Source organism: Triticum aestivum, chromosome 2D, assembly GCF_018294505.1.
Source record: "Triticum aestivum cultivar Chinese Spring chromosome 2D, IWGSC CS RefSeq v2.1, whole genome shotgun sequence".
Taxonomy (NCBI): Eukaryota; Viridiplantae; Streptophyta; class Magnoliopsida; order Poales; family Poaceae; genus Triticum; species Triticum aestivum.
This window is the reverse complement of record NC_057799.1, coordinates 621,801,297-621,873,385: the sequence shown is the minus strand read 5'-3', so window position 1 is coordinate 621,873,385 and position 72,089 is coordinate 621,801,297. Positions and strand designations below refer to the sequence as shown.

Here is a 72,089-nt window from a genome sequence, read left to right as displayed (position 1 = left end):
TACCGAAAGGGCAGGTAAAAGTGGTCTTTGCTTGATCATCAGCTGACACAGGTATTTGAGAGAAACCAGAGTAACCATCTAGAAAGCAAAAATGTGTATGTTTGGATAATATTTCTAGCATTTGATCAATAAAAGGTTAAGGGGTAATGATCCTTTTTAGTAGCCTTATTTAATTTGCGGAAATCAATTACCATCCTATAACCTGTAATAATTCTTTGTGGAATCAATTCATCTTTATCATTAGGAACGACAGTAATACCTCCCTTCTTAGGGACACAATGGACAGGACTTACCCACTGACTATCAGCAACGGGATAAATTATACCTGCCTCAAGGAGCTTTAGTATTTCCTTTCTTACCACTTCTTTCATCTTAGGATTCAACCGTCGTTGATGATCAATAACTGGTTTGGCGTCTTTCTCCAAATTTATTTTTTGTTGACATAGAGTGGGACTAATGCCCTTAAGATCATCAAGAGTATATCCAATAGCAGCACGGTGCTTCTTTAGAGTTTTCAATAATTTTTCTTCCTCCTTCTCTGAAAGGTTAGCACTAATAATAACAGGATATATCTTCTTTTCATCAAGATAAGCATATTTAAGAGTATCAGGTAATGGTTCAAGCTCAAGCACGGGATCACCCTTGGGTGGAGGAGGATCCCCTAGGATTTCAACAGGCAAGTTGTGTTTCAGAATAGGTCCCTGTTTAAAGAATACTTCATCTATTTCCCTTCTTTCATTCATAAACATATCATTTTCATGGTCTAGCAAATATTGTTCTAAAGGATCATTAGGAGGCACAGCAATGGAAGCGAGACCAATAATTTCATCCTTACTAGGCAATTCCTCTTCACGGTGTTGTCTACGAAATTTAGAGAAATTAAACTCATGAGACATATCACCCAAACCAATAGTAACAACATCCTTTCCGCAGTCTATCTTAGCATTAACCGTGTTCAAGAAGGGTCTACCAAATATAATGGGACAAAAGCTATCTTGTGGGGAACCAAGAACAAGAAAATCAGCAGGATATTTAGTTTTCCCACACAAGACTTCAACATCTCTAACAATTCCAATTGGTGAAATAGTATCTCTATTAGCAAGCTTAATGGTAACATCAATATCTTCTATCTCAGCTGGTGCAATGTCATGCATAATTTTTTTGTATAAGGAAATAGGTATTGCACTAGCACTAGCACCCATATCACATAAGCCATGATAACAATGATCTCCTATTTTAACAGAAATAATAGGCATGCCTACCACAGGTCTATGTTTATCTTTAGCACCAGGTTTAGCAATTCTAGCAGTCTCATTACAGAAGTAAATAACATGCCCATCAATATTATCAGCCAAGAGGTCTTTAACCATAGCAATATTAGGTTCAACTTTAACTTGCTCAGGAGGTGTGTAAGTTCTAATATTACTTTTACGAACCACAGTTGAAGCTTTAGCATGATCCTTTATTCTAACAGGGAAAGGTGGTTTCTCAACATAAACAGTAGGAACAATAGGATCATTATAAGTGATAGTCTTTCCTTCAACTTTAATAGGTGCAACTACTTTTACTTCAATGCGAGGATTATATTTAGACCACTTCTCCTTAGGGAGATCAACGTGAGCAGCAAAAGATTCACAGAAAGAAGCTACTATCTCAGAGTCAAGTCCATATTTAGTGCTAAATTTACGGAAAACATCGGTATCCATAAAAGATTTAACACAATCAAACTTAGGAGTTATACCTGACTCCTTACCTTCGTCAAGATCCCAATCTTCAGATTTTTGTTTAATTATTTCCAATAAAGCTCATTTGAATTCAATAGTCTTCATCATAAAGGAACCAGTACAAGAAGTATCGAGCATGGAGCGGTTGTTGTCAGAAAGCCGAGCATAAATTTTTTGAATAATCATTTCTCTTGAGAACTCATGATTGGGGCATGAATATAACATTGAATTAGGCCTCCCCCAAACTTGAGCGATGCTTTCTCCTTCGCGAGGCCAAAAATTATATATAATTACGATCACGATGAACAAGATGCATAGGATAAAACTTCTGATGAAGTTCCAATTTCAATTGCTTGTAGTCCCATGATCCCATATCATCACATAGCCTATACCATGTCAATGCATCTCCGTTCAAAGATAAAGGGAAGACCTTCTTCTTGATAACATCATCGGGCATACCTGCAAGCTTAAATAATACACAAACTTCATCCACATAGATTAAGTGTAAATCGGGATGCAATGTTCCATCTCCTGCAAAAGGATTAGCTAGCAGTTTCTCTATCATACCCGAAGGAATTTCAAAGTAAACATTTTCATTTTCAGTAGGTTTAATAGGTTGAGGAGCAACTCTTTGCTCTACTGGTCGAGGTGAAGATACCCCAAACAAGCCCCTCAAAGGATTACTTTCCATAGTAACAAGTGACAGTAAATTTCAGCACACTATATGAATTTTTCCTTACCAAATTCCACCTACCAAAGGCGCTTCACTCCCCGGCAACGGTGCCAGAAAAGAGTCTTGATGACCCACAAGTATAGGGGATCTATCGTAGTCCTTTCAATAAGTAAGAGTGTCGAACCCAACGAGGAGCAGAAGGAAATGATAAGCGGTTTTCAGCAAGGTATTCTCTGCAAACACTGAAATTATAGGTAACAGATAGTTTTGTGATAAGGTAATTTGTAACGAGCAACAAGTAACAAAAGTAAATAAAGTGCAGCAAGATGGCCCAATCCTTTTTGTAGCAAAGGACAAGCCTGGACAATTTCTTATATGAAGGAAAACGCTCCCGAGGACACATGGGAATTATCGTCAAGCTAGTTTTCATCACGTTCATATGATTCGCGTTCGGTACTTTGATAATTTGATATGTGGGTGGACCGGTGCTTGGGTGATGTCCTTACTTGGACAAGCATCCCACTTATGGTTAACTCCTATTGCAAGCATCCGCAACTACAAAAGAAGTATTAAGGTAAACCTAACCATAGCATGAAACATATGGATCCAAATCAGCCCCTTACGAAGCAACGCATAAACTAGGGTTTAAGCTTCTGTCACTCTAGCAACCCATCATCTACATATTACTTCCCAATGCCTTCCTCTAGGCCCAAATAATGGTGAAGTGTCATGTAGTCGACGTTCACATAACACCACTAGAGGAGAGACAACATACATCTCATCAAAATATCAAACGAATACCAAATTCACATGACTACTAATAGCAAGACTTCTCCCATGTCCTCAGGAAACGTAACTACTCACAAAGCATATTCATGTTCATAATCAGAGGAGTATTAATATGCATAATGGATCTGAACATATGATCTTCCACCAAGTAAACCAACTAGCATCAACTACAAGGAGTAATCAACACTACTAGCAACCTACAGGTACCAATCTCAGACTTAGAGACAAGAATTGGATACAAGAGATGAACTAGGGTTTGAGAGAAGATGGTGCTGGTGAAGATGTTGTTGGAGATTGACCCCCTCCCGATGAGAGGATCATTGGTGATGACGATGGCAATGATTTCCCCCTCCCGGAGGGAAGTGTCCCCGGCAGAACAGCTCCGCTAGAGCCCTAGATTGGTTCTGCCAAGGTTCCGCCTCGTGACGGCGGAGTCTCATCCCGAAAGCTTGCTTATTATATTTTTGTCGGACGAAAGATTTCATATAGCAGAAGATGGGCACCGGAGGGCCACCAGGGGGCCCACGAGGCAGGGGGCGCACCCCCCACCCTCGTGGCCAGGGTGTGGCCCCCCTCTGGTATTTTCTTCGCTCAGTATTTTTTATTATTTCCAAAAATAACTTCCATGGAGTTTCAAGACTTTTGGAGTTGTGCAGAATAGGTCTCTAATATTTGCTACTTTTCTAGCCCAGAATTCCAGCTGCCGGCATTCTCCCTCTTTATGTAAACCTTGTAAAACAAGAGACAATAGGCATAAGTATTGTGACATAATGTGTAATAACAGCCCATAATGCAATAAATATCGATATAGAAGCATGATGCAAAATGGACGTATCAGTCCCCAACTTGAAGACCGGTTCAGGGGGCTACTGACGGTGTCCTGGACTAGGGGGTACTCACCAGGTCGTCTCCCGACCAGCTGGATCGGGCCGAGGACCCCCATGGCGGTTCACTATTGGGCCAGTTCGGACAGCCCATGCCGCATACAAGGAGGATTCTACAAGACTTGGTACCCAATACAAGGACTCCTCTAAACCCTAGGCCTACGGTGCATATATAAACCGAGGCCAGGCTAGTCAATAGACAATCTCATATTCGTTACTACAATTTCGTGGTAGATACATATACTCTGTACTACACCCATATGAATACAATCAAAAGCAGCATGTACGGTATTATCTCATCAAGAGAGCCCGAAGCTGGGTAAAACCCCGTGTCCATGTTACCATCGCTCCCAGACGCCTAGCTTAGGACCCCTACTACGAGATACGCCGGATATTGAACCGACAGAGACCGTGATGACGGCTCCGGTGACTGAACAGAGTCCGGCCAGGTATATATATTAATTAAGCCTGTGCTGACTAGCTAATTGATGCATTCATTGTTTTGGTATGGTACACATATTAACTCTCATCTTTCTTCTTTTTTATAGCCCTCCGGATCGAGCACAACTTCGGTAAAGAGACGAGGCCCGAAGAAAAAGTTGCGCTCGGATGAAAAGTTCACGATCACAGCAATCGCGCGGGATGGCCAATCGATTGAACCCATCCGGACCAAGGAAGCATTTTCTGCTCAGTGCGGGGTCCCATTTAGGGACATGATCCCGATCAGCATCCACCAATGGTATAAGCCTAAGAAGGAAGACCCTGAGGTGTCTTATGTCAACGATAGGCAGAAAGATGATCTTTGGGCCGCGCTGAAGGCAAATTTCACCCTACCGCCAGAGGAGGATCCGGAGAAGCCAGTTAAAGAGCCATTGATCAAGTCTCATGCTCTTAATAAGATGGCAGATCTATTCAGGAGGTGGAAGAATGAGCTGAAAACAAAGTTTGTCGACGAAGAAAAGACACCAGAATTCACCGGCCGGTATGAGAAGATCAGAGATCACTGGGACGCGTTTGTGGCCCACAAGAGGAATGAGAAGCAGTTCACAACAAGCGACCTGCCGAAGCTACCCCCAGAGCTACCCCGCCATCTCAGCAGAGAAGCAGCGTGGCTTCCACCGAGCTGCTTCAGCTGGAGCCTATCTTCACGGCTCCTGCTAGCTACCCCATGGATGCTATCACTGAGTCTCAACATTGCCACCTTATCACGCAATGGTAGAACTCCAAAGTCAAGGCGGCTGTCGGCTCTGTTCGACCTCCTGAACCCAGTGCAACTTTTCACTGCCGTCCAATTCCAGAAGGATATGCTAGGGTGACGGTGGATGAAATAACGGAGGGATTTGAGGACCTCGAGCATTACCACCCTACCGGTGAAGGGGAGACTCGGCTGGGTTCTGCTCTGAAGACTCCATGCCTATGACGGAAGGAGTTCATCAACATTCCTAACTGGACGCCTCCGCCTCCTCCTCCTCCTCCGGCGAGTCAGGGCACTCCGCCTCCTCCTCCGCCTCCTCCTCCGGCGAGTGATCAGGGCACTCCGCCTCCTTCTCCGGCATGTGGCGGCACTCCACCTCCTTCTCCGCCTGCGTCGGCACGGCCGAGCAGCCCGCCTCCTTGTCTGCCTCGTCAGCAAGGGCAGAAGAGAGCCGCCGCCGCTCCGGCTGCTCCGGCGCGTCATAGTCCTTCTCCTCCACCTCGTAAGCAAGGAAAGAAGACAGCTGCAGCCAGTCCGTCTGCTCCGGCGTCTAGCAGTACAGCCAGAGGCGGGAGGCAATACAGACTCGGTCCATCTCTCAAGCCTCTAGAGAGGTTACCATACGAGATGACCAAGGAGGAAAATGCGAAGATTTGTGAAGCCCAAGTGAGGGACTTCTTTGAAACACAATGAGCTAAGAAACATCCACCTCCGGAGGAGAAGATAGATCCGGTGAAAGCAAAGCGCACTATCGATGCCCTGAAGAAACCACCACCGTCTCCGCTGAAAAACAACTATGAGCGCATTATTGAAAGGTCATATATCAAAGTGGAGTGGTCGGGAAGTACTATCAGTGATCGAAGGTTAGAAGAACGACGAGCTGGGAAAAAAATTGCCCAGCTCGGCGAACAAGCGAACCAATCGTGCCCCCCGCTCAAGGTGTCTAGCGATATCGTCGCTAATCATCCGGAGATTTTGCCCGGTACCAATCTTGGAGATTACCTGCCCGACGATGTACATTATGATACAATGGAGGTGGACGAACACAAATACCATTACGGGAAGCCTCTCTTCAAAGATGGAACTCCTCTAACAACGATGATGCGAAGATTCCATGATTGGTACATGAAAAGCTGCAGAGAGTCTGGGGGAAGGATACTTTGACGCTGAGAGTTAAAGAGGAGCACGACCTCGTTGGAATTGAATTGTTGACTCTTCCATTTGAGGAGTTCTTCCAATTTTTCAATCAAAAGGCCCTCGATAAATTAACGGTCACTTGCTACTGTCTATAAGTACTACTTCTGTCATTAAGTCTCTATATATAGCTCAGCTCTTTCATTGCATGTATATATGATTATCCTCACTATATTATGAAGATTGAAGATCGTCGAATGCAGAAAAGCAGAAATCTATGATATTGGGTTCATTAACACAAATCTCATAGATGAATTTACGGTTAAATTTCATGCCAAAGACACCGAGGCCAACTTGCTCAAATCGTTGCTTCAGAATCAAAACAAAGATAAAATACTCTTTCCTTACAACTTCAAATGAGTGTTACTGTCTTGTGCATAGTCGGTTTCCCTTATTACTCGAGGTTATAGTAATGTAATTGATAAGTTATGCATGCGTGCGCAGCTTCCACTATATTCTCCTAGAGATTAAGCTTGAGCAGGGACTTGTAACCGTCTTAGACTCGAGACGAAAAGATCCCGAGGAATATGCGGACATGACTAAAATGCTCAAGAAGTAAGTTCAATCAATCATTATCGCACCATATTGGCAACTTTCTTCATTTCCTGATATCAAGTAATTGTTTTCTTTGTACCGCAAGGTTTGGAAAGTATTCACCGCACAAGCTCCGGGATTGCCGCGGGAGCTGCGATTTACATACCCAAAAGTAAGTACTACTAGCTACATAGTTCCGCGCATCTCGATCCCATTGATTCTAGCTGCTTTCATCAATGCCATTTATAATGCTCCATTATCAGTTTGATTGACCTCTGTTTCTCATAAAGTGCTTGTGGCAGGAACCCGGGAATGATTAATGTGGATACTACGTGTGTGAGTTCATCTACAACGCGACTTGCAAAAATAAGCGGGGCTACTCTAAAAGACAATATGAAGTGCGTAAGCAATAATGTTCACAATTTCATTTTATTACACCATCATTTCTGTTGAGTTTCATTCATATATATGTATTAACCCCCTTCTTCAAATTAGACGCGGCAGATGCGGGATGAACTCCTACCACAAGATCGCATGAAAGCAATTCAAGAGGAATTGGCGGGATTCTTTCTTGATCACGTCATCAATAAAGCCGGAGAATACCATGTGGAAGTTGAGTTCAGATGTTAGGGGATTGTAAGAGATCTTATATTGTATATATGTAGCCAGTAGCGTCGGATAGATATACGAAAACTTGTTGTTCTCCCAATCTCTCGGAGAAGGAGAGGTCGATATCACTTCTCTCTGTATGCATATGTCCATGACGATCTTCCGTACTTAATGGTTTCCTTCTTTGCTTACTAGCTAGCGTGTCGAGGGCCTCTCTATACGTATAGTATGTAGCGTCGACCAGGCATGGAGATAAGAGAGGACACTTCTCTCTATTAATTAATTAGCTACCTAACACAATATATGAAACACCTAAATTAACCATACAAAACCCCCCAACCCCCCCCCCTTCAGAAAAAAAACAAAAACCCTAGCCCCTGAACTGCTGACGCGTGGTACCTTATTGGTCCCGGTTGGTGCTACCAACCGGGACAAAAGGCCCCCCTGCCAGGGCAAGCCGCAGTGGGCACGTGGAGCCCCATCTGTCCCGGTTGGTATAAGAACCGGGACTAAAGGTATAGGGCTTTAGTACCGACCCTTTAGTCCCGGTTCCCCAATCGGGACAAATGGGCCTTACCAACCGGGAGGACAAATGGCCCTTTTTGTACTAGTGCTATGCTCCGTCTTCATCACACAAAATATTCAAATCATGCACAACCCCGATGACAAGCCAAGCAATTGTTTCATACTTTAGTATTCTCAAACTTTTTCAACTTTCACGCAATACATGAGCGTGAGCCATGGACATAGCGCTATAGGTGGAATAGAATGGTGGTTGTGGAGAAGACAAAAAAGAGGAAGATGGTCTCACATCAACTAGGCGTATTAATGAGCTATGGAGATGCCCATAAATAGATATCAATGTGAGTGAGTAGGGATTGCCATGCAACGGATGCACTAGAGCTATAAATGTATGAAAGCTCAACAAAAGAAACTAAGTGGGTGTGCATCAAACTTGCTTGCTCACGAAGACCTAGGGCATTTTGAGGAAGCCCATTATTGGAATATACAAGCCAAGTTCTATAACTAAAATTCCCACTAGTATATGAAAGTGACAAAATGAGAGACTCTCTATCATGAAGATCATGGTGCTACTTTGAAGCACAAGTGTGGTAAAAGGATAGTAGAATTGCCCCTTCTCTCTTTTTCTCTCATTTTTTTGGGGCCCTCTCTTCTTTTTGGCCTCTTTTTTTATTTTTTATTTTTTCCGTCCGGAGTCTCATCCCGACTTGTGGGGGAATCATAGTCTCCATCATCCTTTCCTCACTGAGACAATGCTCTAATAATGATGATCATCGAACTTTTATTTACTTACAACTCGATACTTAGAACAAAATATGACTCTATATGAATGCCTCCGGCAGTGTACTGGGATGTGCAATGAATCAAGAGTGACATGTATGAAAGAATTATGAACGGTGGCTTTGCCACAAATACGATGTCAACTACATGATCATGCAAAGCAATATGACAATGATGGAACGTGTCATAATAAATGGAAAGGTGGAAAGATGCATGGCAATATATCTCGGAATGGCTATGGAAATGCCATGGTAGGTAGGTATGGTGGCTGTTTTGAGGAAGGATATGTGGTGGGTTTATGGTACCGGCGAAAGTTGCGGGGTACTAGAGAGGCTAGCAACAGTGGAAGGGTGAGAGTGCGTATAATCCATGGACTCAACATTAGTCATAAAGAACTCACATAATTATAAAAAAAATCTACAAGTCATCAAAACCAAGCACTACGCGCATGCTCCTAGGGGGATAGATTGGTAGAAAAAGACCATCGCTCGTCCCCGACCACCACTCATAAGGAAGACAATCAAAAAATATCTCATGCTCCAACTTCGTTACATAACGGTTCACCATACGTGCATGCTACGGGACTCACAAACCTTAACACAAGTATTTCTCAAATTCACAACTACTCACTAGCATGACTCTAATATCACCATCTTCATATCTCAAAACAATCATAAGGAATCAAACTTCTCTTAGTATTCAATGCACTTATTATGAAAGTTTTTATTATATCCCTCTTGGATGCCTATCATATTAGGACTAAATTCATAACCAAAGTAAGTTACCACGCTGTTTAAGACTCTCAAAATCATATAAGTCAAGCATGATAGTTCATCTATTTCTTCAAAATAAAACCACCGCCGTGCTCTAAAAAGATATAAGTGAAGCACTAGAGCAAAAGACAAACTACTCCGAAAGATATAAGTGAAGATTGAGTAGTCGAATAATTATGCAACTATGTGAAGACTCTCTAACATTTAAGAATTTCAGATCTTGGTATTTTATTCAAACAGCAAGCAAAACAAAATAAAATAAAATGACGCTCCAAGCAAAACACATATCATGTGGTGAATAAAAATATAGCTCCAAGTAAAGTTACCGATGAACGAAGACGAAAGAGGGGATGCCTTCCGGGGCATCCCCAAGCTTTGGCTCTTGGTTGTCCTTGAATATTACCTTGGGGTGCCTTGGGCATCCCCAAGTTTAGGCTCTTGCCACTCCTTATTCCATAGTCCATCGAATCTTTACCCAAAACTTGAAAACTTCACAACACAAAACTCAACAGAAAACTCGTAAGCTCTGTTAGTATAAGAAAATAAATCTACCACTTACGTACTATTGTGAACTCATTCTAAATTCATATTGGTGCAATATCCACTGTATTCCAACTTCTCTACGGTTCATACCCTCCGATACTACTCATAGATTCATCAAAATAAGTAAACAACACATAGAAAACAGAATCTGTCGAAAACAGAACAGTCTGTAGTAATCTGTTTTGTTCGAATACTTCTGGAACTCCAAAAATTATGAAATAAATTGTTGGACGTGAGGAATTTGTTTATTAATCATATGCAAAAATAATCAACCTAAAATTACTCTCCAGTAAAACTTGGCAGCTAATCTCGTGAGTGCAAAAGTTTCTGTTTTTTACAGCAAGATCGCAAAGACTTCACCCAAGTCTTACCAAAGGTTCTACTTGGCACAAACACTAATTAAAACATAAAACCACATCTAACCAGAGTCTAGATAGATTACTTATTACTAAATAGGAGCAAAATACAAACAACAAAAATAAAATTGGGTTGCCTCCCCACAAGCGCTAACGTTTAACGCCCCTAGCTAGGCATGATAATTTCAATGATGCTCACATAAAAGATAAGAATTGAAACATAAAGAGAGCATCATGAAGAATATAACTAGCACATTTAAGCCTAACTCACTTCCTATGCATAGGTATTTTGTGATCAAACAATTTATGGGAACAAGAATCAACTAGCATAGGAAAACAAAACAAGCATAACTTCAGGATTTTAAGCACATAGAGAGGAAACTTGATATTATTGCAATTCTTACAAGCATATATTCCTCCCTCATAATAATTTTCAGTAGCATTATGAATGAATTCAACAATATAACTATCAAATAAAGCATTATTTTCTTGATCTACAAGCATAAAAATTTTATTACTCTTCACATAAGCAAATTTCTTCTCATGAATAGTAGTGGGAGCAAACTCAACAAAATAACTATCATGCGAGGCATAATCCAATTGAAAAGTAAAATCAAGATGACAAGTTTCATGGTTATCATTGTTCTTTATAGCATACGTGTCATCACAATAATCATCATAGATAGGAGGCATGATTTCATCATAATAAATTTGCACATCAAAACTTGGGAGACTAAAAATATCATCATCTTCATCAAACATAGCATCCCCAAGCTTGTGGCTTTGCATATCATTAGCATCATGGTTATTCAAGGAATTCATACTAACAACATTGCAATCATGCTCATCATTCAAATATTTAGTGCCAAACATTTTAATGCATTCTTCTTCTAACACTTGAGCACAATTATCAAAATCCTTATTTTCATGAAAGACATTAAAAAGATGCAGCATATGAGGCACCCTCAATTCCATTTTTTGTAGTTTTCTTTTATAAACTAAACTAGTGATAAAACAAGAAACTAAAAGATTCGATTGCAAGATCTAAAGATATACCTTCAAGCACTAACCTCCCCGGCAACGGTGCTAGAAATTGCTTAGTTGACGGGGTGTTAGTGCCGCTTACCTAGCCTCCCCGGCAATGGCGCCAGAAAAGAGCTTGATGTCTACTACACAACGTTGTTGGGCCTCCAAGTGCAGAGGTTTGTAGGAAAATAGCAACTTTCCCTCAAGTGGATGGCCTAAGGTTTATCAATCTGTGGGAGGCGTAGGATGAAGATGGTCTCTCTCAAACAACCCTGCAACCAAATAACAAAGAGTCACTTGTGTCCCCAACACACCCAATACAATGGTAAATTGTATAGGTGCACTAGTTCGGCGAAGAGATGGTGATACAAGTGCAATATGGATGGTAGATATAGATTTTTGTAATCTGAAAATATAAAAACAGCAAGGTAACTAATGATAAAAGTGAGCACAAACGGTATTGCAATGCTTCAAAACAAGGCCTAGGGTTCATACTTTCACTAGTGCAAGTTCTCTCAACAAGGATAACATAATTAGATCATATAACTATCCCTCAACATGCAATAGAGAGTCACTCCAAAGTCACTAATAGCGGAGAACAAACGAAGAGATTATTGTAGGGTACGAAACCACCTCAAAGTTATCCTTTCTGATCGATCTATTCAAGAGTCCACTACTAGGGAAAACCCTAGTAGTAGCGCGGGTTTTGAGGCTATCAGCAGCGCGGGCAGCCGCGCTACCAATAAGGCGCTTCAGCTAACTGTTACTAGTAGCGCGGTCCGTACCCGCGCTACTACTATGGACTATATCAGCAGCGCGTTTCCGGAGCGCGCTACTATTAATTAGCTATAGCGATTTCCTGGCCCCGTGCTACTGCTATATCTTTCATCATTTTCCCCCGCTTCCTACCCCGTTTCAGCTTCAATAAACTGCAATTTCCAGATACTAGGTACTACTAGATATCAATTTCATAAAGCATTATAGGTACTAGGTAGTACTCCCTCGGTTCCAAATTACTCGTCGTGGTTTTAGTTCAAATTTGAACTAAAACCACGACGAGTAATTTGGAACGGATGGAGTACTAGATAAAGATTTCATATATACTCAACATGCATCCCCAAGCAGTACAAGGTGATATCGACGACGATCATCATATGTAGTTCTACATGATATGGACGACGATCATCATATGTAGTTCTACATGATATCGACGACGATCATCATATGTAGTTCTAGATGATATAGCCACACACACATATGTAGTTCTAGATGATATCGACGACGATCATCATCCTCAAGCCTGGGCGGTGGGTGTTCCTGATAGTAATTAGGATGGCCTGTCCAACACGAAGATTCTTGCCAACGAGGAATCTCTTCCACCCAACCGAGTTTAAGTGTGTGGGACCGTCTGTGTCCATGCGGTAAGTACAGGTGGTGACGGAGCCCCTTGCGGTAAGGCGTAGTCCAGCTGAGCCTTCTTCATCAGGCTCGATACCACAACTCACAGATAGGTTCTTTGGCAATTTCTGAATAAGAAAAACATATCAATTAATAAATAGCCTCGCACATACTCTTGCAAATATATTTCTATTAAGTCTAGATTTCTACACTATCAAAAGACACAGTACTACGCATTTGTACTAACTAATCATGAATTCTACTAATAAGTATATATGGATTATCTACACTATTAATAGTTCCTTGGATTCTACACTAATAAGCATGTGATCAAACTCTACACTAAAGCATATCATCGACTAGATTCCACAAAGCATATCATTGGACTCTACACTAAGCATATCATCGGATTCACTAAGCATATCATCGGATAATTTGCATTTGTAAGTATAACAATAAAGCATATACATCTCATCAAATTACTACAGTCAGTACGTTAACATACCATTTCATGCCGATCGACCATGGTACTTGTCAGGCGGGTCACGACTGGCACCCCGACAAAGTCATCACGTGGCGGAATTATGTCCCATAGGTTGCACACCTCCTCCTCGCTCAGCCTCGTTCTTTGAGCTACGATGGCTTCATGAAGTGGGTTCTCATCATCTTCATCGAGTGGGTCCTCATTATCTTCATCATCTTCATCATCTTCCACCAGGTTGTGATAAATGACAGCCAGCTTGGGTCTTTCTGCTCTGAAGGAGAAGCTGATCAACTCACCACCAGTAAGACGCATGCGGGCAAGGAAACGGGCCCATCCATCTCCTCCAATCTGCGACATATTGCGTCCTTTCTCGACCTCCATAGTGTACGGCCCCCCAAGAGCCTCAAATGTCACAGTGTCTCCTGTCAGCTTGTTGAATTTCAACCTCACATTGCATGGGACGATCTGTGTAAAAAAAGCAAAATGACACAATGCAGTAATGCCAACACTAAAAATAAAATAGTTGTTACATTTCATCTAATTTCTTACCACCACATGACGAAAACTTGGCTGGAAGTAGATGCCGAACAGCTTGCCAGTTGCAAGGCTGCTGGCGCACCTTGACTTGCACAGTCGACATAGTGGTGGTGGTGGTGGCGCCATTTTCCTAAAGCAATATGAGCAAAGGATTAACGATTCAGTTCACAGGAAAGAAAAACAGTAGCATGTGATATTTTTGGTTCTTCCGTGAGAAGCAATTTTATAGACAAAGCATTTCAGTGGCACCTATTGCCGAAAAAACTTTTCACAAATATCTACCAAATAAGGGTACCACCTACCAAGACATTTCATCTCATTTGGCCCCTATTGCCTAAGATAACTGATTAAAAAAGCAAGTGGCAAATTTAACTAAATTGGCACCTACATTTTACCAAAAAAATAACTTATTACAAAAAAAAAGCATCTAGCTACCCATGTATAGAAAAAATAACAATAAAGTGGTGCATACTAAATTAACTAAATCAACTAGCCTACTAAATCCACTAGCATACTAAATCAACTAAATCAAAATGTTCTAAATCAACTAGCCAACTAAATCAACTAGCCTACTAAATCAACTAAATCAAAATGTTCTAAATCAACTAAATCAACTAGCATACTAAATCAACTAAATCAAAATGTTCTAAATCAACTAAATCAACTAGCATACTAAATCAACTAAATCAAAATGTTCTAAATCAACTAAATCAAAATGTTCTAAATCAACTAAATCAACTAACATACTAAATCAAAATGTTCTAAATCAACTAAATCAACTAGCCTACTAAATCAAAATGTAGCAGGGAGGCGGGGTTGTGGATGGAGGAGGGAGGAGGGAGAAAGAGGGGTGACTCGAGGAGGGAGAAGAGAGTAGGACGTAGGAGGAAGACGGTGCGAGGAGGGGCGGCCGGTGGCGAGTGGAGGGAGGACGGAGGAGGAAGGCAGAGCGAGGAGGGGCCGGCCAGCGGCGACTGGAGGGAGGACGGAGGAGGAGGCCGGTACCGAGTCCAGCGAGGAGGAGGAGGTGACGGCGGCGCAGATCGGAGGAGGGGCGACGAGGGAGGACCGGCGTGGGGGGTTGAGGGGGAGATCGAGTGAGCAGTGTGAGTGTGAGTGGATCGGACAGAGGAGAGTGGGGGGAGATGGAATGGCTTAGCAGTAGCGCGCTATAGCAAAAGGCGCTACTGCTAAACGACCTAGCAATAGCGCCTTTCACAAAGAACGCGCTACTGCTATGTGTCAGCATGTAAAAATAGACATCAAAAATACATTGATCATCAATGATCTTTTTGTGTATAATCTGATCTATCAATATGAGTCCACACCAGTTTAGGAACTGGTGAAGACTCATATTGCGGCCACAAATTCTACACATAGAGTTCAATGAAGACCAAGTGTTTGTGAAAGTTTGAGAAGTAACATATTTAAGGTGGTACAAACTCTCTTCACGGAGCGGGGTGGGACTAAATTTTTGTAGTAAACTTAGCAGTAGCGGTTATTGTGCAAATGCATTGCTGCTAGAACTAGCCTCGCGGCAGCGTCATGGCAATTATAGCAGTAGCGCGTCTTAGACCGGGCGCGCTACTGATATATTTATTTCAGCAGCGAGTTTTGTGCGCATGCGCTACTGCTAGTTAGCAGCAGCGCCTTATTTTAAAGCACGCTGCTGGTAAGATTCTGTGTATAGGCTTTTCCCTGGTAGTGGTCCGTAGTAAAATAACACGAAGCTATTCTTTCCGTTTGATCTATCCTAAATTTCATACTAGAATAACACCTTAAGACACAAATCAACCAAAACCCTAATGTCACCTAGATACTCCAATGTCAGCACAAGTATCCGCGGGTATGATTATACGATATGCATCACACAATATCAGATTCATCTATTCAACCAACACAAAGAACTTCAAAGAGTGCCCCAAAGTTTCTACCGGAGAGTCAAGACGAAAACGTGTGCCAACCCCTATGCAAGGTCACAGAACTCGCAAGTTGATCACCAAAACATACATCAAGTGGATCACGTGAATATCCCATTGTCACCACAAATAAGCACATGCAAGACATACATCAAGTGTTCTCAAATCCTTCAAGACTCAATGCGATAAGATAACTTCAAAGGGAAAACTCAATCCTTTACAAGAAGGTAGAGGGGGAGAAACATCATAAGATTCAACTATAATAGCAAAGATCGTGGTACATCAAGATCGTGCCATATCAAGAATACGAGAGAGAGAGAGAGAGAGAGAGAGAGAGAGAGAGAGAGAGAGAGATCAAACACATAGCTACTGGTACATGCCCTCAGCCCCGAGGGTGAACTACTCCCTCCTCGTCATGGAGAGCGCCGGGATGATGAAGTGTAACACCCCGGATGTAACTTTCCACATTTGTAACTCCAACTCTTGCCATTTTCGGCTATGTGTTATGATATTCCCTTCGTGGTCGGGTTTTGTCTTTCGTTTTGCATTTTGTCCATGTCATGCATTTCATATCATGTCATCATGTGCATTGCATTTGCATACGTGTTCGTCTCATGCATCCGAGCATTTTCCCCGTTGTCCGTTTTGCAATCCGGCGCTCCCACCTCCTCCGGCGCACCCCTCTTATTTTCTTTCGTGAGCGGGTGTCAAACATTCTCGGAGTGGACCGAGGCTTGTCAAGTGGCCCTAGTATACCACCGGGAGACCACCGGTCAAGTTTCGTTCCATTTGGAGGTCGTTTGGTACTCCAACGGTTAACCGGGTAACCGCAGATGCCTTCTATGTGTTGCAGCAAAACCCTCTCTCTAAACAGCCCAAAACCCATCAAACTCTCTTCCATGCTGTAGGTCGTTCGATCACGATCGTGTGGGCGAAAACCGCACTCCGTTTGGACTCTCCTAGCTCCCCCTACCTATATATATGCCTCCCCTCCGAAAATAATACGCAAATCAAACCCTAGCATTTTTCCCCGCCGCCGCCGGACACGTCCGGTCCGCGCCGGACAAATCTCCACCGACGGCCGCAGCGAACCAGTGGCTGCCACATGGCCCCGCGCCGCCCGCGACCCGCCGGGCCCGTATGCCGCCCCCGCCGGCCCGCCTCGCCGCAGCCGCCGCGCGCCTCCCTCCAGCGCCCCGCGCCTCAGCGCCGCCACCGCCGGCCCCGCCGCCCGCGAGCCGCCACCTCCGCGCGCTGCCCCGCCGCCGCCGCCATCGCCGGGCTCCGCCGCCGCGCCCGACGCAACCCCCCCTCCGGCCGCCGTCCTCCCCTCGCCGTCCCTCCTCCCGAGCTTCTCCTCCGTCTCCGGCGCCGTTCACGGCGAGCCCGACCTCGAGCCGAGTCCGTGATCCCGATCCAGTCAACTGCTAGGTTGACTTCCATCTCCCCGAGATTTTCCCCAAGTCATTTTATTTTACAATATGTGCCCATGTTCATAGCATCGTAACTCTCCGCATATAGCTCCGTTTCGTGCGTGTAATATATCGACATGTTCGCCTCGTGATGCTCTACATTTTGTTCAATTGCACCATGTTCATTAGAGGCCATCTTGATGCCCAAATCTCTGGTGCAAGAGTGCTAGTTGCTGTTGTCTGCTATTACTTAGCAGAACTTGAGGATTTGTTATTTTTGTATCATTTAATCTGTGCATCTTATGGGCATGAGCTCTACATGTGTTTTGTTTTATGCCATGCCATCTTTCCAAGGGTGTATGCCATGTATTTTTGTGATCTCTGTGGTGACTAGCACAAGCATGCAAACTAGGCTCCTAATGTTTCTGATTTCAGGGACTTAGTATTTTCTCTAAGTCTTTGTCTGCTGTTATTTTGTTGCCATGTAAAATTCATGCTACAGAGAGATCCATGCATATTTTGGAGATGTTCAGTAAGGATGTTTTGTAGATATTGTTGTAATTGATCCATTCCTGCCTTTGTTTGCATTTATGGAGTGACCTAGCATGATTCAATCTTGCTCTACTTTTGCTATAAAATATTTCTGACAGATTGTTAACATGATATTCAATTTTGCTAAGCTTGTTGTAGTTGTTTCATACATGCTATGCTTTTGTTCTTTCCATGGATAGCTTCATAAACATGCCATCTTGCTGTAGGTATGCTTTCTTGTCATGCATTGCTTTGTGGTGAGTGCATCAAGCTCACCAAGATGCCTTCATATTATTGTTTCTGCCATGCTCTGTTTTTTCTGCTAAGTCTGAAACCTGTTAACGAAACTTGCTATGTTTGCATGGTTGCCATCATATCTTCTGGTCCTTTTTAGCTTATGGTCATTAAGAGACTTTTGTCATATGCATTTAGTAGAATACTGCCATTCCTTGTTTTGCCATGTTAAGTTGCTGTAGCATGTTGATTTCGTGCTCTGAACATTGCTACCTGATGCTGTTTCAGGCATGTCCAGTAATTTCACTAAGTCTGTGAACCTGTTATCTTTTGTACTTTTGCCATGCTTGTTTGAACATGTTATGTTGTGAACTAGCGTAGTTCAGTGTTCATCTTTTGTCAAGCATCTCCTGTAGATTTCTGCCATGTGCTTTGTTGCTACGTTGGAGTGCTGTAGCATTATTACTTGTTGCATTCTAAGTGCTATCATGCTGTTAATCGCAGATTCGTGTCATTCTTGTTTTGCTTGCCATTTGCAAACCGTGCATCCGTTTCCGGTGATCTTTATATCGATTTCGACCGAAATCATCTCATCTTTCCAGTGGCATGCTTGGTTTGCCAAGTTACTTCCTTGTTCATCATTTTCCTTCCGGAGCATGCATATGCATCGCATATCATACATGTTTTGCATCATGTTGCTTGTGCATTTCTCGTGATTGATTGTGGTTCCGTTGCTTGTGTTCTTGTCTTGGGTAGAGCCGGGAGACGAGTTCGTGAATGAGGAATCTGTTGAGTACGCTTACGAGGGTCAAGCTTTCGACAACTCTGAGAACCTTGCAGGCAAGATGACCACCCCTCGAAATCACTTCTATATTTGCTTTGCTAGTTGTTCGCTCTATTGCCATGCTGCGCTACCTACCACTTGCTATTTCATGCCTCCCATATTGCCATGTCAGCCTCTAACCATCCTTTCCTAGCAAACCGTTGTTTGGCTAAGTTACCGCTTTTGCTCAGCCCTTCTTATAGCGTTGCTAGTTGCAGGTGAAGATGAAGTTGGTTCCATGTTGGAACATGGTTATGTTGGGATATCACAATATCTCTTATTTAATTAATGCATCTATATATTTGGTAAAGGGTGGAAGGCTCGGCCTTATGCCTGGTGTTTTGTTCCACTCTTGCCGCCCTAGTTTCTGTCTTACCGGTATTATGTTCCTTGAGTTTGCGTTCCTTACGCGGTTGGGTGATTTATGGGACCCCCTTGACAGTTCGCCTTGAATAAAACTCCTCCAGCAAGGCCCAACCTTGGTTTTACCATTTGCCACCTAAGCCTTTCCTCCGGGTTTTCGCGAGCCCGAGGGTCATCTTATTTTAACCCCCCCCCCCCCCCGGGCCAGTGCTCCTTCGAGCGTTGGTCCGAACTGAGTAGACTGCGGGGCCCCCTCGTGGAAACTCGAGGTCTGGTTTTACTCGTAGGATGTCTCATCCGGTGTGCCCTGAGAACGAGATATGTGCAGCTCCTATCGGGATTTGTCGGCGCATCGGGCGGCTTTGCTGGTCTTGTTGTACCATTGTCGAAATGTCTTGTAAACCGGGATTCCGAGACTGATTGGGTCTTTCCGGGAGAAGGTTTATCCTTCGTTGACCGTGAGAGCTTATGATGGGCTAAGTTGGGACACCCCTGCAGGGTATTATCTTTCGAAAGCCGTGCCCGCGGTTATGAGGCAGATGGGAATTTGTTAATATCCGGTTGTAGAGAACTTGTCACTTGACCCAGTTAAAATACACCAATTGCGTGTGTAGTCGTGATGGTCTCTTCTCGGCGGAGTCCGGGAAGTGAACACGGCTTGAGTTATGAATGACGTAAGTAGGAGTTCAGGATCACATCTTGGTCATTACTAGATGACGACCGCTCCGTTGCTTCTTTTCTCGCTCTCTTTTGCGTATGTTAGCCACCATATATGCTTAGTGCCTGCTGCAGCTCCACGTCATTACACCATCCTTTTCCTATAAGCTTAAATAGTCTTGATCTCGCGGGTGTGAGATTGCTGAGTCCTCGTGACTCACAGATTCTATCAAAACAGTTGCAGGTGCCGACGATGCCAGTGCAGATGATGGGATCGACCTCAAGTGGGACTTCGATGAGGAACGTGGTCGTTACTATGTGTCTTTTCCTGATGATCAGTAGTGGAGCCCAGTTGGGACGATCGGGGATCTAGCATTTGGGGTTATCTTATTTTCATTTGGATTTTGACCGTAGTCGGTCTATGTGTGTATTTTTGGATGATGTATGAATTATATTTATGTATTGTGTGAAGTGGCGATTGTAAGCCAACTCTCGTTATCCCATTCTTGTTCATTACATGGGATTGTGTGAAGATGACCCTTCTTGCGACAAAACCACAATGCGGTTATGCCTCTAAGTCGTGCCTCGACACGTGGGAGATATAGCCGCATCGTGGGCGTTACATAAAGATGGCCACCGGTGAGGGATCCCCCCTCCGGCAGGGTGCCGGAATAGGGTCATAATTGGTGTTTGGTGGCTACAGAGGCTTGCGGCGGCAGAACTCTCGATCTAGGTTTCTTTCTGGGGGTTTCTATATTTATAGGAATTTTTGGCGTCGGTCTCACGTCAGGGGGGTCTCCGAGTCATCCATGAGGCAGGGGGTAGGGCGCGCCCTCCATCCTCGTGGATGGCTCGGGACTCTTCTGGCCCAACTATTTTACTCTGGGGGCTTCTTTTGGTCCATAAAAAATCATCAAAAATTTGCACGTCAATTGGACTCCGTTTGGTATTCATTTTCTGTAAAACTCAAAAACAAGGAAAAACAGAAACTGGCACTGGGCTTTAGGTTAATAGGTTAGTCCCAAAAATCATATAAAATAGCATATAAATGCTTATAAAACATCCTAGATGAATAATATAATAACATGGAACAATAAGAAAATATAGATACGTTGGAGACGTATCAGAGACCCCCACGGTGGCGTTACTTGCCATCATGCCTTGGCAAGTGGCGTCTCGCTATGCCGTTCCTGCGGCGATTGGGGCTGCGGAGGAGTTGAAGTCCATGCCGGTGGGGATGAGTGAGTCGTCGGGACGGCGAAGGTGGAGATGGCGCCGAAGGACAGTGCGGAGCTCGAGGGGAGGTTGTAGTGCTGACGCTTGCTGCACTGGTTCATCGCCTGATCTCAGCCCGCAGGAAAGAAGGATGAGACTTGCCTGCGTCCCGCGCGTGCGCCCATCCGTACTCCCGCGTACGTGGCTTGATTTGATTGGAATAAAATAAGGTCTGAGCCCACCCTGTTAAAATCAGGGGAAGGATGATTAGATTAGAAAGAAAAAAACAACCGTATGATGAAGTGGGAGCATGGATGGAAGCATGAGGAGGAAGCAGGCAAGCTGAATCCAGGAAAGAAGGGATCAGTGAGAGAGGAGCCGATCTCGTGGACTCTGTCCCCGATCTCGTGGCGCTAGTTTCGCCGCCGCGTTAAGCTAGGATGCGATCTGCCACTGGCGGGTGCTCACATGGGATGCAGCGGCCTCGCGAACGATATTCCCCATGAAAAGTCAGAGGGCATGTACGTACAGGATTATTTTGAAGGAACACCTATAAAACACCAATTGGGCCATGAGTCCACGACGTTGCTAAACAGGCAAGCCAGCTGGTTCATTGGTTCCGTGTACGTGCGGACTAAAAAATCAGACATGTATGTTATTTTAGTACCACCTCGGTAGCGGCTTGTCGGATCAAAATAAATCATGTAAGGGCGGATGAAAAATGGACGAAATTACGGTGGTAAGAAGTAATAGCTCCGCCTGTGTATTATATTGTGGAGTAGTTATGATTGTGCGAAAAGTCACACAATATACCATCGCGAAAGCAAAACTGAGAGGTGCATCTCACGAAAGCAAAACCGTACCTCTCGCAGAAGCAAAATCGTGCCTCTCCCGAAAGGAAAAATAAAAAAGTAAATGTGTTTTTTCGTTTTCGAGAGGTATGGCCATGTCTCTCGCAAAAAAAATACTGTGCCTCTCGCGGAAGCAAAAAACACGTTTTTCTCGCAAAAAAACAAAAACAAATCGTCCAAAAGCTAAGAAAGATCGGTGAAAAATCAAAAAACCGAAAACGCATGCGGAAAAATAAAAATAAATCCGGAGAAAACACCCAGAGTGCGACGGTGGAGCACTGAAAAAGAAAACTCAAAAAATACAGCACTACTGTGGAATTGAACTCGTGACCCTTACCTCCAGTAGGTGGTAGGCTAACCAGTCGAGCTACTACGTAATTGTGAGACAGTGCAGCGCGATGGTGCATAAAAACAAAACACGGTAGCCGTGTATATTTTTGAATTATTTGAAAACATTTTAGAAAAACGTGATTTATTTTGACAAAAATGTGATATTTTTTCGAAAGTCCACAGATTTTAGAAAGAATCACGAATTATAATTGTTTTTAAGAATTCTGAAAACGTTCATCGATATTTAAAAAAGTCCAGAAAATCTAAAAAAGTGTTCATTCATTTTTAACAAAAAGTTCATCGATTCTCAAAAAGAGTTTATCGATTTTCAAAAAAGTTCATCGGTTTGAAAAACTTCAAAAAATCGATTTTGAAAAATAGTTCACAACTCTGTAAAAATTTCATCGATTTTGGAAAAAAGTTCATCAATTTTGGAAAAAAGTTCACTGAATTGAAAAAAATTTCATCCAATTGGAAAAAGTTCATTCAAATAAAAAAAAGTTCATTAAATTCAAAAAAATGTATCGAATTTGAAAAAGTTCATCGATTTCCAAAAAAAGATCATGCAATTCAAAAAAGGTTCATCAAATTTGAAAAAAGTTCATCGATTTTGGAAAAGTTCATCAATTTGAAAAATAGTTCATTCAAATGAACAAAAGAAAAACAAACACCGAACAAAACTGTTCCGAATAAACAAGAAAAAAAAACATCTGAAGAAAAGAGGGAAGAAGATGTTCTTGAACACATGAGGTAATGATGGTGGGGTTGTTAGTTTATGTTGTGAACGACGAGGAGGTCGCAGGTTCGATTCCACTGGTCGCGCTTGCATTTTTTGTGCTTTACAACAGAAAAGGGGAGAAGGAACGATGGGCCGAGCCCAAGAAGACGCATGAAGAAGGGAGGGGTGTGTGCTCGTTTGTGCAGATGCCTGTACCGGGCGCAACGGGCGCCGAATAGGATCTGGCAATCCTTAACAAGGTGCTCTCGGAAATAAGCCACAAGTGACGATCTGCAAAAGCGAAATAGAAAATTTTACAAGATTGTGAGCCTCCTCATTCGAAAATGTTCGGCCTGGCCCATGTGCGGAAACGGTAAAGGCTCACTACAGAGGACTCAGTTCAGAGCGCAAGCTGTTCTCATCCTTTGAACTGGACTCAGCTCTGAATGCTGTGCACGGCCTAGTGGCCTGCACAAAAATTCACTTTACAATGTTCAATCTGCTCTTCCCATAAGAAAGTTCCAAAAATTCTGTCGTAGTTTGAACAAGCACATACTCAGAAAGGAAAGGATCTAGCTTCGGAACGCAAGTTCCCGCCTGGTATTAAATTTAAGGCTTATTTCGCTTGCCCCGTCACGATGAAGCCGTAAAGAATGGTGAGGCACTCAAACCGGAAGGATCTAGCCCCAAATGATCACGAATCATACGCTGCGTTTGCCACAGGATGTGCCGGGCGAGAGATGGTGCTCGGCCCGGGGGTGTCATCTGAGATTAGTTGTGCGCTCGGGCCAGCTTCCCTGTTAGCTATGGGTTTACCTGGCATACAGAGCTGTGAGTCGGTGCTGGTTAGCATTGCCACAACTTCAGACATGGCAGGCCTGTCCTTCTCAGGCGATTGGTGCAAATTCTGCACGCAAAGAAGTCCAATTTGGATGCACCTGGCTAGTGCTGACAAGAGCTCACCAGGTTTGCCCACTTCTTGATCAAGAAGCTCCTCAATACCACAACGATTCGACAATTCCCAGGCCTGCAAAAATATCCTCGGTCATACGGAGCACCGCTCATCTTTGTTTTTATATGGCTATGTTTGGAACGTGTCATATATAGGACAACCCTTGGCGACACGGGGGGCGACCTAGGCCTCCTCCCCTCGTCTCCTTCGTACCTGCCGCCTGAGGTCTCACCGGCGAAGCCTGGCCTATGATGGCGGTGGCGGGGCCCTCTCCCTCGCGCGGTGGTGGCGATATCTCCGAGCGGCGGCAGCGCATGGTACGCGGAGATCCGACGGCAAGGAGTGGCGGGATCCCTATGGCGTGCGTGACAGCGGCGTCGGCGGAGGCGCGACCTCCCCACGGCGGAGGCGCCCCTGTGGCGGCGACCGGGATCGCATGTCTTGTCTTGCCCAGATGGGCTCGGGCGGGCCGGCGGTTCTGGTGTGCATCTATAGGCGAGCATGGTGGGCCTGGCGGCGGCGGCCTGCATCCCTTTCGTCCAGTCCCCGGCAGAGATGGCGGCAGTCCGTGCACGAGATGCTTAAGGGAGGCTCTTCGAACAGACCTGGGTGAAAACCTGCTCTCGGCTAGCTGCCAAGGTCCGCGGTGGCGGCACTGCCTGCGTTGTTCCCTTCTTGAAGGCATCGTCGTGAAGAAGTTCAAGGCCACTCTATGCTACCTCTGGGGAAAACCCTAGATCAGTAGATCAGATGACGGCGGCGCTATGGTGTCGTTTCCCTCTTGGGGGCGTCATTCGTGGAGGTGTACACGGGCCGACGGACCAGTGGAAGGCTTCTTTGGTGGAGCGGTGCTTCAGCTTACGCATTAATGGTGGCGGATCTCGGCGGCTTGACGCAGTGGAGGCTCGGCGTCCGATGCACGAAGATGGACTCGCGCAGGAGGAGGAAACTATCTGGCATCGTCGATGGTAGAGAGTCTTGGCAAGGTCGGTGCATCAGTTCTGCTTTGAGGATGGATCGATGGAAGATGGAGGTGACGCCCTTGCAACGCGCGGTAGTCACTGGAAGTGTGCCAGACCGGTGTGTGACCCAATCCAGGTAGTGGCTTGAATGGGGCATCCGGCTTTAGATGTTAGGCTTTGGTGCGATATCTGTTTGGTAATAGGTCCGGATATTCGGCGCACCTTCATCAAAGGGATATGAATAGCAACAACGTTGCCAAAATGATGGCTTCAGGCTTATTGATGTATCACCTTGTATGATCTTTGCGAATAATTAATAAAATAGCTGCGTACATCGTCCAGATGCAGAGGCCGGAGGTACATCCTTCTTTTAAAAAAATATGTTTGGAACGTGTGTTAGGGTTGTGTAGCAAGCTGAACAAAGACTGCCTGTTCATTATTAGTTTGCACCCGTTTCAGTGGGAAGAAACTAGGGGACGCATCAAGGAGGAATACGTTTTATCATGAGCAGACTTACATGAAGAAGGAACGTTGGCATGCTTGTTCCCCTTTTGCCGGTGACTATCTCGAGCAGGACGACTCCGAAGCTATATACATCACACTTGTTTCTTTTCTTTTTGAGACAATATACATCAGACTTGTACGTTCATGTCTGCTGACCGCCGCCGGCGAGTGGACAGTGATGGGCTTCGGTAGACCGATTCCAGCCCATATCTTAAAAGAAAGCACAGTGACTCCGTTTTTTTTTGACTGTCCCGCTGCTGGGCCTGGCTCAGAGCGGAACGCTAAGCTGGACGCTCGAAAGACAACAGTGATGTGGCCCAACTGCGGACGCGTGTAGTTTCCGGCTCGAGCCGCAGTGTGTTGTTTTTTCGTTATTAGTACCATACCGCTTAGCTAGATTGACTTCGGCTAGTTTATTAACAGCTCTCCGGGCCAGTGTATCAACCACATGGCAGATGTGGTCAGCCATTACAAATTGAGAAATGGTTAAATGATGTGTTGGACGTTACATGCGCGCCTCCACAATGCGCATGGTTGTTGCTAGCTGTCCACACTGACATAGTGTGCCTTGTGCTTTTTTGTTTTTCATCTCCTACTCCTGTTTCTTCTATCGCCTTTTTTTTTCTCAGCTCAATATCTTGGAGGGGATCTATGAAAATTATAAACCAATAATGTACTGCATCATGTTACTTGCACACACAGGATCTACTGTCCTGATTGCTATGCACTGGGCTGCATCATGTTCACTTTGCAGTGTTAGCCTGCTCTTGTATCCAAAACATGGAGACAAGATTCGATCAGAGGTATGGAAGTGACATACAAAACACACCCCAAATATATTATTCTCGTAACAAAAGTTCAATCAATGCTGCCAAGTAATATTTGAACAAGCACAAATATGAAAAATGAAAACAAAGGTGATATACAGTGCTTAAGTATACAATAATAAAACATCGATTTTGAAAGAGTGGCCATGGAACCTCTCGCTCGCGCCGCTCCCGCGAGCGGCCGGGCGAAACCCTAGCCCGTCGCCGCCGCCTCCCACACCTTCGCCTCCCCCTCCCTCGCCGCCGCCAGGGGACGGCGCCGGGGTCCTTCCCTCCCCACGAGGCGCGGGCGGGGTGGGACGTCCGGCTTCCGTGGTGGCGTGCGTGGCCAGGAACGGCGTGCAGTCGAGTGGATCTGGCGTGGGGGCGGCCAGGAGAGGGCGGATCTGGCGCCGGTGAGGGCGTGGTGCGGCCTGCCGCGGAGGCGGCCGGCGAGCGGATCTGGCGCAGGCGAGGGCGCGTGTCCAGGGGCGGGAGGGTGTAGTGCGCGGCCTGACCCGGTGGCGGCCAGGCGAGGGTGCACGCGGACGCGGCCCGGGGTGGGCGCGGCCTCGCGCGGTGGCGGCCAGGCGAGGGCGCGTGGAGGTCCGCGGTCTAGGCGTGGGTTGCTCGTCGCGGGGGGCTAGGGTGCGCGGGCGGTCGCGGGGCCGGCGTGGCTTGCCCCTCCAGGTGAGTGGCGGCCGGGCCTGGCCAGATTGTGACGCCCGGGTAATCAAGCTACAGCAACCCTCTGGTAATGATGCCATGTCACCTCGATTACTGTTGATAATCTCGTGTTAGTTCAGAATCGATCCAAATTCAAATTTGAATTAAAGTCAAACAATAAAAGTTTCCCAAACATTAAAACTAAAATGCTCTAAACATGTCAAATAATTCATGAGTAATAATGGTGTAGAAACCACATACATGAAACATGTTTAAATGCTCAAAGTAATTAACACGGTGGCTAAAACAATTAAATAAATGACTTTTGTATTTTATAAAATCCTAAACTGTTTTATTTGGAAGCCAAGCTTTTTATGGCAAAGGCTTAATTTACAACACCAATTTAGGCCCTAATTATTTATCTTAATAGAGTTTAAATAAATCGGAAGTTAAATGAAAATAGTAAAGAAATAAAAAACAGAAAACAAAACAATACAAAAAAAACGAAAACGAGAGAACCCCCTCCCACTGGGCTTCGGCCCAGCAGGCCACCAGCCCAACTGGGCAAAGGCCCAGCCGGCCACCCCACTCCGCATAACCCCCCTGGCGACCGAAACCCTAACCCACTCGCTCCCACTCCCTCCCACGTCGACACTCCCTCTCTCCCTCACCCGATCCGATCTGGAAGGGGATCGAACCCCCAGCGCACGCGACCACTGCCCCTGGCGCCGCCCCGACGGCCGCGCCCCGCCACCCGTCTCCGGCTCGCCTCCCCTCTCGCTCCTCTTCCCCGACCCAATCTAGATCGGGAAGGGGCAACGAGCCCGGTGCCTCCTTCACTGACGTCGTCGCTGTGCGCCACCACCGTCGCCCGAGGACCTCGCCGGAGCTTCCCCGCCGGACTGCCTCCTCCTCCTCAACGGCCTGCCTCCCCTGCGTGCGTCGTCCCCGTCCCCCACCTCGAGCACCGCTGCCCCGTGCCCTACGCTCCCTCGATGAGGCCCCCGGCCTCCTCTTCTCTTCCCCGCATCACGCTGGTCACCGTCGCCGTGAACACCGCGCACCCTCGCCCCGGCCGAGCCCACTCGATCGTGCGCGCGCCCCCGGCACTCCCCTGCCCATTCAGACACCGCGGCCGGGCCGCGCCCTGGCCGCGCTCGTGCGCGTCCTCGCACCGGCCTGCGCCCTCCCGTCCTCGCCCGTTCGCGGCCACGGCCGCGCCTCCTCTGTCCCTTGCCCTGGCCGACGCCTTCCTCCGCCCCAGCCGGCGCCAGGGACCAGTCGGGCTGCAGCGCCCCGTCACCACGGTGGCCTCGTCCCTCTGCGCCACCTCCGGCGGCCGCCCGCGCACCACCGCGGCCTCGCCCCGCTCCGGCCATGGCCACGCCGTGGCCACCGGCCTCCCCTGTTCCGGTGTCCTCCCGGGTCCGCTTGCACCTGGGCGTGCGCCCGTTCGGGTCGGGCGTTGCGCCCGTTACCCGCACCCGCTAGCAACCAAACCCGCCAAGGCCCCTGGGGCCTACGACAGGGGGGCCCCAGCCCCCTGAACGTTTAAAAAAAAGATATATAAAAAAATTAAATTAATTAATTAAATAAATAAATAATTAACTTAATTAATCCCGCTTAGTTAAACTAATCAAGATTAATTAACCTAATAAGTAGTTAACCTAATTAACTACTGTTAATTAGCTAAGCAGTCCCTAACAGGTGGGACCCACCTGTTAGGTTGACCAGGTCAACGGTCAACGTTGACTGCTGACATCATGTTGACGTCATAATTACCTTTTTCTAATTAAATTAATTATGTTAATTTTAGAAAAAGATAAAATCCTTTTTAAATTAATATAAAATGAACCGTAGCTCGGATGGAAAAACTTTGTACATGAAAGTTGATCAGAACGACGAGACGAATCCGGATACGCAGCCCGTTCATCCGTCACACATCCCTAGCATAGCAAACACGCAACTTTCCCCCTCCGGTTCATCTGTCCGAAAACGCAAAACACCGGGAATACTTTCCCGGATGTTTCCCCCCTTCGCCAGTAGCACCTACTACTACGTTAGGTCACCTCTAGCACCGCATAATGCCATGTTACACTTTGTGATGCTTTGATTGCTCTGTTATTTATTGTGTTCCCCCTTCGTTACTTCTTTCCGGTAGACCCGGAGAATGTCGGCGACCCCCAGTTCGACTACGGTGTTGACGACCACTCCTTGCCAGAGCAACTAGGCAAGCCCCCCCCCCTTGATCACCAGATATCGCCTATTCCTTCTCTATACTGCTTGCATTAGAGTAGTGTAGCATGTTACTGCTTTCCGTTAATCCTATCCTGATGCATAGCCTGTCCTTGCTACTACTGTTGTTACCTTTACCTGCAATCCTACATGCTTAGTATAGGATGCTAGTTTTCCATCAGTGGCCCTACATTCTGGTCCGTCTGCTGTGCTATACTATCGGGCCGTGATCACTTGGGCGGTGATCACGGGTATATACTTATATAATCTATACATGACACCTGTGGTGACTAAACTCGGGTCGGCTCGTAGGAGTACCCGCAAGTGGATCTTTGTGGCGGAGCGACAGGGCAGGTTGAGACCTCCTAGGCGAGAGGTGGGCCTGGCCCTGGACGGCGTCCGCGGTTACTTCAACATAACACGCTTAACGAGTTCTTGGTATTTGATCTGAGTCTGGCCATTTGGTCTATACGCACTAACCAGCTACGCGGGAACAGTTATGGGCACTCGACGTCGTGGTATCAGCCGAAGCCTTCGTGACGTCAGCGACCGAGTGGCGTGCGCCGGATTGGACTGGAACGCCACTAGGCTAGGTCTGCTTCCGGCCGCGTTCGCAACGTGCAGGTGTGTAATGGGCGATGGGCCCAGACCCCTGCGCGCATAGGATTTAGACCGGCGTGCTGACCTCTCTGTTGTGCCTAGGTGGGGCTGCGACGTGTTGATCTTCCGCGGCCGGTCATGACCCAGAAAAGTGTGTCCGGCCAAATGGAATCGAGCGTGTTGGGTTATGTGGTGCACCCCTGCAGGGAAGTTTATCTATTCGAATAGCCGTGTCCTCGGTAAAAGGACGACCCGGAGTTGTACCTTGACCTTATGACAACTAGAACCGGATACTTAATAAAATACACCCTTCCAAGTGCCAGATACAACCCGGTGATCGCTCTCTAACAGGGCGACGAGGAGGGGATCGTCGGGTAGGATTATGCTATGCGATGCTACTTGGAGGACTTCAATCTACTCTCTTCTACATGCTGCAAGATGGAGATGGCCAGAAGCGTATTCTTCGACAGGACTAGCTATCCCCCTCTTATTCTGGCATTCTGCAGTTCAGTCCACTGATATGCCCCTTTACACATATACCCATGCATATGTAGTGTAGCTCCTTGCTTGCGAGTACTTTGGATGAGTACTCACGGTTGCTTTCCTTCCTCTTTTCCCCCTTTCCCTTCTACCTGGTTGTCGCAACCAGATGCTGGAGCCCAGAAGCCAGACGCCACCGTCGACGACGACTCCTACTACACTGGAGGTGCCTACTACTACGTGCAGCCCGCTGACGACGACCAGGAGTAGTTAGGAGGATCCCAGGCAGGAGGCCTGCGCCTCGTTCGATCTGTATCCGAATTTGTGCTAGCCTTCTTAAGGCAAACTTGTTTAACGTATGTCTGTACTCAGATTTGTTGCTTCCGCTGATTCGTCTATGATCGAGCACTTGTATTCGAGCCCTCGAGGCCCCTGGCTTGTATTATGATGCTTGTATGACTTATTTATGTTTTAGAGTTGTGTTGTGATATCTTCCCGTGAGTCCCTGATCCGAGGATGGCGTGTATGATTAGTGTACGGTCAAATCGGGGGCGTCACACAGATCTGAGGGTGGCGTGCTGGTGGTTGCCTCGGATTCGGCGCGGGCTGGCGGGGCGGCGCCCCTCCGGCGTGTGGCGGCCGGATCTGGACGAACCTGGCCAGATCCGTGGTGTGTTGGACGCGGGCCGGCCCTGCGCGTTGGTCCTGTGCTGGAGTAGGCGGCTCCGGCCATGATAGATGCGGGATGCAGGGACTGATCTGGTCACTGTAGGCTCGCCGTGGGCGGGGTGGACCACGACTCCATGGCTTCTACGACTAGGTTCTGCGGCGGTGGCGGTGCGAGACTACATGGACGAGCTTCTGTGGGCACGAGCGAAGGTGTGCGGCGATACGGATGAAAGTCCTGCACGACCAGAGGCCGGTGGCGATGGCGCCTGTGGGTGTCATTTTCTTCCTTGGAGGCGTCACCTGAGGTGTGTCGGCATCTTCCTCGTGCTCGGATGGTGGTTTGTCTCCGGGCGAAATCCTAGGTCCGGTGTTGGATCGGTGTGATGGCGGCGTGTTTGATGTCGTTCCTCTGTTGGGAGCATCACGTTTGGAGACATTTCCTGGAAGCTCTTTGCGGCGCTCCTCTGGTGCTCGCCGCTGTTCAAGGTGAAGCTCCAAGCGCAATGTACGAAATCATCGATGAGTCCAAGACGAAGCTCTTCCTGGGATCGACCAAGTCCCGCCATCTACCCCCTGCTTCCAGGGTGGATGGTGCGTTGGCGAGGAAAGTTGTAGTGGGAGCTGCTGCTGTCTTCGGAGGTGATCGGCGTTGTTCGAGACGCGGTGGTGATGCTCAGCTTAGGACAGGTGCTTCATTTGTGTAGTCATGTTGTTTATGGTGGGTGTAGCTCTCTGCAGCTATTAGGGCCGCAGTTTTTCCTTTCTCTTTTGATCTTCGGATCTTCACCATGTTGTTCTTCCGCTGCTTTCTGCTAAATCTGAATCAAGCTAGTAATTTGCTCGATTTTTCAAAAAAAAAAACATCGATTTCCCAGGCTGGCAGTAAGTTCCAACAATCTTGCCGCAGCAAGTTCCAGCAAATTCAGATAGGAAAACAACGGCGACATCCGGTGTTAAAGTACACAAATAAACATCAAAATCATGCCGCAAGTCCCGGATCCGGACCGGTAGCAAGTTTAGGCTTATTCCTCTTGCACTGCCACTACCTCACCCTGATACACCGAAGCACTACACTGTAGCTTCCGTGCCTGGACTCGCGGGGTCACATCCGCGTGAGCAAAATAGCCACGTTAAGAAGGTCCGGCTCGGTCCGGGCTGTGCGCCCGGTCCTGGTCCGCTATTTGGTGTGGGTTTCAGTGGCCTGGGGAGTTGTGAGCTGGTGTTTAGCATTGCCACAACTTCAGACATTGAAGGCCCGTGCTCTGGCAAATACTGCACACAGAGAAGGCCAATCTGGATGCATCTGAGTAGCCCCGACAAGACTTCACCTTCAGGTTCACCACCCACCGCCAAATCAAGAAGCTCCCCGCTCTTACGTTGATTCCACAATTCCCAGGCGTGTAAGAAAGAAAGAATAAAAAGCTCAGCTAGTGGCGCCCATTTTCACTGAGAAGAAACCAGAGGATGCATCAGGGAGGAGTATGTTTTGTCATGAGCAGACTTACATCAGGAAGGAACGTTGCATTGCTTGTTCTCCTTTTGCCACTGAACATCTCCAGCAAGACGACTCCGAAGCTATATACATCACGCTTGTACGTCAGGGCCCCTTCCCCTATGTACTCAGGAGCGACATATCCCCTGCATTTAACATAAAACATGGAGTTAATTGAGGTTTATCCTGGTAGTCTACCATGAATATGAAAACATTAGATGGGTTGGAGTTTTCAATCATACCGCGTCTGTACTAATGTCAGGTCTGTCTGCTCATCAATAAACAGCTTCGCGGTGGCGAAGTCCGCTATCTTTGGAACCCACGTCACTGACCAGTATGTTGGCAGGTTTTAGATCCCTGTGAATGAATCCTCTGCCGTGAAGAAATTCAACACCTACGGCGACACCTCGAATTATTTCCCGTCTTTGTGCCCAACTCAGTGAGGAGCGGAGTCCGTCTTCTCCTGCATTTCCAAATGGGTGTGTGAGGCCAAACACAGATAGGAAGAGTTGTGGGTACATATAATGATAGATTAACATGGCATGCATTGCAGTACCAAATATGTAAAGATTCAAACTTTTTTTCTCCATCCACTCGTAGACTAGTATCCACTCCTCTCCATCCCGGCAATAGTAGAGGAGCTTAGCAAGATTGACATGGGTGGGCGTTGACATCACTTCCACTTCCCTTGAGAAATGCTGCCTGCCTTTATCAGTAAGAAGAGACTGTTTGAGCGGATATTCGTTTCTGAGCCCGGGCTCAGATGATCCTGAAATCAACATCGTCCAATAGCATGGGGATCTGTGCTGTCAATGGTATTTTCTCTCCGTATATCATAGGTATTGTAATAAAAATGGCCAGGTCGCAGGCGCATTAAATATGATGGCAGCTCGTACTGTACAGGCGGAACAGTAAATCCGCCCACGGCTCAGCCAATTTCATGAGCCAGACTGAGCCGTCTGCGTCGCATGCACGCGCGCCCGGCCAACCATGAATTTAATGCAACTCGTCTTAATTGACCCCATCATCCTGTAGCCGTTTGTTATATCTTAATGACCATTGGCCTAACAGTCTGTTCTAATCGCAAAGAAACCACTGGCCGTCAGCTAGAGGTAGAACGTTCCTCCTCCAAACAGATTCTACATTACAGGGTGTTGTGTATTCTAATTCAGGATGGCAAATCAGAAAAACCTTTTAAGCTTAAATACATAAGGAACTCAAGTTGACAATCGGAAAAGCATCACATACACACTGGCATCACACTTTTTAACGCACTCTCGACTTCTTGCTTGCGTCAGGATGGACACCACAAAGAACTGAAAGAAGAGTGCTCTGCCTAACTAGCAGACTAGGACGAACATTGGACGCCCTGTGCTGCTCCGCAAATCGAATTCATGCAAATCTAGCAAACTTACACTTGCGTACGCCGTCGCGTTGCTCCTCTGCTGCTATCATTTTCCTCGGCGGATTCAACTTCCTCGATAGCATACATTATGTCAGATCCGTCGTGCACATCCGAGTCGCCATCATCTTCGTCAGCCAACACTCCGGTGCTTGGATTATGCTCACTGAAACCTTCTTCCAGGGATGCATAGCGAGACGGAATTCCTGTCATATCACCTCCCCCTGAAAATGCAACAAGTTCTTGTTTCAAACAAAACCGATTGGAGACACACATATAAAAAATATTAGCAGTACCATTCTTGATCACCTTGGCCTCCTTGTGCAGGGGTGTCCGTCTCATTGATCTCACCTAATGTGAGATCCTATACTAGTCTTCCCCTCCTTGCGCCGGCGGATCAGTCGTGCTCCATGCACTAACCATTGACCAGTGGCGGATCTAAGATTTTGAAACACGGTGATCCACCTTAAAAAATGTTATAGCAAAACTGATATGACATGCCTATGATCAATGCGATGGAGTATCTGCTGCAGGAAGAATCTTTTTTTTCTACAACAAATATGACATGCCTACAGTCCTTCACTACTAATTTTACTTATGTAGGAAGTAGGAAGAAATTACAGCGAGGAATTGCCGTTGAAGAAATAGTTGATTTGCATCATACTGCAATTTTGATCCTCCATGTTTTTTCTTTTTAAATACTAACCCCTAGTTCCAATTCATAGTCCCGTTTCACAAAATAGAATGATATGTCATGGGTGGCACAGTTGATCGCAAGTCGACTCGTGTTACTCCAGTTCTCCATACTCCAAAGCATTTCTTGATGATTAAACAGTTCCTCGCGTTTATGACATGCAGTCAATCAGATTTTAGAAATTGAGGAGATCAAACTGAGGGCAACCTACCTACACAAATGGCAAATTGGGATGGTTGCAAAAATCGGAGCGCATAGAGCACCCGCAAAGGATCTCCTGCATTAAACTTTGTCCTCCTGGCGTTCAGTCTGATCTTGCCATACCTAATTCCCAAACCGATTTCTCAAGAATACAGATTGTAGAAGTCATATAGCCTCGCCTAATGAATTGAAACTTAGGCCAAGTTCAGGTCTTATTACACTTTTGTAGGTTCCTCTGCGTACTTGTGAATCGACTGCCCCAGTGCACCCAGCCTAGAGGGACATGGCGTCCGGTTGGGTGGTGCACTACCGAGGGGCAACCTGAATTTTCCATACGTATCTATTAGTCATCAACTTTCGGCTCAAGATAACCAGTAATCAAAAAATTGACGGCCAATCTGTTAAAACTAGCAGTCCTTACGAACAACCTGAATTTTCCAAACATACCTAGTAAGTAGTCATCAAGTTTCATCTCTAGACGACCATGTATCAAAAAATTACAGTCAGGTTGCAATCGTTTCATACTAGTACTACACTATATCAAACACTGCTAAACAGATAAACATGCAGTCACTTCGAACAAATACAGTAAGACACTGAAAAGGAATTTGGTGCAGACCTCTTTGTCCATCCCGGGGCCTCGGTTGACAGGGCAGACCTAGTCGGGGATGCATCCAGACGCCGGAGTAACCCCCCACCCTCCCTGTGGTATCTCCGGGCACCGCAGCCAACTTGTTGCCCGCACCCAGACCCAGCGTTTCAGTCCGCCGGGACGGCAGGGCTGGCCTGCCTAGCCGGCAACAGGGCCAAAGGAGCCGGATCTGGGTGCTCAAGGCTGTCAGCGAACTCCTACCGAAGTGGGGAACCTGTAACAGACGGCAATGGCAGACATCCAAACTCGGCGTCAGTCTTCTTTCTTCTCCCGAACCTCCCACTGGCCAAACAAATCGCAGAAACTAATAGATCTCCAGCAATGAAAGGTTGACCAACCTGTCAACGGCACCGAGCAAAAACTCCAACCCTGCATCTTCCATTCCATAGTCGCCGGTGCAGACCGAAAGCCGCCGCCGCCGCCGCCGCAGTATCGGAGAAGGAGGGGAAGGGAGTTGGGGGTAGAGCGACGGGGGTGTGCTGTTGCCACTTATCTGATCCGTGGCTCAGCCTAAAATACAACGTTCTGGTCCACGGACCAGGTCGTCCGCGCGCGCCGGCCGTTTCTCCCATACGACATGGGCCCACGAAAACGATACTGAATAGCGCCGTTCGTCTCTTTTCTTCTACTAGCAAGTGTGCACGTGCAACACACGTATCCTAATAAACTACAATAAAAACATTAACTATATCTTGTGTTTTTATCTGAACATTTAAATGCGTGTCGCGTCCAATGATTTCAATATAGTAATTTATTTTAGATCAAGTCATAGGTCTTGCTTGACTGGTGAAAGACTTCCATTGTTGAAATGTTGTGATCTCAAAATTTCAAAATCAAAATACGTAAAAACTCGTGCATGTAACACACGACCAATACACATGTCTTCACATAAAATTAATGATCACATAAATATATTGTAATTGTTAATTATTACAAAATACGTAAAAGTAACAACTAAGCAACATTATCAAGCAAAGTTCATCTATTAAGTCGTCGTTTGTTGGAGTGACAAACGGCGAAAGGATAAATGATTGCGGCATGAGCTCAACTTGTGACGAGGAGTTGGATGCTTTGGGTTTGTTAGGAGGTCTTTCGACAATCATACAATCGGTGGGATCCGTGTTGTTTTCATCATCATCCAAGTCTCGGTTTCTTATATCGTCATCATTGAATTCCGAGTCAACTAAAATCACAGCTAATTTTGTTCCTAATCTGCCATATGAACCTAAAGTGAAGTGGTAATAATAAGACTTAGTTTTCAAATAATGATACAACAAAAAAAAATTAGTATCATGATACGATGCAAAATATACCTGTTCGGGAGTGTAGGACAAACGATCTCCAGTGAAGTACTCCATGTAATTTAACATCCAGAGACCACAAGATGACCTCAATGATAAAGAATCTTTTAAATGCTTGATAACAAGAATATTAAAAAAACATTAGTATTATAACATGATGATGACTGAACCACAGAGTCATACCGGAGACGCTCGATTAAAAAAGAATTGAATAACGTTTGCTGCTAATATAAATCCAATGAACAAAAGGGCTATGAATAAAATAATTGAATTTGTGAGCGCTTATTATTTTATATAAATCAAATGAACAAAAGGGCTATCAATAAAAAATGAATTTGTGAATGCATAATTTATTTGAGAGGAACCCATATAATTATTACTTGACCAAATGGGTACATATAAAATTTTATTTAGATTTCACTCGTGCGTTGTACGTGAACGCATAATTCTTTTGAGAGGAACCCATATGAAAAATAAAACAAAATAGACACGCCCAATAATCCATTTGGTCGATGATATGTTTAATGTGGGTGACGTAATTAGGCCACAAAAGCAACCAGAGGTCGAATTGCAAAAGAAAAAATAGGCAACCAGAGGAACACTAATAAGGAGCAGCGGGTGAAAAGTAAAATAAAAGAACGGGCAGCGGTTGATTCACATCGGTCCCTTTCTCACAACAGGATGTATCCCCTTTTTTTTTTGCAAAATGGATGTATCCCGATCTGAAACACCTAGCACTTGCTTTCTCCAGTGATGTGTGTGCGGTGAGACCGTGAGAGACACAGGCACCCACCACTTTGCTTTCTCCGCCAGCCGCCTGCTCTGCTGCACGCCGCCGCCTGCTTTGTAGCACGCCGCCGCCTCTCCTGCCACAACGTCGCCTGGCGCCACCCCTTCCCCTCCCCCCAACCCACACCACCACCACGGCCTCGCCCGTCCTATCCCCACGACGGCCTCGCCCCGCCGTCCCTTATCCCCACGACGGCCTCGCCCCGCCGGCTCCTGTCACCACCGCGGCCTTGCCTCGCCGCCAACCCCGCCAATCTTCCCTAGATCGACTCTGCTGCCGCCATCCTACTGCTCCAGAGCAGATCGAGATGCGAGCTGCTGGACACGTTGCGGGAGGAGGCATCTCGAATTGGACGGAGATCCAGTGCGTTGACGTGCCCGCCGTAATCATCGCCCCCCATGCTTGGCTCACACAGTTGCTCCAGGAAGGACTTGGTAGCTCGCGTACATGCTCGGTTGCTGAAGGCATGCTGTTCATTTAGATGTTGTTAATGCACCTATGGTTATCAGTGGGGATTTAGTCAGGTGACATTTTTGAGGCAACCATGTTGTGACAAAGCTGATTGATTTGTGGATTTGAATTCTGGGTGGCTTAATTTGTCGCTATTAGCTATCTATAATTGATGTTGAGTTGTTGCTTTTGGCTGATGCTTGATTAGTGTGGTATTCTCATGTTGTAATGTCGCATTATTACTGGCACTAAGTAACAGAGAGTTCCAGGGTCACAACCAAGTTGGTATCTACACTATTTGTATCATAAATACATGTGACACCGTCAGTTGACATCTAAACTTTGCTGATGCTTATGCCATTGTATGCACAACAGGCGCCTTCGCCACATTGTCATTCATTTGTGGGATGTTTCTCTTTCTCTATGTTGGCATGGATGATATATAGAGTAGTGGAAGATTGTTAGTGAAACACATTCAGGTATGCTATATATCTGATTCTTTCCATGTGTGTAGTAACATATTCGTTGTTCAAATCCAGAAATTGTAACACATTTTCTATACTACTTTATGCAGCCCAATGAAATGTATCGCCTTGATCTCCATTATAGGCCAGATCTCATGAGAGATGCTGTGTCAATTGCATTGGCATCCAATAAGGTAAAAGCTCTGAGTTATATTAGGAGGCGTACCCATCCGTCTGAAGACTGCTCTTAATATATTCTTTTCTTTATCATGTTGTAACATTTAGATCAGTCCACTTATCAGATTTAATTCCATGTGCTCGGATGCATATTTGAATAAATCATCCAGTCCTTCTAGTTGTTGTACCAACAAACGGAAAAAGTATAAGCATCACAAGCGAGAAATAAGAAAAAAAGCTACTTATGAAAAGATGGGGCAGTTGGACTAACTACTAACCGATTAGTGAGGTCCTTGCGGTTCATTGATGGGCCTAGCGAGTCGAGCACTTAGCACAATAGTTTTTTGGCATTTATAACACATAGGTACCAGTGAACGTCGTCCATGTTTATTGGAATGAATATCTGAAGAAAATGATTATTTTAGTTGTACTCCCATGTGGACGAATCGGTCGTTCTCGCTGTAATTCATAGAAATATGTACAATGTCAGTTGTTGACACACGAACTAAGGTATTATGTTTGACAAGAGAACACATGACCTTCCGCAGCTGGGGTGTGTCGTTGCTGGGTGACAGCAGACTGCGCACTTGGCCTGTACACAGTGGCAAAACCTGTCCAAAAGAACACTTAATTAACACGACTTTACTTATGATTCATGAAATGTATGATAAAGAACATAGAAAATGGAGTAACCAAGCAGATCATGAGGTACTGTAAGTATCAAATTTCACAGTACAAATTACAGATTGTCAGATTAAAAGAGCAATTTCCTTTTATCTTTTGCTTGATCATCTATATTTGCTAATTCAAATGATCTAACCTGTGCGCTGGCAGGTCAGAAAGTAGTCATATGTCCTCAGATGCTGCGGGCCACACGGGGTGATGACACCGGAGGTAGGGCAGCACGCCGGGTCGAGGATGTCCACCGGGTGGAGGACGTTGCGGCCACCAGGGGCGACGGCGGTGTGGCGACGACGGCGGGGCGAGGAAAGGTAGGGCAGCAAGGCGGGTCGACGAAGGACGTGCACCAGGGTGGTGGACATCGCGGCCACCAGGGGCTAGGGCGGCATGGCGACGGCGGCGGGGCGAGGAGAGGTAGGCAGCAAGGTGTTGGGAATCGTAGCATAATTTTAAAATTTTCCTACGCTCACCAAGATGCATCTATGGAGTATACTAGCAACGAGGGGAAAGGAATGCATCTACATACCCTTGTAGTTCGCGAGCGGAAGTGTTCCAATGAACGTGGATGACGGAGTCGTACTCGCCGTGATCCAAATCACCGATGACCGAGTGCCGAACGGACGGCACCTCCGCGTTCAACACACGTACGGTGCAGCGACGTCTCCTCCTTCTTGATCCAGCAAGGGGGGAGGAGAGGTTGATGGAGATCCAGCAGCACGACGGCGTGGTGGTGGATGTAGCGGGATGCCGGCAGGGCTTCGCCGAGCTTCTACGAGAGAGAGGGGTGTAGCAGGGGAGGAGGGAGGAGCCCAAGGCTGTGTGTTTGCTGCCCTCCCTCCCCCCCCTTTATATAGGCCCCCTGGGAAAGGGGGCGCCGGCCAGGAATCCCATCTGGATGGGGGGCGGCGGCCAGGGGGGTGCCTTGCCCCCCAAGGCAAGTGGGGCGCCCCCCCCACCCTAGGGTTTCCAACCCTAGGCGCAGGGGGGAGGCCCATGGGAGGGCGCCCAGCCCACTAGGGGCTGGTTCCCTTCCCACTTCAGCCCACTGGGCCCTCCGGGATAGGTGGCCCCACCCGGTGGACCCCCGGGACCCTTCCGGTGGTCCCGGTACAATACCGGTGACCCCCGAAACTTTCCCGGTGGCCGAAACTTGACTTCCTATATATAATTCTTCACCTCCGGACCATTCCGGAACTCCTCGTGACGTCCGGGATCTCATCCGGGACTCCAAACAACTTTCGGGTTTCCGCATACTCATATCTCTACAACCCTAGAGTCACCGAACCTTAAGTGTGTAGACCCTACGGGTTCGGGAGACATGTAGACATGACCGAGACGCCTCTCCGGTCAATAACCAACAGCGGGATCTGGATACCCATGTTGGCTCCCACATGTTCCACGATGATCTCATCGGATGAACCACGATGTCGAGGATTCAATCAATCCCGTATACAATTCCCTTTGTTAATCGGTATGTTACTTGCCCGAGATTCGATCGTCGGTATCCCAATACCTTGTTCAATCTCGTTACCGGCAAGTCTCTTTACTCGTACCGCAATGCATGATCCCGTGACTAACGCCTTAGTCACATTTAGCTCATTATGATGATGCATTACCGAGTGGGCCCAGAGATACCTCTCCGTCACACGGAGTGACAAATCCCAGTCTCGATCCGTGCCAACCCAACAGACACTTTCGGAGATACCCGTAGTGCACCTTTATAGTCACCCAGTTACGTTGTGACGTTTGGCACACCCAAAGCACCCTTACGGTATCCGGGAGTTGCACGATCTCATGGTCTAAAGAAAAGATACTTGACATTGGAAAAGCTCTAGCAAACGAAACTACACGATCTTTTATGCTATGCTTAGGATTGGGTCTTGTCCATCACATCATTCTCCTAATGATGTGATCCCGTTTATCAACGACATCCAATGTCCATAGTCAGGAAACCATGACTATCTATTGATCAACGAGCTAGTCAACTAGAGGCTTACTAGGGACACGTTGTGGTCTATGTATTCACACATGTATTACGATTTCCGGATAAGATAATTATAGCATGAACAATAGACAATTATCATGAACAAAGAAATATAATAATAACCATTTATTATTGCCTCTAGGGCATATTTCCAACAGTCTCCCACTTGCACTAGAGTCAATAATCTAGTTACATTGTGATGAATCGAACACCCATTGCGTCCTGGTGTTGATCATGTTTTGCCCTAGGGAGAGGTTTAGTCAACGGATCTGCTACATTCAGGTCCGTATGTACTTTACAAATATCTATGTCTCCATTTTGAACACTTTCACGAATGGAGTTGAAGCGACGCTTGATATGCCTGGTCTTCCTGTGAAACCTGGGCTCCTTCGCAAGGGCACTAGCTCCAGTGTTGTCACAGAAGAGAGTCATCGGGCCCGACGCATTGGGAATCACCCCTAGGTCGGTAATGAACTCCTTCATCCAGACTGCTTCCTGCGCTGCCTCCGAGGCTGCCATATACTCCGCTTCACATGTAGATCCCGCCACGACGCTTTGCTTGCAACTGCACCAGCTTACTGCTCCTCCATTCAAAATATACACGTATCCGGTTTGTGATTTCGAGTCATCCAGATCTGTGTTGAAGCTAGTGTCGACGTAACCCTTTACGACGAGCTCTTCGTCACCTCCATAAACGAGAAACATATCCTTAGTCCTCTTCAGGTACTTCAGGATATTCTTGACCGCTGTCTAGTGTTCCATGCCGGGGTTACTTTGGTACCTTCCTACCAAACTTACGGCAAGGTTTACATCAGGTCTGGTACACAGCATGGCATATATAATAGACCCTATGGCCGAGGCATAGGGGATGACACTCATCTTTTCTCTATCTTCTGCCGTGGTCGGGCATTGAGCCGTGCTCAATTGCACACCTTGCAATACAGGCAAGAACCCCTTCTTGGACTGATCCATATTGAACTTCTTCAATATCTTGTCAAGGTATGTACTCTGTGAAAGACCAATGAGGCGTCTTGATCTATCTCTATAGATCTTGATGCCTAATATATAAGCAGCTTCTCCAAGGTCCTTCATTGAAAAACACTTATTCAAATAGGCCTTTATACTTTCCAAGAATTCTATATCATTTCCCATCAATAATATGTCATCCACATATAATAAGAGAAATGCTACAGAGCTCCCACTCACTTTCTTGTAAACACAGGCTTCTCCATAAGTCTGTGTAAACCCAAACACTTTGATCATCTCATCAAAGCGAATGTTCCAACTCCGAGATGCTTGCACCAGCCCATAGATTGAGCGCTGGAGCTTGCATACTTTGTTAGCATTCTTAGGATCGACAAAACCTTCCGGCTGCATCATATACAACTCTTCCTTAAGGAAGCCGTTAAGGAATGCCGTTTTGACGTCCATCTGCCATATCTCATAATCATAGTATGCGGCAATTGCTAACATGATTCGGACGGACTTCAGCTTCTCTACGGGTGAGAAAGTCTCATCGTAGTCAACCCCTTGAACTTGTCGATAACCCTTAGCGACAAGTCGAGCTTTGTAGATGGTCACATTACCATCCGCGTCCGTCTTCTTCTTAAAGATCCATTTGTTTTCTATGGCTCGCCGATCATCGGGCAAGTCAGTCAAAGTCCATACTTCGTTTTCATACATGGATCCTATCTCGGATTTCATGGCTTCTAGCCATTTGTCGGAATCCGAGCCCGCCATCGCTTCTTCATAGTTCGAAGGTTCACCGTTGTCTAACAACATGATTTCCAGGACAGGGTTGCTGTACCACTCTGGTGCGGAACGTGTCCTTGTGGACCTACGAAGTTCAGTGGCAACTTGATCCGAAGCTTCATGATCATCATCATTAACTTCCTCCCCAGTCGGTGTAGGCACCACAGGACCATTTTCCCGCGCTGCGCTACTTTCCGGTTCGGAAGGGGTGACTCACCTCATCAAGTTCCACTTTCCTCCCACTCAATTCTTTCGAGAGAAACTCCTTCTCCAGAAAGGACCCGTTCTTGGCAACGAAGATCTTGCCTTCGGATCTGAGGTAGAAGGTATACCCAATAGTTTTCTTAGGGTATCCTATGAAGACGCATTTCTCCGACTTGGGTTCGAGCTTTTCAGGTTGAAGTTTCTTGACATAAGCATCGCATCCCCAAACTTTTAGAAACGGCAGCTTAGGTTTCTTCCCAAACCATAATTCATACGGTGTCGTCTCAACGGATTTCGACGGAGCCCTATTTAAAGTGAATGCGGTAGTCTCTAAAGCATAGCCCCAAAATGAAAGCGGTAAATCGGTAAGAGACATCATAGATCGCACCATATCCAATAGAGTGCGATTACGACGTTCAGACACACCATTTCTCTGAGGTGTTCCAGGCGGCGTGAGTTGTGAAACTATTCCACATTTTCTTAAGTGTGTATCAAATTCATGACTTAAATATTCTCCACCACGATCTGATCGTAAGAATTTTATTTTCCTGTCACGTTGATTCTCAACTTTACTCTGAAATTCCTTGAACTTTTCAAAGGTTTCAGACTTGTGTTTCATTAGGTAGACATACCCATATCTACTTAAATCATCAGTGAGAGTGAGAACATAACGATATCCTCCGCGAGCTTCAACACTCATTGGACCGCACACATCGGTATGTATGATTTTCAATAAGTTGGTTGCTCGCTCCATTGTTCCGGAGAACGGAGTCTTGGTCATCTTACCCATGAGGCATGGTTCGCACGTGTCAAATGATTCATAATCAAGAGACTCCAAAAGTCCATCTGCATGGAGCTTCTTCATGCGCTTGACACCAATGTGACCAAGGCGGCAGTGCCACAGATATGTGGGACTATCGTTATCAACTTTACATCTTTTGGTATTCACACTATGAACATGTGTAACATCACGTTCAAGATCCATCAAGAATAAACCATTGACCAGCGGGGCATGACCATAAAACATATCTCTCAAATAAATAGAACAACCATTATTCTCGGATTTAAATGAGTAGCCATCTCGAATTAAACGAGATCCAGATACAATGTTCATGCTCAAAGCTGGCACTAAATAACAATTATTGAGGTTTAAAACTAATCCCGTAGGTAGATGCAGAGGTAGCGTGCCGACGGCGATCACATCGACCTTGGAACCATTCCCGACGCGCATCGTCACCTCGTCCTTCGCCAGTCTCCGTTTATTCCGTAGTTCCTGTTTTGAGTTACAAATATGAGCAACCGCACCGGTATCAAATACCCAGGAGCTACTACGAGTACTGGTAAGGTACACATCAATTACATGTATATCACATATACCTTTGGTGTTGCCGGCCTTCTTGTCCGCTAAGTATTTGGGGCAGTTCCGCTTCCAGTGACCACTTCCCTTGCAATAAAAGCACTCAGTTTCAGGCTTGGGTCCATTCTTTGACTTCTTCCCAGTAACTGGTTTACCGGGCGCGGCAACTCCCTTGCCGTCCTTCTTGAAGTTCTTCTTACCCTTGCCCTTCTTGAACTTAGTGGTTTTATTCACCATCAACACTTGATGTTCTTTTCTGATCTCCACCTCCGCTGATTTCAGCATTGAATATATCTCAGGAATGGTATTTTCCATCCCCTGCATATTGAAGTTCATCACAAAGCTCTTGTAGCTTGGTGGAAGCGACTGAAGGATTCTGTCAATGACCGTGTCATCCGGGAGATTAACTCCCAGCTGAGTCAAGCGGTTGTGCAACCCAGACATTCTGAGTATGTGCTCACTTACAGAACTATTTTCCTCCATTTTACAGCTGAAGAACTTGTCGGAGACTTCATATCTCTCGACCCGGGCATGAGCTTGGAAAACCAATTTCAGCTCCTCGAACATCTCATATGCTCCATGTTTCTCAAAACGCTTTTGGAGACCGGGTTCTAAGCTGTAAAGCATGCCGCACTGAACGAGGGAGTAATCATCAGCACGTGATTGCCAAGCGTTCATAACGTCTTGGTTCTCTGGGATTGGTGCTTCACCTAGCGGTGCTTCTAAAACATAATCTTTCTTGGCTACTATGAGGATAATCCTCAGGTTCCGGACCCAGTCCGTATAGTTGCTGCCATCATCTTTCAGCTTGGTTTTCTCTAGGAACGCGTTGAAATTGAGGACAACGTTGGCCATTTGATCTACAAGACATAGTGTAAAGATTTTAGACTAAGTTCATGATAATTAAGTTCATCTAATCAAATTACTCAATGAACTCCCACTCAGATAGACATCCCTCTAGTCATCTAAGTGAAACATGATCCGAGTTAACCAGGCCGTGTCCGATCATCACGTGAGACGGACTAGTCAAGATCGGTGAACATCTCCGTGTTGATCGTATCTTCTATACGACTCATGCTCGACCTTTCGGTCCTCCTTGTTCCGAGGCCATGTCTGTACATGCTAGGCTCGTCAAGTCAACCTAAGTGTATTGCGTGTGTTCCGAGGCCATGTCTGTACATGCTAGGCTCGTCAATACCCGTTGTATTCGAACGTTAGAATCTATCACACCCGATCATCACGTGGTGCTTCGAAACAACGAACCTTTGCAACGGTGCACAGTTAGGGGGAACACTTTTCTTGAAATTATCATAAGGGATCATCTTACTTACTACCGTCGTTCTAAGCAAATAAGATGCAAAAACATGATAAACATCACATGCAATCAAATAGTGACATGATATGGCCAATATCATTATGCTCCTTTGATCTCCATCTTCGGGGCACCATGATCATCTTCGTCACCGGCATGACACCATGATCTCCATCATCATGATCTCCATCATTCTGTCTTCATGAAGTCGTCACGCCAACGATTACTTCTACTTCTATGGCTAACGCGTTTAGCAACAAAGTAAAGTAATTTACATAGCGTTATCCAATGACACGCAGGTCATACAAAATAATAAAGACAACTCCTATGGCTCCTGCCGGTTGTCATACTCATCGACATGCAAGTCGTGATTCCTATTACAAGAATATGATCAATCTCATACATCACATATATCATTCATCACATCTTCTGGCCATATCACATCACATAGCACATGCTGCAAAAACAAGTTAGACGTCCTCTAATTATTGTTGCAAGTTTTTACGTGGCTTGTAGGTTTCTAGCAAGAACGTTTCTTACCTACGTATGACCACAACGTGATTTGCCAATTTCTATTTACCCTTCATAAGGACCCTTTTCATCAAATCCGTTCCGACTAAAGTAGGAGAGACAGACACCCGCTAGCCACCTTATGCAACTAGTGCATGTCAGTCGGTGGAACCTGTCTCACGTAAGCGTACGTGTAAGGTCGGTCCGGGCCGCTTCATCCTACAATGCCGCCGAAACAAGATACGACTAGTAGCGGCAAGAAGAATTGGCAACATCAACGCCCACAACTGCTTTGTGTTCTACTCGTGCATAGTAACTACGCATAGGCCTGGCTCATGATGCCACTGTTGGGAATCGTAGCATAATTTTAAAATTTTCCTACGCTCACCAAGATGCATCTATGGAGTATACTAGCAACGAGGGGAAAGGAGTGCATCTACATACCCTTGTAGATCGCGAGCGGAAGCGTTCCAATGAACGTGGATGACGGAGTCGTACTCGCCGTGATCCAATCACCGATGACCGAGTGCCGAACGGACGGCACCTCCGCGTTCAACACACGTACGGTGCAGCGACGTCTCCTCCTTCTTGATCCAGCAAGGGGGGAGGAGAGGTTGATGGAGATCCAGCAGCACGACGGCGTGGTGATGGATGTAGCGGGATGCCGGCAGGGCTTCGCCGAGCTTCTACGAGAGAGAGGGGTGTAGCAGGGGAGGAGGGAGGCGCCCAAGGCTGTGTGTTTGCTGCCCTCCCTCCCCCCCTTTATATAGGCCCCCTGGGAAGGGGGGCGCCGGCCAGGGATCCCATCTGGATGGGGGGCGGCGGCCAGGGGGGTGCCTTGCCCCCCCAAGGCAAGTGGGGCGCCCCCCCACCCTAGGGTTTCCAACCCTAGGCGCAGGGGGGAGGCCCATGGGAGGGCGCCCAGCCCACTAGGGGCTGGTTCCCTTCCCACTTCAGCCCACTGGGCCCTCCGGGATAGGTGGCCCCACCCGGTGGACCCCCGGGACCCTTCCGGTGGTCCCGGTACAATACCGGTGACCCCCGAAACTTTCCCGGTGGCGGAAACTTGACTTCCTATATATAATTCTTCACCTCCGGACCATTCCGGAACTCCTCGTGACGTCCGGGATCTCATCCGGGACTCCGAACAACTTTCGGGTTTCCGCATACTCATATCTCTACAACCCTAGCGTCACCGAACCTTAAGTGTGTAGACCCTATGGGTTCGGGAGACATGTAGACATGACCGAGACGCCTCTCCGGTCAATAACCAACAGCGGGATCTGGATACCCATGTTGGCTCCCACATGTTCCACGATGATCTCATCGGATGAACCACGATGTCGAGGATTCAATCAATCCCGTATACAATTCCCTTTGTTAATCGGTATGTTACTTGCTCGAGATTCGATCGTCGGTATCCCAATACCTTGTTCAATCTCGTTACCGGCAAGTCTCTTTACTCGTATTGCAATGCATGATCCCGTGACTAACGCCTTAGTCACATTGAGCTCATTATGATGATGCATTACCGAGTGGGCCCAGAGATACCTCTCCGTCACACGGAGTGACAAATCCCAGTCTCGATCTGTGCCAACCCAACAGACACTTTCGGAGATACCCGTAGTGCACCTTTATAGTCACCCAGTTACGTTGTGACGTTTGGCACACCCAAAGCACCCTTACGGTATCCGGGAGTTGCACGATCTCATGGTCTAAGGAAAAGATACTTGACATTGGAAAAGCTCTAGCAAACGAAACTACACGATCTTTTATGCTATGCTTAGGATTGGGTCTTGTCCATCACGTCATTCTCCTAATGATGTGATCCCGTTGATCAACGACATCCAATGTCCATAGTCAGGAAACCATGACTATCTATTGATCAACGAGCTAGTCAACTAGAGGCTTACTAGGGACACGTTGTGGTCTATGTATTCACACATGTATTACGATTTCCGGATAACACAATTATAGCATGAACAATAGACAATTATCATGAACAAGAAATATAATAATAACCATTTATTATTGCCTCTAGGGCATATTTCCAACACAAGGCGGGTCGAGGATGTACACCGGTTCGAGGACGTCGCAGACACCAGCGCTGATCGCGGTGGTTCGTGGCGTGGTGGCGGCGTAGATCGTGGACGTGCTGTTTAATTCCCAGGAGGTGTCATCGTGGGGCTGTGTAGCATCCTGAACGAGGGAGTCTGCCGGCAGAACATTTGTTGTGAACCGTCGATCTGATTGTAGTATGGTTGATCTAACGTGGACAGTTGGATGGTACCAAGTGGGTCTGATCGGACGTGTGGGGTTATCCCGTGTGCACTTTCTGGTGTGGACGTAGGGGAAATCATGTTTGGTCTTTTAATAGTAGTATAGATTTCTGCTCAGACGCGTCAGAACGATTTGTTCAGATCCCGAGCCAGAAACGGACGCCAGCGATTTCAGGAGCATCTGAGCTCGAGCACCGAATCGCCGTGTCCCCTGTTTGAGCCTCTTTACAGCAACCACTGTACCACCAGGTAGTTGCCCCTGTTGATTATACAGTAATATGTTACAGTGTAGATCCAGCAGATATTTGCAGCATGCAATTAATTACTGAAGGGTGCCACTGGAATGTCTGATTCTATTATCTCCTTGTGTATTGTGTAGTCAATGTGTGAAAAATGTCAGTTCATATGGATAAGAAAAAATTAACACCTTGTAGACAACACTAAATCCTTCTTCAACAACTTTATTTGCATCGGAGAAATTTCCTGTAGCCTCTATTATAGTAGGGAGATCAATTGTAGGGACGGACGTCATGGGCGAAGCAGGATACGGAGAATGGCTATCAGAAGTTCAGAACCCCCTGTCACCCTCAGACCATTGTGTACTGGAAAAATAATTAGGCTTGTGAGTCTGCTTCCCTCCTTTGGAATAGAAAAAGAAGAAGTACAAAGGCGATTAATAATTTAATATAATTGAGAACTTACCTAATACCCTTTGCATGCGACGTCGTCTCCTGGTGATAATAACTCAGAAGGCAAGGAGAACCAGAATCTCTACTTTCAATGGAGCAGTTGGTAGTCTCGCTTTCAGGTTTTTTCCGTCCCATCTCCCATGGTTTTTTTTTCCCACTCCTTCCAACTTCCCAGAGCCCCGTGTCGCCCCCCCGCGGGCGACCCGGGCGCCCAACCCTAGCCGCCGCCGAACCCAGCCCCCACCTCCTTCCTCTCCTCCCGCCGCCGCCGGCGGGCGCCGCCGGGCAAAGCCTGCGCGGTGCCGGCGGCGGCGGGATCTCGTTTCCTCGCCTGGAACAGGGGCCGCGGGGGGCTGCTTCTTTGGGTGCGGCGGCGGAGCTCGGCGGCCGGCGCGTCGGGTGGCGCGCGCTAGTGTGCGGGGCGGTGCGGCCTGCTGGCCGGGGCGGCACGTCACTGGAGCGCGCGGGCCGGTGGCGGCGCGGCGTTCTTCGCGGCGGATCTGAGGCGGCGGCCTCGCTGGTGCGGACGGCGCTCCTCCGGCGGCGGGGAGTGCTCGTCGGTGAGGTAGGCCGGATCCCCTCGGCTGCGCGGGCAGCGAGGTCCCGGTGGGCGCTGGTCATGGCGCGGGGAGGCCTCGGGCTCCCCTCGTCAGATCGGAGGCGATCTGGTCCGCTCGTGATGTATGACCTCCGGCCGGCCTGGATCTCCGGCGTGCACACGCCTGCTGACGTTGTGGCTGGTTCGGAGGTGGTGGCAGGGTGCTTGGCCGGGGGAAACCCTTGGCCGCCGGTGGCGGTCACGGCATCGATGGCGTCCCGGACGCCATTCCCTCCTTGGTGGCGGCGCCGAGGCTAAACCTCCCCTGCCTCCCCCCTTCCCCTGCGCCCGGGTGAAAACCCTAGCCCCGATGGTTAAGCGGCGGCGGCGCCACAAGGTCGTCACCTTCTTGAAGGCGCCGACTTGGGCATGGGGATGCTGGGCGTGCATGGCGAGATTGTCTGGATCCTGGTGGCGGCCCGTCTGATCTACCGCGTCGCAGCTCCGGGCATGTCTCGTGACTGCGGTGCTTATCTTTCGGCCGTGTCTCCGACGGCGACCTCGCCCTTCCTCACCTTGTACTTGCCGTGGTGGAGCGGTACTTCATCTCACTCATTGATGGCGGCGGAGTTCGGCGGCATGGCGCTATGGAGGCTCGGCGTCCGATGCGTGGAGATGGACTCGCGCAGGAGGAGGTAGCTGTCTGGCGTCATGGTGACGTCGATGGCAGAAGTGGCCTTCACAAGGTAGAAGACTCAATATAATCTGAAGACGGACCTGTGGAAGATGGCGGCGACGACACAAGAGTGCGTCTGACCGGATTGTGCCCCAGACCCGGTATGTGGCTCGGCTGGGGCTTCCGGCTTTTGATGTTAGGTTTAGGTGAGTGGTTTGGGTAGTGGCCCAGCTAGCATCCCTTCATCATATGAATAAGAGTAGCGGCATATGTTGCCAAGATGGTGGATTCAGGTATATTGTTTGTAATACTTTGTAAGGTCCTCGAGAATAATTAATAAAGTGGCCGTATGCATCTCCCAGATGCAGAGGCCGGGGGTCATCCTCCTTTTCTAAAAAAAATCTTCGCTGGTTTTTTTCATGGATTTTTTTTCGTCCCCTCCCCCCACTTCATCGGTTTATTTTCGCGTCACCCTCTCACACAATGAAAGAAATCTGAATAGATCAGAACTTTCCATACTGGCGCAAGTTATTTAGTAATGTAGAATCAATCACGAACAATCTCTAAAAGATCAAATCTAAATTAATTAACCTTACCTTAAATCGCTCAATCACATTAACCTTACCTTAACTCACGGATGGTAATCAATCTCCAAACAAAGGAAACAATACATCGAGGGAGCAGTAAATAAACTCCCTTTCTTATGACATGTATATGATCTTCCCTTCCCTCTCCGTTATCGAGCGTTCTTGATTCTCGAGGCCGATGCTTGGGCTGCGTCACTGGGTCGCGATGGTGCCGGAGGACGAGGACATCGAGGCCGGGTGCCGCGGCACCGCGTTGGCCGCGGCCGGTGAAGGGGGCGAAGAAGGGCGGCTTCCCTAGCCCTGGCCGTGGCCGTGGCCCTGGGAGTTGGTGCGGTGGAAGCGGCACTTGAAGGACCCGGCGTGGGTGGCCGGCGCGCAGACGCACTTGGAAGCGGGCCCGTGGCCCGCGCCGGACGGCGCCGATGCCGACCCGAGCCACCTCCTCCGCGTATTCTTGGAGCTGTGGCTGGCCGATTTACATGAAATTAATTCCCTCAGTTGTGGTGGCAAATATAATACACATAATCCATATTGTTATGCAATAGCGTGTGTGTGTGAAATTGATGGATTATGGTCCCGTACCCAATAAGATGGATATGTGTGTGTGTTAGAGAGAGAGAGGGGGAGAGGGGGAGAGAGAGTGAGGAAGAGGGAGGGAGAGAGTGTGTGCGAGGATTTGATGATAAAAAAGGTCGCCAATGTCACTTGATATGTATGAGAATATTAATATTGAACTTTTAAAGTTAATGTGGTCCCGTTACAACACACGGGCGTTCTTCTAGTGATGATCAAAGCTACAGATACACCGATACACAATGCCTCAGTTGTGGGAACATGGATACAGATGGCCCATCTATTATGAACAATAAAATTTCGAAACTTAAAATTACCTTAAATGTTAAATTTTCCTTTCATATTTGCGCAAAGGCATAAATCTTCTAAAAAAAACTAGAAACACAGTATTAGATGTTGGTGGCAAACATATTTTCTAACTGGCTACATGGCCTTGGTTCTAAGCTTAGGACTCAAATCCTGGTAGGCGTTGTGATGCTACATTGGTCGGTACAATATGCTCTTTGAACTACTCCTTAGCCACCTTTGCCATCACATGCCTTAATTATTTGAATGTTAACATATCTACTAACTGGAGTTGTATAGCTTTGTTTGATTGAAATCCTAAACTCTAATCTTTCCTATTGGGAAGCTAGAATGGTAGATGTTGGAAATGGGTAAGGACTAAGGAGGGGCGTCCATGAGGTGTGCATCTTAGGAACAACCGTAGATTAGCATCACCAAGAATCTTAAAATGCAAACTACACATTGCTAATGATCTAGAAAGTGAAACAATATGACATACCTAATTCTGACTTGGTGGATCTGAGATACAGGATTTGCCTCCATCTACATACCGGAGATCCATGAGGTCCTCTGTCCAGATGATGCAGCCAGTTCCAGCGCCTCCTCCTTTGAGATCCAACGGCGCATACGCCATACAAGAGCAGTTGGCCAGGCACCTCGTCCTGCACTCCTCCAACGTGATGCTAGCATTCACCGATACATTGTGCGTGTCGGGAAGCTTCACTCCGTCTATCACCACGAAACCGTCTGTGGTACTGGACATTCCATTGCCACAGTCCAGTACCATGTTTCGGCGGCAACCATTGGAGGTGTCCCTCATCTTCCACTGCACTGGAGATGTTGGGTTGAACCCCTGTACATAGCTGCAGAACGACGTTGATGGAGCATTGGCATTGCGCAGACCGAATACCCCACACCTGCCATAGTGGTCGCAGATGTCCCTCGGTGCTTGGAAGAAGATCTTCCATGACCGGCTGGTCGGGTCCCATACCAGGCGTTGGTATACTCCGTCATCGGTCAGAAGCAGACGCGAGAAGGAGGCTTCAGCGGAAACATAGCTGTAGGTTACCTCACTTGGGCTGCTTGTCAACTGGTAAGCAAACTTGTCAGAATACGAGGCCATCTCCGTGACACCGCTGAACAGTAGGCCATTCCATGGTCCCGACCGGTAGATCATTTTGTCACCATCCAAGAGTATGTTTTGTGGCACACCTTCTCCGTCAGTAATGTAGCGAAACTTCCCTGTGGCAGGGTCATTGGCCGAAGCCCACGACGTAAGGTACCACTCTTCCCTGGTCCATAGGTTCTTGCCAATCTTCATGCTGGGAAGCAAAGTGTTTGATGGGTGGTCAAACGACTGCCACATGGTAGCACCATTGGCACTCCCGTCGCTCAGGACTAGGTTGCCTGAATTGAACAGTTGCAGCGTCGTGGAGGCAGCGCCTGTCGTGTTTGAAGACCACACGACCTGGCCGAAGCTATTGAGCAAGAAAAGGCTTCCCGTGTCACTAATCACCAGCGCCCCGCGGGCGTCGGTGAGAGGACGGTCTCTGTTGGCTACCCAACAGATGGCATCCTCAGACACGAAGAACCATATACCGAGGTATCTCTTGGCAAGCACCCCGGGAGGGAAGAACCCCAGGGTGAATGACCCATCAGCCGAAACAAGGGTGTCGCCGTCGGTGATGTTGCGGCCCTTGTCGAGAATGTCAGTCCCACGTTTCCAAACAAGGAGGAGGAGAACAAGGATGCCCAGGAGGCTGTGAAGGTGTGGCTGGTTTTTCAACCACATGATGGCTTGATGTTTCTTTTTCTGGGGTTTGAGCTACTTGAACAAGGTACTGTTAGCTACATGAGTTCCGCATATATGTGGCTGCAACTAGTTTCTTTTTTTCTTTTTACGAAAAGGCAGGGCCACTGCTTTTCATTGCGAGTAGGAGAAATAAACAGTTACAAAAGCAAGATTAGAGAAGGGGGGAATGAGTTTAGAGATACAACAGAAATACATCAGTCTGGCTCTAGGGGTCGCTCTACAAGAGCCATTGCACGCTTTCGTCCAGCATCTACCCAGTCCTTCGCTTCTAGCTGAATCTTCTGGAACACTTGTGTGGGGCGGCAAGAACTATTTCTAAAGGTTCTATCATTTCTTTCTTTCCAGAGGTTCCACCATACCAGTGCCAAAATTGATCTCCAAGATTTCGCTTTTTCCTTTCCCATGGAAGAATTTGTACGATGCCACCAGCTTACAAGGGAATCATCATCGGTTGCTGCCCAATTAGAGCTCATATTCAGCTTGCAAAGAGTCAGGTGCCATACTTCCTTCGCATAAGGACAAGAAGCAAGTAGGTGGGCAGCAGTTTCAGGTTCTTGTAGGCAAAGCACACACTGCGGGTTATGGGGCCATCCTCGCTTAGCAAGGTTGTCCGCCGTTAGACATCGATCTTGCGCAGCTAGCCAAACGAAAACTGCAACTAGTTTCTGAAGGTAGTTGTATTAACTGATTGGCGGTTAAAGGTCAAATGTCTGACTTGCTGTAGTCTATTAGATATAGACAAGAGGGAATCCACAGCTACAATTGGGTACCTTTGAGTTTTGGCTACTGCCAAAATAAGCTTCTTACGTAGTATAAGTATATCGAATAACAAGCAGATCTTTCTCTTCAACACGCAAAGTTCTACACCCCTAAACATCTTTCTTATTTTGGATGCCACTGACGGTTGGCCTAATTTGGTGCTTGGATCATCCAAAAGGGCAGTGGCACAATTATACGCTTGTCTTGAGAAGTCAAATATTCACTGGTGCTAGAACATGTCTTTGGTTGGGTGCATGTGGAGTACTGAGGACGGTGCCTCGCAATTTTGTATTCTTAACATCATCCGCTTCTACATTGAGTAGCATTCTTCATAAAGTTAGCATATAGCACCTTCCACAATAAGCAAGGGTGGCAGGAACTTCCAGGTACTAGCTCTTTCACTAATTCATTGGTTTAGCCTATGGTCTGATTAAGAAATAATAATTTTACAGTCAATTTCACAGAGAAAACCTTTCAGCAAAGCTAGCATTGACAGGTTCTTCAGTACACTAAAACACATGATGCTCTTTGAACAGTTCAAACCAATAATTCTTACTAGTTACATACTTACATATGTGTTGCTGTGACCATGTTTGTCTAATAGCTCAAGCATCATGGAAATATCGCTTTAGTGGACCGTACTTTCGATGCAATTCATCTCCAATGACCAATGATTTGCACGCGACAATGCCGTCTGACTTTACAGTTTGTTCACACAACACTGGAGATAAAATATAGCATACCGTGCTTGCCAGTGATGGATCAGTGCGTCTGGAATGTGCGGTGGAATCAACGCGGATTCAGTTAACATCTGAACCTGAAGATGCATCCGGAGGTTGGGCTTCTGCCGAACGCCGCCGGCAAGTCGGCACGGATGGAGAGTGTGATGGAGGCGCGTTGCGCCGTTGTTCGGCCGCGTGTGCGAGTCGTGGAGACCGGAGAGTAGGAGAGCAACTAGTTGACAAGCGCTCCCAACGATCATTTGGGGGTGGGCTGCTCTCAGCGGCCGCCACGTGTCGCGGTCTGGGCGCTTCCTTTGAATTTTGTTTTTTATTTATTTTTCCACACGCATTCTCGGCTTTCTAAACGGTATTTTTTTTGGTTTTTTACAGGTCTTCCTTAGCTTTTGGGCAAAAAAAACATTTTACGCGAAAAAACACGTTTTTTTCTTTTTTTCGCGAGAGTCACGGTTTTGCTTTCGTGAGAGGCACAGCCATGCCTCTCGGAAACGAAAAAAAAACGCGTTTTCTATTTTTTTCCTTTCGTGAGAGGCACGGTTTTGCTTTCGCGAGAGACACGGTCATGCTTTCATGAGAGGCACAACTGTGCCTTTCGAAAACGAAAAAAACGTGTTTTCTGTTTTTTTTCCTTCCGCCAGAGACACGGTTTTGCTTCTGCAAGAGGCATGGTTGTGCTTTCGCGAGAGGCACGGCGGTGCATCCCAGAAACAAAAAAAGAAAAACACGTTTTCTTTTTTCTTTTCCTTCCGTAAGAGGTATGGTTTTGCTTCCGCGAGAGGCACGGCCGTGCCTCTTTCAGAAAGAAAAAAAAACATGCTTCCAGTTCGGTTTTTTTGTCCGGTATTTTTTGTGAGAAAAATTCCGTCAAAACCTATCAAATGAGATCTAGTTTGGAAGGCCTCGACACGAGAAATCCAATGGTGGAAACGGTTCGAGATTTAGATGCACGGTTTAAGAGATAAATGTTTTGAATAAATGGATGTACAAAAAAGGGAAGACTTTCAGGTGCGCCACTTGTCGCAACCTGAGGAGGTGGGAGTGATCTTTGAAAGGAATACTCCTTAATTAATGATTTCGTGAATTGTGTCGTCGGGTCGATTCTTTAATTGGCCGGCTCTCTCTGTTTGTAAACTGCAGTACCCCAACATTGATTGAGCCATCTAAAAAAAACCTTGATTGAAGTTTAAAAGAAAAACCTTGATTGAAAGTCCTCCAAAAAGGAAAAAAACCTTGATTGGTGGGGACTTTAACCTTTTCAGGTTTAGTTCAGAAAAAAGCAATGGTAATGTCAACCTCAAGTGGTGTGATATTTTTAATGCCTGGATTGAAATCTAGAGCTAGCAATAGGAGTTTCACTTGGGCTAGCCTTCTAGAGATCAAGATGGGCAATAGGAGTTTCACTTGGGCTAACAACCAATCTGATTTGGTGATGACCACTATTGATAGTCTTTTGCACAACAGATCTAGATAGACTCTTTCCATTAGCATCCCACCAAGCCACGCGAAGACTTCGTAGTGACCACACCCCTATTTTCTGGGATTTTGGCCTTGGAGTTGTTCCTTGTTACTTAGGGAAGATTTTAGAGAGGTGGTAGTCAAAGCTTGGTCTATAAAAGTTTCTCGGAAGAATTCAGCTCATATATGGCAAAAAAAGATGATAAATCTTTGGAAAAACAACAAAGAAAGGATTTGATAACAGATATGAAAGTGACATACTACTTGGTTTGTGTGCCAGTTATTATTCTCGTACCAGAAGTTTCAACAATCTTGTCCTAGTTTGAACAAGAACAAATCCAGACAGGAAAACAAAAGGCGATATCCAGTGTTCTAAGCACACACAAAAAAAACATCAACCATAGACTGCAAGTCCCATATTACGGCCTCGTTTGGTTCATAGGATAGGAATATTATAGAAATAGGAAAATCATAGGAAGTGAAGTGACATGCATCAAACGAGGCCGTAATTTTTTTCCAAAATATGAAGGATTGATTCCTATCCTACATAGGAATAGGAATCCATTCCTACAAACCAAAGGGCTTCAAACGAAATTTTCCTTTGCAAATCCTATCCTACAGAATTCCTATGAAATTTCTACAAACCAAAGGAGGCTTACAACTGGTGTGCAAATTATCATTCTTGGAACCAAAGTTCCAACAATCATGCCGTAATTCGAAAAAACATTGATTCAGAAAGGAAAATAAAGGTGATATCCAGTTTTAAAGTACAACAAAATAAAACATTCATTCCAAAAAACGAAGGCAACATTTGATAAGAGGTATGAAAGTGACATACAAAATACACTCCCCACATTATTATTCTTATTAGAAAATTCAAACAATCCTGCCATAGTTTGAACACTGGAATTGAACACAAAGGCGATGTCCAGTGTTAAAAGTACAAAAGATAAAACACTAATTTCGGATCGCAAGTCTAGGACCGCTAGTAAGTTTTAGGCGTGTTTCTCTCGCACTGACACTGCCTCGTCCTGATAGGCTTAAACACGATGAAGCCGTGACGAAGGATGCGGAACTCAAATTGAAAGGATCCAGTCCCAAATAATCACAAACCATACGCTGTGATTGCTGCAGGAGATGCTGAGCAAGAGATGGTCAGGGGGTGTCATCGATAATTAGTTGTGCAATAGGTCCTGCTCCCCCGTTGGCTGTGGGTTCCATTGGCATATCAAGCTGTGAGTTGGTGCTGGTTAGCATTGCCACAACTTCAGACATTGCAGGCCTCTCCTCAGGCAAATGCTGCACGCAGAGAAGGCCAATCTGAACGCATCTGGCTAGCCTTGTCAAGAGCTCACCTTCAGGTTCAGCCACTTCTGGATCAAGGAGTAGTTCCCTGGGATCACGACTCCACGCTTCCCAGGACTGCAAAATTTTGTTCAGTTATATGGAGTAATACTCATTATTATTTGATATGCCTATGTTTGGAATGTGTGTAACGTGTGTTGTGCATTGTGTGGAAAGTTGAACAAAGATTACTGGTACATAGTTAGTGGCACACTTTTCAGTTGGAAGAAATTAGAGGACGTATGTTTTGTCATGATCAGACTTACATCAGGAAGGAACGTTGCCATGCTTGTTCTCCTTCTCCCTCTGATTATCTCCAGCAAGACGACTCCGAAGCTATATACATCACACTTGTACGTCAGGGCCCTTTCGGACGAATACTCTGGAGCCACATACCCCCTTCATTTAATAAAAAAAACATGGAGTCAATTCATGTCTACTGGACAAAGAGAAACTGGAAAAGGAACAATCATATATGGTCCATGTCCTAGCAGTCTAATTGAATATGAAACATTAGAGACTTGGAAATATCATTCATACGGTGTCAGTACTACTGTCGGATCTGTCTCCTCTTCGATGAACAGCTTCGCAGTGGTAAAGTCTGCTATCTTAGACTTCCACGTGTCGCTGAGAAGTATGTTGCCAGGTTTTAGATCCCTGTGAACGAATCTCATGCCGTGAAGATATTCAACACCAACGGCGACCCCACAAATTATTTCCAGTCTCTGCACCCAATTCAATGAGGAGCGGGGCCTGTTTTGTTCCCCTGCATTTCCAAATAGGTGTGAGGCCAAAAGCGTGTACCAATAGCTGTGGATTCCATTTCTACATATAATGATAGATTAGCATGGCATGCATTGCAATGAGTACCAAAAATGTAGCGATCCAAACTTTTGTTCTCCATGTACTCATAGACTAGTATCCACTCATTTCCTTCCCGACAATGGTAGAGGAGCTTAGCAAGATTGACATGCGCGAGCGTTGACATCATTTTCACTTCCCTTTTGAAATCTTCCTTGCCTTTATCAGTAAGACGATCCTTTCTCAGCTTCTTCACAGCAAACTCTCTACCGAATAGCCGCCCCTGGTGATTATACAGTGACATGCTACGATGTAGATTCAGCAGATAATGAAGTATATCCCGCAAAAAAGAAAGATATACGAAGTATACAATCTACGACAAAAGCCACTTCATATGTACAATAACAGTTCATACCATGTAGACGTCGCTAAATCCGCCCTTGCCGATGACATTTTCTCCAGAGAAATTTGCTGTGGCCTTTCTTATAATACAAAGGCAAACTGCATGTCCTTCTGGAAATTAATTATACTTGTGAGATCATTTCCTTCCTTCTTCGGAATAGTAAAAGAAAGGAATACGAAAGAGAATAATGTGTTTATACAGTTGAGCTTTTACCTAATAACCATAATATGAGTTGTCCTATGCTGGTGGAAAACCAGAAAGCAAGGAGAACCAGAATGATGATCAAGGCTACAGATACACCTATAATAATCCAAGTAGGAAACAGGGATACAGATGGCCCACCTATTATAAAAAATCAAACATGGAAACTTAAAATTCTGAACCGATAAACTTATCTTATCAAAAGAAACTGGAAAGATGGTAAAATATGTTGCTTCTATCAAAATGGTGAATTCCATTGATGAAGCATTTTTTTACTGTCATCTCTTCTGAGGCCGTAAATCAATTCAATTTCGAGGGTGGTATTTCTGAGCTCAGGGCTCATATACACCCACATGAACAGTAAAATCAAGAAATATTAAATTAAAATAATAAAAACGGCAGCCAGGTGCACGTAGCTTCCGCTTGCGCAGGGTCCAGGGAAGTGTCCGACCGCTTTTTTACTACATTTCTTTAAAATGTTTCAGCAAAAAAAAATCTCAAAATTTTATACTACAAGCGTGTTGGTGTGTCTTCTAACTGCATGCATCTTTTTGTGAAAAAGGACGTATGGGGTGATCTCGGCAAAAAAACAAAAATTATAATGCTTAAACATGTTCTTTCTTAAAGCATTTCTATTTTCTTTAAATATGCCACTATTTCCCTTGATTTTACTGTTCATGCGGGTGTATAGCTTAGAATTGAATTTCCGGTCAATTTCCTTCCAAGACAAAAAAAACCATGGATGGCAAGAATGCGTAGATGGATAATCTGTACATACCAAATTCTGATTTGGATAACCTCAGATAGAGATCCTGCTTGCTGTCAATGAGACGAAGATCAACGATGGCATCCGTCCACAAGACGCAGCCGCTACGATTGCCGCCGCCTCTGATATCAGCGGCGGCGTAGGCCAAGCACGAGCAGTTGGCATAGCACCTTGCCTTGCACTCCTCCAGCGAAGCGACATCAATGTCTACCGTCGCATTCTGCGTGTCAGGAAGCTTCACTCCAGGCACCACCTTGAAGTGGTCCGTCGTCTTCCCGGCACGACATTCCAGAACCGCATCTCGCTGGCACCCGCCCACATATTGCTTCATCTGCCACGCCGACGTCGATATGGGCCTGAACCCCGGCACACAGCCACAGAACCCCGACAATGCCGCCTCCGGGTCGCAGAGGCCGAACGCCCCGCACTTGCCATAGGCATCGCAGGTGATGTCCCTCGCCCCCCTGCTGAAAAAGGAGATCCACGCCCCTGTGTCGGTGTTCCACACCAGTCGCTCCGCCACGCCGGTGTGGTTCACAACGACGCGAGTCAGCGGTGCGCCAGGCTCGGCGGTGTACCCATATGTTATCTCCGTCGGCCTGGCCGTCAGGCCCGTCACGTGCAGCGGGTACATGTTCATGTACGTCGATGCCTCTGGGACGCCGTTGAAGTAAAGCCCGTTATATGGCCCCGAGCGGTGCGTCTTGACGTTGCCACGCCACAGGATGAGCTCCGGTAACCCCTTGGTTTCTAGCGTGCGGCGGTATTCCCCCGGAGACGGGTCGTCGGCCGATCGCCACGATGTGAGTTGCCACTCTGTTCCGGTCCAGAAGTTCTTGCCCAGCTTCATGCCGGGCAACAAGGTGTCTGACGGGTAGTCGAAGGACTGCCACGGGTAGGCGACACTGCTGCCGTTGCGCAAGACCAGGTTGCCAGAATCGAGAAGCTGAGCCACCGAGGCAGAAGAGCCGCCAGTGAAGTCTGAAGACCAGACTGTGCGGCGGGCACCGTCGAGCAGGACAAGGGTGGCCGCGTCGTTGAACACCAGCATGCCGGACTTGTCGACCAGAGGCTGGTCGCGGTTGGCCACCCAGTACACGGTGTCATTGGACACCGAGAACCATATGCCGAGGTACCTTTTAGTGGACACGCCGGGAGAGAAGAACCCCAGGGTGAAGGAGCCACCGGCCGAGAGGAGCGTGTCGCCATTGGAGTCGGTGAGGTTTTGGCCTTTCTGGAGCTTGTCAGCAGCGGGGGCCTGGATGGGAAGGAGCGAGATGCATGCCAAGAAGAGCAGCAGGAGGAGCTGGCTGGTTGGTCTCATGACAGATGTCCCCTTACACCAGAGAGATGTTGGTCATGGACTGCAGTTGTTTTGTAGCCTGAACTGGCAACACGATACTTTTTTCCTTCCAAAAGCACAAGATAAATTATTGTGGTTCAACATCCAGCTAACGTGGCCGGTACTTGAATTAAGTTTCGAAGAACTTTAATTCAAAAAGAAAAGGAAATTTCGAAGAACTTGCAATGCACTAGATCGAGATCTCAATTATCAGTGTGATGGAATTGGAAGGAGGACAGGGTGATCATACACTTAAGAAATATAATCTCAAGCAAGTGGTGCTAGCTAGACTCATTAGAGTACTAGATCAGCTATTTGATTGTTGCCAACTTGCCATGATGCCATCTACAAGCCGGTGACGCCCGAATTGTCAACGCAATACTTAACATAGAAAACTTTCTGATCAAATATTGCGAGTCGATGTGCCATCTTGTAATGCCGCATCAGTTCTAGTGGATTTGGAAAGGTTCTTTGTCAATCTAAGCATAAGCACAATAATTAATCAGTTCTTGCCAAAATTATGCCTGTGCTGTATATGGACAGCTGTTTTTTCCATTTTCCTTTTTGAGAATCATATGTTAGTGCTATGGCCTATGGATATGCAATTTTGCAAACCTTTGCTGGACCGGGCTTGCTCGTGCCCATGTCCTCCCTCTCAACACAATAAAAGACTACAAGTATAGCAAATAACAAACAGATCTTGAGCACATTCTACACCCCTAAACATTTTTCTTATTTTGGATGCCGCTGACGGTTGGCCTAATTTGGTGCTTGGATCAGCCAAAAGGGCAGCGGCACAATTAATAAATTGTATTGAAGAAGTCAAATATTCACTGGTAACATGCCTTCGGTTGGGTGCATGTGGAGTGAGGACTGTGCCTCGCAGTTTTGAATTCTTAACCTCACCCGCTTCTTACACACAAACACATAATATTGTTTGAACAGTTCAAACCAATAATGTGTATTAGTTCCATATGTTTAACTGTGAAGTTTGTTTAATATAGCTCAAGCATCTAACAACTCGGGTCATGGAACAGCACTTAGTGAACCGTGTTCTTGATGTAATTCATCTTCAATGATTTGCAAGCGACAATGTCATCTGACTTTACAGTTTTTTCGCGACATCGGGGATAAAATATGAACATACCGTGTTCGCCAGTGCTGGGTCGCCGTGTCTGGAATGTGCGGCGGAATCAAGGCGGATTCAGTTCACGTCTGAACCTGAAGATGCATCCGGAGATTGGGCTTGGTGCGGTGAGGTGCTGGCACTACCTGCCACCACCAGCGAGGCCAGGCGTACCCCGTTGGCACAGCGGGATGCCATCGGAAAGCGATTTCCCGGGAATGGCCCGCCAGTTGGTCGCCGCGGGGGATTGGGGGCAGCAGAGGAGGCCCGCGTGAGGCCGCCGCGCTGCCCCTCAGATCCCGTCGACGACGACGCGCGGTCGCTGGAGGGACAGGGAACTCGTGCGCTTCGACGAGTATGGCGACGGTGGGGACGTCCGCGCGCAGGTGGCCGATGGCCCATCGCCGCCACCGCTGGTCGACCATGGCAAATCCTCCCTTCCTGCTCCCTCCCTCGCGAAGCGAAGTCGCGCGAGAACCAGGGGAGAAGCACATATAGCTGTCTGATGGTGGGCACTGGGCAGTGGGCGGTGGCCGTTGCTCATATTGCTGACCGCCGCCGGCGAGTGGGTACTGATAGAGTGTGTCGTTCCTGTGGGTTGTGCCGTGCGTACGAGCGGAGAGAACGGAGTCGGGGAAGAAGCGGGCTGCGGGCTGCGGGCGGAGCGCGGCAGAATGGGCTTTCGGTGGACCGAGTCCAGCACATGTCCTTTCTTTTAATAGAATGCCCATGTCCTAATGAACGTGTTACCTGAGAAAAACAAATAGTGTCAAGATGTACGCGCCAATTTTTTGTTTGCAATGTTTTGACATTTTGAAATGTTATGTACCGGTTGCAGGGGCATATGCTCCCATGTGCCAAAGTGAATTTCCGCAAAATATATTGCTTAGAGCATCTCCAGCCGTTCAGCCCCCAAGACGTCGAAAAAGAGCGGCCTGAGGGCGAACCGGCGCTAGATTGGCCCCTGGGGGCGACCTACCTCCCAGCCACGCCCCTAGGCGCCCCCCCCCCCCCCAGCCGCGGCAAATTCAAACGTAGTCTCATTCCCGCTCACAAAATAGAAGCCACAAATCCGGCGATCAAGTGACCACAAGTTCGGCGATCGAATGAAAAGTTCGGCGTACAAAAAGCAGAAAGGACGCGCATGCGCATCAGACAGCGAGGTCGGCCTCCGGCGTCGGCGGAGTCGGCGTGCGCGGGCTTGGCGGGGTCTCCGTGCTGGGCGGCGTCGGCGTGGCTTCTGTGCTGCGGGGTGTCTCGGCGGCATCATCGCTCGGGCTTGGCGGCGGCGTCGGCGTGCGCGTCGGCATGGGCGGCATCGTTGAGGGAAGCTGGTTCAGGATGATGCCACGTTCCACCAAGTACCACGCCTTGATCGCCTCGTCGTTGCTCTGGAGCATGTCCGCCCCGCCCAGCAAGAAAGCCAGGTCAGTGTTTCTCTTCTTCGCGGCGACGTTGGTCCGGAGTAGGTCGAGCTTGACGGCGCTGCTCGACATCAACGCCGACCACCGCGCCTCGGTCTTCTCTTCACGAAGGACGGCTCGGGCCTGTGCGTCGACGAGGCAGTGCTTGATGGACTCCTGCACTCGAGCGGTGGCCGCGTCGGCGTGTTTTCCCTTCTTGGCACCTTTGTTGCCGTCCGGCCGCCCTTCTGACGCGCCCGGAGTCGGCGCGTCCGGCTTGTAGGTCTCCTTGGCCTTGTCGAGGGTGCGCCGGACCTTCGCCCACTTCTCGCACATGTCAATGCGCTTGTAAACGTGGAGGTACTTGAATTCAGCGTCGTTGTTGCCCTGCCGATACAAGGCGAACATGCGCAGCAGCTGCGCGGAGGAACAAACAGTTGGCGGGCGCACACAGCGAAGAGAGGCGGGAGACCGGCGTGCCATACCTGATCCTCAACGCTGGCGCCGCTCTCCGGGCGAGCCGCGACCTCCTCGACGATCCCATGCCATTTGTTGCACGCCCCCTGGATACGCCCCCAATGGTTCGCCATCGCCTTCGCCCCGCGCTGCATGTAGACGCCTTTAAAGTAGGGGTCGACGAGCTTGCGCTCGTCGAACTCGGCCTTGATGCGCTCCCAGTACGTCTCGATGCTCTGATTCGTGCCGGTGGTCGGGTCGAGGCAGACGACTTCCCATGCTTCGGCGAGGCATTCCTCCTCCTTGGACGCCCACTTGATGCGCGGCTCGCCAGACCTGGCCGCCCGCTTCTTCTTCTTGTGCCTCCTCGCCGGAGCAGTCGCCGACTCCTCCTCCTCCTGCTCCTCCTCGCCGTAGACGTAGCCGAGCTCGCCGTCCATGCCGCCGCTGAGATCCACCGTGTCGTCCGGGGTGACGAACTCGGGAGACGCGGCGGCCGCGGTCGAGCCTGTCGCGATGATGTTGTCCATGTCAGCCTCGGTCTCGTCGGTGCCGCCGAGGTGCGAGAAGGGCAGCGCGCCACGACGGAATGGGGGCGTCGGGGAGGACGCGTAGGCGGGCGGCGAGTAGTTGTATGGAGGGTACTGCACGCCGGCGAAGGCGGGCGAGGGCGTGCGCTGGGCCGGGTGTCCATGCGGGAAGGTGACGTTGGGGTTGAACCCACCGTGCGCGTCCCCGTCGGCGTAGCCCGGCGAGGGCGTGCATCCCCATGGCTGCGGCGACGGAGAGCCGATGCCTTGCTGGCCCCAGGGCGCGTGCTGGGCGTGGCTGCCGGGTGGATTCATCATCCCCGCGCGAGTCGCCTCGGCCTCGGCTTGGTCCGCGGAAGCCGCAGCCGCACACGCCGCGTTGTCACGGGCCTTCTTGGCGATCGCCCTGTTCCGCCGGTCGGCGGTGACAGCCTCCCGCCGTTGAACTTCCGCCCTCCACTCGGCGTTTGTCATGCCCGGTGGATTGGACGGCGGCGCCCTCGGCTTCCTCTGCTTCGGCTGGGCGACAGAGGCGGTCGCGGTTGCCGCGGCCCGGGGGACGACGTACTACTTTGGTGGCATGGCAGCCGGCCGGCTGGGAGGCGAGCGGGAGGGAGATTGGCGGGAGGAATGGAGAGAATGGGAGGGAAGTGGGGGAAAAGCGGGAAGAAACGGCGCGAAGAGGCGCTCGACTCGCCGACAGGGCAGACCCACGCGCCCTTTTCGCTTGTGCCGGCGCCCCAGGCGCCCCCAGGGCACCGGGTTCGGCCTGGGTCCGCCGGCACCAGTTTCGGCCCGAGCCGGCGAAAAACGGGCTTCTGGGTGCGTGACTGGGCCGTTTTTTCGGCGCCGACGCGGCAAAAACGCCTGGGGAGGGCCTGTTGGGGGCGCGGCTGGAGATGCTCCTAGCTTCTGGTTGTAGTTGGTGTTTGTGCAGTTCCAGGTGGTCGGGGAAGAAAATCTTTCAGGAACAGAGTCTCATGTCATCAAATATAAATCACCAAAGAAAACTATAGGTAAAGAACATTGTCAAGAAAAATAGAAACCGCAGTATGAACATAATTATTTGCAGACAGCTGAGGAAAAACCCTTTCAAATACCCACGAAAAACAAACCTTGAAAATAGTTTGCTTAGCTTATGGGGTGTAGCTATTCTCTGTGTCAATTGGCTCAACTGGTCATCTATTAAAAGTAAGTCGCCAGAGAAAGCTATGGGCAATGATGGTCATCAAGATAGGTGAAACGCATTATGAATGTAATCATTCGTATACATTTGAGGAGAAAATGCTTCAAATAGTTTGCTAAACTTCTGGCCCCGGTTTTGTGTTGCCCGGCGTTGGACCGCTGCGGCTGGCTGGATGGCATGTTTTGCCTCTCTTATGGCCTTTTACCCCTGCTATCTAGCCGAATGACGTGTATGCTTCAAGTGCTCATTTATTCCCGGGTTGGGCTCTCGATTTGAATGTTTCAAGTCATTTTTTGTGGCTCCATCAGGAACAGAGTCTGATGTAATCAAAAGTAAATCATCAAGGGAAATAAGAACGTTTTATGAGCAATCATTTGCAGGCAATTGATAAAAAATCCCATTAAATAGTTCGCTTAACTTCTGGCCCATAGTTGATCTCTACGCCAATTGGCGCAATGGGTAATCTAGCTATCATTAAGAATGACCCCGTCAGTTTGATAAATCTGAAGTTCCAATTAATGTGTTTTGAATCGATGTTCGGCATGAAGATAAACTTTCATAAGAGCAAGCCATATGTCATGGGAGTCTGGAGGACTGTTTGAGGGCAGCCCACATTATGATCTGCAGGTTGGGATCCCTCCCAATCAAATATCTTGGTATGCCGCTCACCCCCAAGCATTTGACCATTGAAGACTTCCTCTTTATCATTGATCGAGTTGCCGGTAGAATTGAACCATGCGTTGGCAGGTACCAATCGACTGGCGGCAAGACGTGGTTCATGCAAAGTTTGATATTGCCAGATCCAGATTCTTTTGGGGTAAATAACTTGAGAAACAAAAATATCACATGGTGCATTGGCATATCATCTGTGCTCCAAAGGAGGTTGGGGGCCTCGGTAATATCATCACCAAACATATGAATTGCTGCTAGATGGCCAAGTGGGCCTTGAAAATTCTGACGGGCGTTGGAGGACTGTGCTTAGACATCATCGGGTAGAAGTACTTTCAACATGCTCCAGTTTCAATGGACGCATTTCATAACAAATCATAATTTTAGAAATAAATTACGAAGATCCGCCATCTGCTACGTGTTGGTGTTGTGCACAAAATTGGGAACGACCAATCCACGGTGATTTGGTTGGACGTTTGGCCCGGACCAAATCCGTTTATCTCTTAGTTCCCACGATTCTTTGCAATTAATTTAGCGGTGCCCAAACTCATTAACGAGAATTGGCAAAACTGACGGTGGGGCCCTCAATTTTGTCGCTCCCTAGGGCCATTAGAGTTGGAGGAATGGGTTTGTCTGGTTGCGTTGCTTAGGGGCACTCATCTGTGTGCTGAACCTGATTCTTTGCGTTGGAAGTTTGAGCCATCTGGGCAGTTTTATACTGGCTCTCTTACCATTCCTACATCAAAATGCCGCTCCTTTCCAAGCAATGGATATCTGGAAAGCACACATTCCAACGAAAATCAAGATTACATTCCAACCAAAATCAAGATTTTTCTTTGGCAGTTGTGTCTGTGGCCTGTGCGCAATAGACTACCATCGGCTGTGGAAGTGTAGAAGCTGAACACAGTGGGGGACGACATGTGCCCGCTCTATGGGAAAATGGAAGACTCAAATCATATTTTCTTTAAATGATTCTTGGCTCATTTCCTTCGGGGATGTGTCCAAGATGTCACGAGGTGCAGCTGGGCACAAACTTCTTTTGTTGCTTTTCATACCCTCAGTGGGAGGCTCATGGGATCTCCCACGCAAATTAGCATGGCTTATCTTTTCTATGCTGCCTTGTGCCCTATGGCAAATTAGAAACAAAATCTCTTATCGAAGGCATTTTTTTTAAACACCCAGCTGATGCGTTGTATAAAATGACCACATTCTTATAGCTGTGAAAACCTCTAAACAAGACCACAGAGGCATCTACTATTGAGGCGATGTGTGGCAAACTCAGACACCATGCAAAGGCTCTCAGGGAGGAGGGCCACTAACATGGAGATTGATCTGTCGTCGTGCGTTGATCTGTCAGTCTGGTCATGTCGTGTGTCGTGCGTTTTTGTCTCTTGAGCCTTTGGCCCCGTGGGCCTGTATCGAACTTAGTTATTTGTTTTATTTTTCTTGTCGTAGAACCTTGTTATAAACGCTTTAAGGCCTTCAATTCACTAAAGTCGTGCAAGCGTTTCCTCTCTAAGAAGGTATAGATCTAGATTAGTTAGGTATAGGTATAGGTATAGATATAGATATAGATATAGATATTAGATATTAGATATAGATAGATATAGATATAAATATAGATTAGTTAGGTTTAGAAGATTGGGTACACCAAATCTTCTATTAAAAATGGTCTAGAAACGTTACATCGTCTGCCTCGCCTCTGCGCCTATAAATATGAGTGGTGTGCTTGGCTTACCTTGCGCCACACCAACTTAAGGGCATTGTGTCCAGAGATAAGTCGCGGACATCAAAGATCATGGCTAGATCGGCGGCAGTGGTGATGTGCGTGGTGCTTGTAGTGGTGGTGGCACGGGGTGCGGTGGCGGAAAAGTGGGTGTGTACTGCTAAGTTGGATATGCTTTTGCCTTGCAATCCATCCATCAAAGAAGGACCTTGGAGTGCACCGTCGACGCTGTGCTGCTCGAACCTCCGGGCACAGGAGCAGGAGGGCTGCATCTGCCCGTACTTGCAGGATCCGGTGTTCTACGGCTACATCAATCGCCCCAACTTCCTCAAGACACTCACCTCATGTGGCATCCGCATTCCGCCAGCATGTCCAACTACATAATAGGAATTACGGGTTATTGTACATCTGTTTGACAATAATAAACGGCATCTTCGACGGGATGGAAGTTGGTGTGGTGGTAGCATATATCAAGAGACTGCAACCGCGTTCTCACTTCTGTCTTTCAGACATGTTGGCCGTTCTCTGAATGCCTTAGCACACATGATAGCACTATCTTCTGAGTTTGATGTTAATTTTCGTATTGTGTATTCTGCTCCGGATTCCATCTGGGAACTCTGTATATTGATGTTCGTAATCAATAACGTGTCGAATTTCTTAAAAAAAACAATATAGGAAGTAGTTTCTCCCTCCGGGGTTTTTAAGGTCCCTTGTATTTCGAGCCAAAGTTTGACCATCTACATAAATAACAAAATAAAATGTATATGCTACAAAAATTATAGTAGTGGATTTTCACGTATAATTTTTGTAGCATATACACATTTTATTGTTAAAATTATACGTGATTGTAGCATATACTTTTTGTGTCCGTTCGTACGAGGAGCGCCCACACGTGTGGCACTAAATGATAACGCCCACACGACGCTGGGTGCTTACGTGGCTCTCGACCCAGATGGCAACTGCTGCAATATTCATGCAAATGAATCGAACAGCATCGACTGCGTTTGGACCATGTTGATAAGTGCCACACGTGTGGGCGTTATCATTTAGGTAAATGTATGGTCAAACTTTGACCCAAAATATTTGGAACAATATATTGCGGAAGGTCGGTACAATAGTAATAGCTGCTACATCATCATAATTAATTGTAATTAGCCGGCAAATCATAAATATCGTGTACTAGCTAGTCATCCATATCAAACTATCCACATAATTCCCCGCAAAAAAAAAACATAATGTAACTAGTTTTATACAGTCTTATACTTACAAATGAAACAAAATCGAGGTGTCTTGCACTCATTCTAGGAGAACATAGGTATCATCATGATTCATTCAAAAAAAAAAAATACCCCTATAGTTTTGACCAAATCTCACACGACTTGAGAGATATCACTTCACATAGTTGTTCTTGTACGTAGCAGATTTATCAACAGCTCAACACTGGTTCCATAGGTCACAGTCCTGCATGCAAATTTTGTATACAATTATCATAAGGAGCTCGCCCTCTTCTGTCCTCTTGTAAAAGGCAATCCAAATATTCTTGTGTCAAGGGCGCTTCAATGATTCCCACCAACTTCAAGTGCTTGCGACATTACCTCATGGTGCTATCAAGTCACCTCGCTCCTACTGTTGGTCATGGTAAAGCCACATGGCCATTTGGTTGCCTCGACAGCTCGACTCAAAGCTCTCTGAATTGAGAAATAACCATGGTCCATCTGTCCAAAATTATGTGGTAGGATACGTATTCAGTAAGTTCAGTGAAAATAATGATATGGGTGTCCACCGTCTTTTCTTTTGAAAGATATTGACACGATCCATTTGTCTCCCATCCATTAACACAAAACATATATTCAAATAGAACATGACTTAAATATGGCCATGTGCTCCATGCAGAAAAACAAAACAATCATATATCAAAATAATTTGACAAAAAAGTCACTAAAAATATAACTATCACATGGAAAAGAATATGAAGATAATTGAAATAATATTTGACAAAATAATCATCATCACATCGGAAAAATGTGAAAATAATTGAAACGGGCTAAAATACTTGTATATTTTTACCTAGCAAATTACATGCAGAAAGAAAGTCACAGACCATCCCTTGCTCTCTCTTGCTTCATATATCACTCTCTCCAACCCTCATCTTCCCAACCTCAATGCTGGAAGTCACAAGATCAGCTCCGGCACACGCCACCCCAACCTCGGCTGTGGACTATGTTGGCACCGACCTCGTGTCACGCTATTGTCGTCAAGCTCCCTAACCTCCATGCCACTCGCCGCTGCTCCTTTCCCACAGCACCCGCTGTTGTTCCCTTCCCTTCGGCTGCACACAACCTGAGTTTTTTGGATATATAAGAGCATGTTCTATGTTATACTTGCAGATATTCCTTTTCTGCGTTATTGTCATGCTTCGTACATATTGATGGTTCCCTTTTCTGTATTATTAACATGTTTTGTAGATAACTTCTCGTTCTCAATTGTGTTTCTTGTTCGCTTTGAAAATAAGGCTCCATGGAAATATGTATTTTCTGCAAGGATCAGCACTTGACCAGTTGTCAAGTAATTCTGTTTCTAGTTCAGTTGCATGGCTACAACAGATTCAATGATTTATTAGTATAATAACGTGCAAGTTTCTATTATCCCTATTCACTAGTGTGATCTAGCTTGCAATTTGTCAGTATAATGTAATGCAAGATGAAACTATTGTACACTGGAATATGCTTGCTTTCAGATCTTACGAATGCAGATAATATTGTGTTGTGGGTTGTTTTTTGTTTCATCTTCTTTATTTGTTTGGTCAATCTCTACTTCTCATGGCAGTGGAAGTATGCAGATATCAAATTGTAGACTGCTACATTGTAATCTAGAGTTCTAGACACCTGCTTAAGCTCTATCATACATGCATATATCTAATGTAAGCTAGTGGATTATGCTGCCATTCGGATCTCAGGTTCTGAACATTATCAGTAATTTCTCGTATGATACAAATGTTACCTGCTTACACTACCAGAAACTGCACTTTTCCCCACGGCCAGAAACCCACAGGAAATTGGCGATTACCATCAGGAAAATACTTCCTGTCGGTCAACCGACAGGAAAAATCCGCCAGGAATAAAACGACAGAGAAATACATGAATGCCTGACGGTGGACCGACAGGAATTATTTTCCTGGCGGTTGTTCCTGCCGGTGACTCACAGGAAAATGCTGCTCCGTCAGGTTTATAATTTAGCTTCTTGTGACGGTTCCCCCAGGAAAAGGACGCCAGGAGAACCAAATTTCGTGTTATTCTACCCGACAGGAAAATGGCAGTGCATCACATAGTGGACGTTCCACATGGAAATAACTTGGCCTACAGGAAATCAAG

At 47.0% G+C, this 72,089-nt stretch overlaps 1 protein-coding gene, 1 long non-coding RNA gene and 1 pseudogene across 7 annotated transcripts; all 3 read right to left on the bottom strand.

Annotated features, from left to right (window-relative positions):
- Positions 1-31,869: 31,869 nt before the first annotated feature.
- Positions 31,870-35,916, bottom strand: LOC123055044 (uncharacterized). Of its 6 annotated transcripts, XR_006426493.1 has the most exons (9): positions 35,728-35,916; positions 35,357-35,603; positions 34,957-35,058; positions 34,748-34,860; positions 34,152-34,280; positions 33,856-34,066; positions 32,997-33,146; positions 32,683-32,903; positions 31,870-32,586 (listed from the first exon to the last, which is right to left on the bottom strand). It is a non-coding gene; the product is annotated as an uncharacterized lncRNA (long non-coding RNA). The 6 variants fall into 6 exon arrangements; XR_006426490.1 differs by having other exon boundaries at positions 34,748-35,058; XR_006426492.1 differs by lacking the exons at positions 34,748-34,860; positions 34,957-35,058 and having other exon boundaries at positions 32,997-33,209.
- Positions 35,917-52,471: 16,555 nt separating this feature from the next.
- Positions 52,472-53,790, bottom strand: LOC123056071 (receptor-like serine/threonine-protein kinase SD1-8; annotated as a pseudogene).
- A 3,844-nt stretch (positions 53,791-57,634) lies between these two features.
- LOC123050490 (S-locus-specific glycoprotein S6-like) lies at positions 57,635-63,370 on the bottom strand. Its single transcript, XM_044473274.1, has 7 exons — positions 60,293-63,370; positions 59,527-59,655; positions 59,326-59,423; positions 58,980-59,193; positions 58,650-58,875; positions 58,376-58,508; positions 57,635-58,187 (listed from the first exon to the last, which is right to left on the bottom strand). The coding sequence occupies exons 1-7, from the start codon at positions 61,602-61,604 to the stop codon at positions 57,921-57,923; spliced, it is 2,379 nt and encodes a 792-aa protein (XP_044329209.1). The 5' UTR covers positions 61,605-63,370; the 3' UTR covers positions 57,635-57,920.
- Between the last annotated feature and the right edge of the window lie 8,719 nt (positions 63,371-72,089).

Excerpts from the sequence above, each read along its gene's own strand:
- LOC123050490 (XM_044473274.1), bottom strand. The coding sequence starts at position 61,604 with ATGAGACCAACCAGCCAGCTCCTCCTGCTGCTCTTCTTGGCATGCATC. Across the intron at positions 58,509-58,649 it reads CCGACAGTAGTACTGACACC|GGGGTATGTGGCTCCAGAGT; the intron begins GTATGAATGATA and ends TATTAAATGAAG. Across the intron at positions 58,188-58,375 it reads TGGCAACGTTCCTTCCTGAT|TCCTGGGAAGCGTGGAGTCG; the intron begins GTAAGTCTGATC and ends AAAATTTTGCAG.